The following is a 72,089-nucleotide window of genomic DNA, read 5'->3' on the forward strand; positions in this document are numbered from 1 at the left end:
AATATCACATAGGTGGAGATATGGATTATTACAAGCTCTAGACTTCAGCATAGGCATTTAGAGAGAGGCTTAAGAAGAGGAGGATGTGCATTTCCAAGACAGCGCAGGCCTGTTAAGAGAAAATCACACTAAAATGTTTTTACTTAGATGTTTTTTGTCGTGCTGTAGATAGGGGTTAGTGCCTTTCTTTTGTTGTTGTTTGAGAATGAGTCTTACTCTGTAGTTCAAGCTGACCTAGAACTCACTATGTAGGCCAAACTGGCCACAAAATCATGGCAATTCTCCTGCTTCAGTCTCCCAAGCACTGGATTTATAGGAGTGAGCCATCATGCCTGGCCCAATTCTGGGTCTAAGTTATATTGCTCAAAGAATGTATTCTATAACAAAGTTTTAAAATTAAGCAACGCTTTAAAAATCCAATAAATTAAAAAAAACTATTTTAAAATGTCTGAGTGATTTATGTTTTTTATCTTAAAGAATTTATTTTGTGACTGAAATTGAAAGATCATTTCATGAGGTGCGTTATTTGGTCTTGGTCATGGAAGAGCACAAATGTATAGCTAAGCTCGCGGAAACAAACATTATAGACCTATAAAAGCATAGTTTTTGTTGTTTTGAATATCTTTTAATTTTTAAAAGTTTCATGAGTGGTTTATTCTACATGTAGGTATGTGTAACACATACATGCAGAGGCCCGAAGGTGGCATTGGGCCCCCTGGGGTTACAGGTGGGTTGAGCTGCTGTGTGGGAGCTGGGAACTGAAACTGGGTCCCATGCAAGAGCAGCGAATACTCTCTCTCCAGCCCTGTTCCAGGTTTCTTTGTTTTAGGTTCCTCTAGATAACCAAGCCTGTCTCTGTAGGCCGTTTTGAATTTTATCAGTTATCTTGAAGTTTCTTGACTCCTGCTGTAGGAAACACAAATTAGACTCCAGGATTTTGGGGAGGGGAGACTTTCCTTTCTTGTGTCTCTTAATTCTTCTTTCTTTTTAGCCTGCCTCGAACCGATAGCTCAAGAAAGTGTAGATGCTACAATATAGACCAAAGACCCTGACATAATGGAGTAATTAAGTTAGTTCAGTGAGTTTGTAAAGAGAGGCGATAACAGGGGAGTGTAGGAAAAAAGAGCCCAGGAACCGGCTCACACCCGGACGTGACTGGTCGTTCATTTTGCTCACTGATCAGGCATCAGTAACCGTGTTCCGTGCTGACTATAACAACTTAGCAGGACCCGTTTCCTTCTGTCTTACTAACAGAAGCGACGGCAATCACAATGGTGATAAGGGACATCCCGTAAGAACACTCAGGAAAATGCCATCCTTCCCCTGGTGGCTTCACTGAGGGAAAAAAATCTTTGTCTCAGGTCTTGAAGGATGCGAAAAAGTTACCATAGAAACAAGAGAGGAGCATACTCAGCTTGTATGTGAGGGGCATGAACAGACTCACGCAGATACATAGATACAAGAGAAAGTCTGTTTCCTAAGTGCTGCTGTTGGAGAGAAGCAGAGTGTGCAGGGGCAGAGCGTGGAGGGGCGTGGCGTGGGGGCGTGGCATGGAGGGGCGTGGCGTGGGGGCGTGGCGTGGAGGGGCGGAGCAAATGACAGGAAACAGCTGAAACACAGCCAAGGATGAGAAGCAGGAGGACTCCAGCCTACTGTATGTGTAATGCAGTGGGCTTTCCGACTCTGCCTTGTCCCGGCAGACTCCAGTTTTAAAAATTCATTCATTAATTCATTCATTCATTCTCTGTGTGTATGTGTGGACACCAAGCTGTGTGTTTTGTAGTGCCCCTGTGGAAGTCAGAAGACAACCTTGGGTCTTTGCCTTCCACCTTTTTTTGAGACAGTTTCTGTTTATGACGCACACAGCGGGCTGCATGGCCGTGATCCCTGCTTCCACTTTCCACCTCTTGGTGGAGTCACACTGAGATTACAGGCACGTGTGTAGTCACACCTGGCTCTTCACATGGACACTGGGGACCCTAACTCAGGTTGTCAGGTTTGCACGGCGTCTCTCTGGCTAAAGGCTACCTGTGCGTCTGGGCGGACACGGGAGTGGTGCCATCTGTCTGGCACCACCCATGCAACACCGACTGATGAATAACTTGCTTCCAAGAGCATAGAGGGTGCCACCCTACACATTTGTTAGGGTGAATTGGTACTGTAAGAGCACATGAGTCTATTAAAATTATATTTTAAAAAATGAGGCCCAAGAGTTTACTGGGCCAAGGAAAGAATGTAACTCCCTGACCTGGACCACTAAAGAGGTGGACACCTAAAACTGTGACAAGGTCAGATGGAGTGCGTATCAGGAGACCAACAGGCAGAGTCCAGACTGTCCCAGGGGCTGCAGGTGGGCTGTCCCTGCGTTAATGCTGCCTGGTCCCATTGCTAGCAGCCCATGGGCCTGTTTGCAAGTCTGGGCCTGTCATCCATCCACCTACCCATTCCTTCATCAAGACCTGGTCTTGTCCATTGGCCTCTGCAGCTGGACTCAGCTCTGTAGTTTCCCTCACAAACCTGTGCCCACATCACCCACAGCAGCTGTTTCTCCATCTTAGTTAGCTCATTATCCTGTCAGTAAGGAGATTCACACATCTCTTTTGGCTTTGTTGGTTTGGCCTCCAAGGCCTCTTGGGAACTCCTTATCTCTTTTTATCCCTTTGTAGTCACTCTGTAACCTACATACACACACACACACCCCTCTGCAGGCACACACTCATATGCATACAGAGAGAGAGAGAGAGAGAGAGAGAGAGAGAGAGAGAGAGAGAGAGAGAGAGAGAGAGGGACTATATGATGTCTAACATGTAATCTGAGAATTAATATTAGTAATTAAGATTGAAAAGAACTGGTGTTACCCTTGTCCAGAGTTATCAAGGAAAATGGGAGTATCTTGCAGTTGCTGCTATTAAAACCACCTTACTTTGTGAATTTATTATTATTTAATAAATTCTGACCCTGTGGAAGGTTTCAAACCTGTTTCTGACAGCGTGCTTATGCCATAAGAGTTCATGGTGCTAGGAAGTAAGTCTTAGAGCAGTGCTAAAGATCACTGCCACCGTCTTTGCATTCACATCGTGGCAGTGGTGTGAACAGAGGGCACGAGGAGCCAGAGAGTGTGGGAGGAAGCAGGACGGACAGGATGACCCAGCTCTCCCTAAGCATACTCTGGCTCGGAGTGGAGAACTGTTAAGTAATGTTAAGAATGTTAATGTTAATGACAGGTCTTTACTTTAAGCATTAAGTTTTGTTGTTTTTGAGACAGCCCTGTGGCCCAGACTGGCCTCGAACTCACTGGGCAGCTGAAAGCTGATCCTCTTGCTTACATCTCCTGCATACCGGGGTTACAGACAGACACCCCCACATCTCCTTCATGCAGTGTTAGGATTCGGCTGAGCTATACCCCGGCCCTACAGTATGTTTTTATATTCAGGTAAGCTAAGCAGTTGGTGGCCAAGTTGATTTAACATTGTGATTGGCAGCTATCAGTCCCCTCCCTTGTGTGAGGTTGCTTTGAGAGTGAGCTGTCAATAAAATGCTCCCTCTTTTGGCAACTAGCTTAACCATCATTATGTCAGCCCACAGCTTTTAATACTTCATAAATGCCTCGAGGAAACTGTATTCCAGCTTAGCGGAGTAGTGTCAAAGAAGGAAACAGCTCTCCCCTCAAGGGAAGAAAAGAGATGTTTTATTATGAAGCAAAATGTGAGTGACCATGGCCTAGAAACACAGATTCAGTGTTCTCCCAAACACTGTATTCCAATAAGGTAGCAGATTTATGAAATTTTTATAGAAGCAGAACCATAAATCGACACACTTTTAGAATACATCGGTGGGTACATTAAATGGGAGGGGTCCAGCAAACTGGGAAAAACTCTGCTAGAGGTCCCAGAACTGCCTGAGAACGTTCTTCGCCCTTTGTTTGGTGGAAATCAGAGGTCTGATTGAACATCCCAAAGGATTCGTCTGATGGTCACCTAGATGTTGGGTCACGTACAGAGAATGGGCGCTGATGGCCACCAAGGGCCCTAAAGACGGCCCAAGATGATTTGGTCCTGCATTGAACTTCACTGGAGTTTTATTTAGTCGATCAGGTTTGATCTCACAGCTTCTTTCCAGGAGTTCACAACTACAACCCCGGCTGTTAGCATACAGCCACAAGTCTTTGGTTCTCAAGGTTAACACTGTGCAAGCTACTGGGCTTGGAAGCTCAGCCTGTGTGAACCTGGAGTTCAAGACCATCAACATGAAAGGGAGCCATTTCTTACCTATCTGTAATTTCTATATGCATGGAGCAAAATGACCCCTAGCCACCTGTTTGTAGATGAGGTACTGAGAATGTCTCAGACTGAAATAGTACAGATCTCATCATTGACAGCAGAGTGTCATGAATATGCTATATTAGAATCATAGACAAACATGTTTTTGTCTTTCCGCAATGTTAGAATTTATTGAATAAAAACAAATTTACAGTACACCATCATGGGTGTTGACATTTGCCACAACAAGAACTGAAAAGTTCAGTGTAAGGAGCCCAAGAGCCAGGACATCTACCCGCAGATGCTAGTCAAGTTGTACAGGTTTCTGGCCAAACGAACCAAGTCCACCTTCAATCAGGTTGTTCTGAAGATGTATTTATGAGTCGCACCAACCGGCCACGTCTGTCCCTGTCCCAGATGATCGGAAAGATGAAGCTTCCTGGCTGAGAGAAGAGAAGAGATGGTCACAGGTGATGTGCAGAGTCTGGAACTGCCCACGCTGAAGCGCACTGCTGGTGAGCAGCCTGATGTGGCCTCCTCAAGGCTGGGGCAAGATTCAGCTGGCTCTGGAGTCTCCATGGCATCGTGCTCCTGTCTGGTGCTCAGGAGGGATGAGAGGTGCACTGGCATTATGGCAAGGCCCTAGGAACCCCACACAGCCACACTGAGCCCTACATCCTCTCCAAGGGGGGAAGTTGGAGTGTTCCAGAGGCCGAAGGGCTGGCTGTGGCCACAAAACACCAACCCTGCATCTTACTGTTATTTAAGAAAGTTTTGAGTGTTGAGGGAAGGAAATAAATTCACAAGGTATGGTAGCAGTTCCCCAGATACTCCCACTTTTCTTGATGGCCCTAGCCAGGAAGGTCAAACAGATTCCTTTGATCCAAACTTATTTACTAATGTTAATTTCAAATCACACATAACATCACACAGTGTATGTGTATATGCAGGTCACAAAATGGCTCCAAGGGAAGGGTTAAGGAAACAGGGAGTTTCAGGGAGGCTGAGAGGTAAATTTATAGAATGACACCCTTTCCACTCCCAGTAGTGAGTCATTTCTCAGTCTGTGCTGGATAGCTAGTGCTAGACACATGGTGCCATTTATGTGTCCTCCCAGGTGTATGGGCATCCTCTATCCTCAAGGCACAATTGGAAACCCAGTGTTTTACAATATGGAGTAACTTAAGGTAGGGCGTCTTCTGCTTATAAGAGGGAGCACAGAGGAGTTCACTGACTTAAGAAGCTTGAGGTAAGTCAGACAAAACTCACACATCCAGCTCATCAACCTGTCCCCGAGGCAGCCCCTCTGCAAGCCAGTTATCTTTCTGTGACACAATTCTTACCAAGCCTTCTTAAGTCCTTAGAGTTTAGTCACACAGGAAACCATACCTGTGGTCAAAGGTCAAATGTAGCTAGGAGGAAGCAATCCAGTTTCCCCAGGGCTTACTTAACTATACAGAACATATTTGAGGCTGAGCTCCTGGGATTGGGGCATAAAACTTGTTTAGCACAGAGACTTCTGTTTTCGCTCTTATTGGGAGGCTGGAGAATCAGAAAGTCACGGCCCTGAGAGCAGAGACTGAGGATTAGGAAGCTACGTTATGACTGTGGCCAGGTCCACAGGTAATCCAAGGAACTGCATAACCTGTATGAGACCTCCTGATAGCCACAGAGCTGGAGATGACCCAGTGCCTGAAGTTGCTGCTTCAGGTAACAGAAAGGCCTCCAAGCACGGAAGTAGAACACTGCCTGATTTCCCCTCCAAATATTTTATGAGTGTGGCTGATTGGTCGTGTACTGACCTGGAGGTGTAAAAGGAACCGGAAAAGTACAAACTTCAAATTCCCACCTTTTGGATGCGGCAGCTCCGGTGGCATCTGTTTCTAACCAGGATCAGTTTCTTGTAGAACTTCTGAAAACATCTGAGAGGCTGGTAGTGTGGCTCTCCTAACAAACTTTCTGTATGATTGTGTATGGGGAGGATTAGGGAGAGAAGGAGGGAGGAAGAGAAAGCGGGGGAGAGAGACAGAGACTGAATTTGTGCCTCACCCATGCTAGAAAAGTGTTCAGTAATGAGATGTGTCCCCAGCCACATGCAGTTTGGATGAGAACTGTCTCCCATGGGCTCGTGAGTTTGAACACTTGACCACCAGTTAGAGGTGCCTTTTGCGGAAGTTATAGAACCTTCAGGAAGTATTGCCTTACTGGAGGAAGTATGTCACAGGGTAGAGGGGTCTTTGAATGTTGATAACCTTGCCATGTTTCCAGGTTCCTCAGCTTCCTGTGTATAGACAATATGTGATTTCTCTGCTCCCAGCCCTGCCACTGTACCATGCCTTTCCAACATTAATGCTATCTAATTCTCAGAAACCATAAGATAAATCCTTTTTAAAAGTTAATTTTGGTATACCATTACAGCAACAGAAAACTAACTAATACAAGCCCTAAAGCAATATTTTTAAGTGTTCATTTAGAAGAGGAATACAGGCAAAAGGAGCCTAAATTTCACCAAAAAGCTTGGTTTGGTTTTGATATTTTTGGTTGACTTGTTCCTATCTGTGTTATCAAATCATGTTTTAATTACTAGTAGTATATTTTTTCCTCCAAAATATTTCTTTGGCAACTTTAAAAGTAGATGGACTATTAGGGAAAATTGTGAATTAAACATTTTTGAGATTAATTTTCAAAGTCGGTGGGAAATGCAGACATTTTTAAAAGTAAAAATAAATAAATAGCAACCCCATTGATAAGAACAAAGAAAACTAAACATTTAAACATTACCTAAATTCAGACTGGCTTCTGTGCTGAGTTTAACTAGAAAATCTGGGGAAGTGTAACTCTTCTTGAGGATAATGGTGGGTGTACAACTTCGTGACAAGGGATGTAACGGGGTAAAACCCAGACAGAGAAGGCCATTTGAGCCTCCCTTGTCTGGGGGATGTTTGCTGGCCTCAAGACACTGCTGAGGGTCTGGCCAGTGCACTGTGGCCGGAAGACTGCAACTCAGAGTCTGGCAAGATCAGAAGCCCTACGAAGCCCTTTGCTTTGAGTTGTAGCCTAGAGGAAAGAATAAAGCAGAAGTCAGTCATGTTCCAGGTGGGCTGGAATCCAGTTTCGAGTCATCTGTCTAATGCAGAAAAGTTCAATTCATGAAAGTGGCTAATAAAATGTGGGTTGCTAGTGCATCATTTGTCTGGCTGGACAGTATCATCAAATCATTTACACAAATACGTTTTCAAATGCATTGTCTGGACATCATCAAAGGCAGCTGGTGAGAGAAAAAGAACAAAACACCTCGATGAAGGTAAACAGAAATAACAAGCAACAGAAACAGACACACAGGACTCCTGCCGCGAGAATGGTCAGACACAGATGGTCGGGGGACTAAAGGTAAGACTGAAACGTTGGCAGAGAACCGAAGGCCACTGAGTAACATTTAAGAGGTATACATTATAAAGGAGCCAAACAGAAGTTTTCAACTGAAGCGTACAATGGCTGAAGTTAATAACTCAGTTCACAGGATTAAGGATAGCTCTAGCTGAAGAACACAGAACTGTGGATCTGTAGATGGCTCAGTGGGTAAAGAGGTTTGCTGTCAAGCTCAACAACTCGAGACCCATTCTCATACTCACATGGTGGGAGGAGAGAAGTGACTCCTACAAGTCATCCTGTGACTTCCACATACAAGCCATGGCACATCTGTGCCTTCCCCCACTAAATAATGTTAATTAAAAAAATAATAGAGCTATTAGGCTTCAAACTGCTGAAGAAGGAACACTCTCAACAATCCTGAAACAACCAAAAAGGAAAAAAGAAATAAAAGAATAGTATTGTAATATATGTGCTATCTCCCATTTACTGAAAAAAGAAAGAAATGCTACCCTAGAATTCTAAGTCCAGTGAAAATACAGAATAAACACAAAATTTAAAAAAAAAAAAAAAACACAGTAAGAAAAAAAAAAAAAAAAACGAGTACAAAAGACCAAATCTCAGGAGTTGCTCAGTTGTAGTCTAAATAGGATCGCCAAAGACAAGGGAGAATGGTCTCAATGGAAGGTCAGACGTCAAGGAAGAGCTCAGAAGCAATGAAAGTGTGATGCATCAGGGTATGTATATGGGAACAGTAGCAAGCACAATGTTTTGGGGCTCAGCATGAAAGGTGGGCTGTAAGTGAGAAGGAATTTACATAGTGCCAAAGTCATCTTCAGCTGATGCATTGTTGAGAAAGTGTGCATCAGCTTCCTGTAAAGACAATACGGTAGAAAACCTGGGGGCCCCTTATAGTTGTTATACTACATAGATTCCAAGATAAAAGATTTTAAAATGAAATTGGCAAAAATAATCACTCCTAAATAGCTTCTCAAATAGCTTCTCTCTCCCCTTTCCTCTCTCTCCTATCTCTTCTCTCTCTCTCTCTCTCTCTCTCTCTCTCTCTCTCTCTCTCTCTCTCTCTCTCTCTGTCTGTCTCTCCCCTCTCTCTGCTTTCACAGACAAAAAGGAATACGTAGAGAGGGAAAAGTAAAATATATCTAAATTATTAGGAGTCACATAAGGAAACATGATCCCCAGACTTTGCTTACTGCAAAAGTGAAATAACAATGAACAAGAAATGATTTGTAAGACACTGGTAACCAGGCAACAAAGAGCAGTGGTCTCTGAAAGACAGTGTGATAACAAATATCTACAACGCTGTATCAGGGAGAAAGCTTTCAGGTTTCTGAAAGAACTCAGCTCTTTCCAGAGGTGAGGCGATGAATAGGAGAATGTCTAAATGAGCTAGGGTAAAGGACTTTCAGAACAGAAGGCTAGAGAGGGAAGCTGCAGGAGAAGGGACCCGGGATATCTTCAGAGTCAGCTTTGTTGGATCTTTGAGTTTGAAGTCAGCCTGGTCTACATAGTGAGTTCCAGGCCAGCTGAGACTTCACAGTGAGACTTTGGCTCAATTAAGAACATTTGCTACTCTTGCAAAGGACTTGGGCTCAGGAACCAGCACCCACACAGAGGAACTCACAACTACTCTAGGTCCAGGGATCTCACACTGTCTTCTGACCTCTGAGGGCACCAGGCACCCACAAGATGAACATGCATACATGCAGGCACTTATACATTCACATAAAATAAAACTAAATAAATCTTTAAAATAATGTGAGACTGCTAAGTTCAGGCAGAAGGCAGTGGGCATTCAGGATTTTATATGTTTGGTTTTCTGATACTTTCCTCTGTTTTTTAAAGTGACATGTAACATTTCAACAAAAGTGAATTCAACTTAATTTATCTTTGGCAAATAATTCTTGACATACTTGTCTAGCATGTTGCAAAACCCAGGCTGAAAGTTCTTCATTTTTAATCCTTAGGATTGTAATATTTTTAAAGCCTTCTGAGAAGTCCTAAGATGAGAGCATGTCACAAGCACGGGTTAGCTAATTTGCTTCCACCCAGCAATGAGGATAATAAGGAGAGTGGTCCCTCAGATCTCTTTAGATACTTGGGCTCTTTGCCTTTTAGCTTTCCCTCCGTGCACTGACCAATAGTTTCACCATCTTGGCATACTAGTTTGCAAACCCTCAACTCCTGTCTACCAAATCCAGATGCTCTCTTCCCCTCTCCACTCCTTGGTGACTAACTCCACACAACGTTGGGTGAAAACACACTCCCATGTGCCAGCAGTCAGTGTGTTAGCTGCTCTTCCGTGGAGATAGTCCCGGTGCCCAGGGCTAAGAGGTCAGAGATCTCAGTGCCAAACAACGCTGCACCTTCTCTATCGGTTCTCTTTCTCAACATTAATCTCCGCACAGACTTCTGAATATTCTGTGTCTATTACTTGTTTTACCACCAGTTCTTACCCCCGGCCGCTTTTACTCTCCCTGAGTAGCTTAAGAACAACAAACGTGGACGTTAATACACTCCGCTCTGCCCTACGATTCTCTCAGGCTCTGCAGAGTTCTGATCTTCTGCTGTATGTGTGCATTTTAACACAAAGACCCACAGATCAACACGCTCCTATAATTGATATTTGTTTTTAAATAAAATTTTAAATAAAAATCAAGTATAATATTCTAAAGAAAGTAATTTTAAATGTTTGTCTTCTATTAAAAAATCCAGAAATAAATAACTGTATTTTATATGACACATATGGGTATCCATAGGGCTTAATTTGCAAAATTTGGATTATAGAGTAGAAACATTCATTTTAGTGTGTCAATCATAGTTCTTTTCTTAACTACATTCATTTATTTTGTGGGTTCATGAGTGTTAGGTGTGTGTGTGTGTGTGTGTGTGTGTGTGTGTGTGTGTGTACCTGTGCCAGGTGGCATGTGGAGGTCCTAAGATAATTTGTGAGAGCCATTTCTCTCTTTCCATCATGTGAGTTCCAGGGACTGAACTCAGGAGGCCAGGCTTGATGGCAGGTGCCTTCATATGTTGATCCATCTTGCAGAACCACCATTTTTAGTCATTTATTTGCATCTATATCCTAATGTATTCTCTCATGGCTACAATGTGTTTTACTTAATAGTTTCTCCATTCAACATCTGAGTCGTTATATATGATATAGAACTAACACATTTACCCCTAACTACTTTTTCCCCTTGAGTTACAGTCCCAGAACTAAGATTACCCCACTAAAGACTGGAAGCACATCTGAAGCTCTTGACCGATGTTGTCAAATCACTCTTCAGCACCTTTCAACATTCTGCGTCTTCAGGTCCGTTAGGATACACCACACTCAGAAGTGGGTGTCTCTGCAGAACAGGTAAGTCAGTAATGTGACTTCACTGCAAGTTATTTGCTTCATCAAGTTTGTGAAATGATCCTCTTTGGGTTCTTGGAACTCATTTTTCTAAAGTTTTGCTTCTAATAAAACAACAGGAAACCATAGCAGTTCTTATGCTGAGATGAACGCTCTCCTTAGTCACAGCTGTATAACAGTCGTTGTCCAGATGAAGAGACTGTCTCTAGACAGTCTGACCTCGTCTGTAACGCAGCCTGACTTTGTGCAGAATCATCAGGTTTGATTCTTTGTAATATTTTATTTACTTTTCACCTCAATTATTTTGGTTTCACAGCAACCATTTTAAAACCAAGCACCCAAGACCTTTTCCTATGTTATAAATTTTTTTCTGGTATTTACTTTTAATTTACTTTTAATTTACAAAACTATATCATCATTTTATCAATTTCCTAAAAATAACATTTTGTTTGATATTGAATTAAATTCAAGAAAGTAGTATTATGTTTTCAAGCAAAATGTTGTCAAGAAGTCCCAACTGAATGTAATTTCCTTCAACATGGACTCTTCATCTCTCTTATGAAGACATGTGTGTGTTGGGGGGAATGAATTTTTGAATTATCATTTAATTGACCACACGTAGCACCGATTTCTGTAGATTTACTTTGTTATTTTTTAAATTGCTTTTCTAACCATTTTTCTAGATTTGCCAAACAGATATGTACTTGTAATATTTTTCTTTAATGTCTACTATTTCTTATCTGTACCATATCTTTTTTTTTTTTTTTGAGACAAGGTTTCTCTGTAGCTTTGTGCCTTTCCTGGAACTCACTCTGTAGCCCAGGATGGCCTCAAACTCACAGAGATCTGCCTGGCTCTGCCTCCCGAGTGTTAGGTTTAAAGACGTGCGCCACCACCGCCTGGCCCATATCTTTTTCTTGTTTTACTGAATTTGGTAAGATTTCTTGAGCAACATGTTAAATAAGTAAATAAGTGTTAGATAGTGATGGCATAGTCATTGTAGGGCTCATTCCTTCACCGTATTGGGATTATCTCTGGTGTTGAAGTGAAGGTGTGTGTGTGTGTGTGTGTGTGATGCCACCAGTACAGGGATCGTACAATGAGTGTGCTCTCCCACTTTGATCCAGGCATTCTCTCAGGTTTCAGTTTCCAATGCTGTCATGTGTAGTTTCACCAGGCATTAGAAACAACTATATATTCCCTGAAAGGTACAGCTATTGCACTTTGAAATCAAACATATAAATTTGAAAAAGATTTTGAACAAATGGTGCAGTATCTTATTGCCTAATTAACTTTAAAATTCATTTCCCTAAGCGTCTCAGTCTTCAGAGATAAGATTATAATTGGCTTTTCCTAATTAGATTTATCCCACACTCCATTATTTTCCATTATACACGCTGGTTCCACCTCCTGCCACAATTTATAGCATCCCAAACCAGCACTCAAAAAAGTCACACTTGGAGTTGGTAAGTAGCAACATCCCAAGCTGAGAACACGAACACACCACCAACTCCACTCTCTTGGCTGGGACCTGGGAATTTTCCATGAGACTCTGGAGGATCTGGCAATGACTCTTTTTCCATATCCTGAGTAGTCCTTCCTGAATGAAGATAGCCTCATGTTGAGTCTGTCCAGGGCTTCAAGGAACTAGAATCTTTGGAGGACAGAAATTGATGGGTAGAGTTTATCATATGCATCACTGGATATTTACCCAAACATATGCATGATGTAGGAGTGAACTCTAATGTCAAGGATAGATTTGGGTGATACTGACATGTCGGTGTGGGGTAACTGACTTACACAGTACCTCAGTCTGGTTCAGGACACTGATGTGGAGGCCATGGGTGTGGTGCCAGGTGTTGTACTGGAACTCTCTATACTTCCATTCAGTTTCTGTGGGATTCTAAAACTGCTTCAGAAGGCAAGGTAATTTTAGAGACCGTTGACTCTTCTGGGCTTCTGCTGATGCCTGACACCGTCCCTGAGCACCTTCTGGACATTGTTTAGGACTGAATCCTGCAGTGCTGAGAACTGCTCTCGGCCCCTTCATCTGTCTTCCTGCTCTCTCTTGAACGTTTATGCTTGCACGTTCATCCATGCCACACTCCTGTGATGTGCTATCTGCCACTAAACTCTGAACCCCTCACTTTAGTCCCTTAAGTTCGCTTACCATGCCACTGGAGCTCCTCATGTTCCCTTACCACAACTGATGCTATCACTGAGCCTGATCTCTGAAGCAAACCAAAGCTCTCATCTTCCTGGAAATCCTAAACCAAATATTTCAAGACTTGACCCTTATGGAAGCATGGAAAACCATCCTATGAAACAGTAACACTGACAAGAGTTGTAACGGACATCCACACGGCGGAATCACCTCACTAACAATGGGTAGCCATGCTCTGCAGGTAATAGGATCGTATGCTGCATTCGACAGTGTGCTTTTCAGAGGACCCAAGGAAGCACCCACTACAAACGGCTGTTTCTATCACAAGAACACTTCAATATTACAGTCTTGTTTTCCTCTTGTCTTTGGCTGCCAGGGAACTCAGTAAATGGGAGGACTTTGTTTTAAAAAAACAGGATTGTTTGACATACATTGTGACTAATAACTTACTTTCCTATTATCTTTCCTTTGTCTTTATTTCCTAGCCAGTAAGTGATGTACACATTTTGCAAGCTCTCCTCTGCCACAAGACACTGAAAACTGAGAATACATTTTATATGTCAATTTCACTCCCAGCATGAATGTCTCTGGCTTTGCAATTTAAGATGAATTTATCTATCTATCTATCTATCTATCTACCTACCTACCTATCTATCTATCTATCTATCTATGTTTTTCAAGGCAAGGTTTCTCAGTGTAGTTTTTGGAGCCTGTCCTGGAACTCACTTTGTAGATGAGGCTGGCCTCAAACTCACAGAGATTCACTTCCCTCTGCCTCCCAAGTGTTGGGATTAAAGGCGTGCACCACCACTGCCCAACTGAATTTATTATTATTAATGTATGTGTGTGAGTGTGGGTATTTTGTGTATGATGTATGAGCTCAGGCAATGCCATGGTAATGTGGGGGTCAGAGAACTGTTTTGGGAGCTGCTTCCACGGTGGGTTCCAAGGATTGAACTTTGGCCATCAGGATTGTGGAGCGCATTGGTTACTTTCTGTTACTGTGATAAACACTATGACCAAACACAACTAATGAAAATCTAGAGTTTATTTAGCTTTTGGTTCTAGGAGGGTCCATAATGGCAGGAGAGGCATGGCAGCAGATGGCTAGAGCAAGAAGCTGAGAGATCACATCACCAACTGCAAACAGGAAGTGTAGAGGAAACTGGAGATAGGATGAGTCTGTGGACTTGCAGTCTGCTCCCAGTGAAATACCTCCTCCCCAGCACGGCTGTAGCACCTCCTCAAGCAGTGCTACAAACTGGGGACCAGGTGTTCAAATACCTGAGTCTTGGGGGACATTTCTCAGTCAAATTGCCACAGGCAGCAAGTGTTTTTACTTTGCTGGCTCTGGCTTTGAAGTTTATTCACACTGTGTCTTCCTCCCACCATTTGATACAGACTTAGGTCACACAAAATCAGGGAATACAACAATGCAGATGTTAGTTCAATTCAAACATAACTAAAAATAACCCATCATGCAATTAATTCTCAAGGTACCTGAAAATTACCCCAGTATTCACCATATTGTTATTTCTACTACAACTGCATGTGTTCATTTTCCTTGGACTGATTATTATGTCTGGGGGGCAAAAATGGAAGGATAATTTGATATGGATGAAGGCTTTTCTCTTCATAGGACAGTACATGAATCTGTTGGGATTGGATTTTTTTTATTTTTGTTTTCATATGATGGTGAAAATCAAGGAGAGTAGCTAATCACTCCCTTTGGTTTCTACACATCTGTTGTTAGTGCCAGGGTAAACTTAGCTTTTCCCATGTGGCAATAGAGGGTATGTGCCACATCATTTTTTAGTTAGGATCTTTTAACAATATTTAATTACCAAAAAAGATGCTTTATATTTATTAAGTGTGTTGTCAAAAGAATAAAATAAAGGAACACATGGATGAAGAATAAAAGCAAGCACTGGCAGGTGGAGTGGAAGCTCCCTGTGGGCAAAGAAGCAGCCATGTTCTGGAACACCTGTTAGAGAACACGCATTCCTCTCCATGTCGGAGTTTCCAGGCTGTTAGAGGCTTTTATCATTCCTGGGAACACATGTTATTTAAAGCCGAGTCCCCTTGAAGGGTCTCTGTTGAACTGGCCCCAAGAATTCTAGGCTCCTGGATTTCCTCCTGTTGGCCAACTGTTTGTCTTTACTATCTACATAGAAAAGAGGCTGAGAATTTCATGGCCAAGTTCCACCCTTCTCTGGGCAGGGTGGAATTACATAATTTGAAAAGGCCAGTGTGTGTGTTCAAGATCCCCACAATAAGAATCAAGATACCAAGATGGTGGGCTGGGCTTCATCATAAGCATGGGGAACCTCAGTTTGAACCCCAGAAGCCACCTAAAAAAAAGCTGTGTATGGTAGTGTGCTATAGTAGTTGGTGCTGGAGAGGCAGAGAAAGGTAGATCTCTGGGTTTCACTCAACAGTTATCTGGTCTCATTGGTGCAATCCAGGTCAAAAAGACCTGTCTAAAGAATGTGAATGGCTTCCTAAGGATGACACCAGGGTTACAGGTGCATCCATATACACAAGAACAACACACACACACACACACACACACACACACACACACACACACACACAGAGATTTAAAAAAAGAGTTTTGCAAGATTATGATAGCATTCAATAGCCTTCCTATGAGTGGGACCATTTATGACCACACAAGTGGAACTCCTGACACTGGATTCTGCAGCTGTGTTCTTAGTCCTTGTTTCTGAACAAATAAATTTGAGTTATACTAGAATTGTAATTTTTTGTAGAATTGATGGAGATGGCTTATATTTCTGCTGTCTGACCCCAGTATTCAGCATGTAGCCAGTGTCAATTGCAGTCTGGCTGGCGCTAAGAGCCACCACACTTCCTTCAATTCAATGGCTATAAATTTAAATAGCTTCATGGGAGGTGATGTGGCTGCCATATTGGACAGAGCTACCAACTGAATCAGCCAAGCTAAAAGCAAGAGAAAACAGTTCTATTAAGAAAGGACTTGGGAAAGCAAACAAGGTCTTTCCCTTTAACTGGATCAGTGGGAGCAGCTAGGTTTGCCAGTTAGCCGGATTCTAAGTACAGTGCAGCTTCTAAACTCACACATGGAACAAGAAGTTTCTTTAAGCTACAAAACTGTGAAACTTGGAGGAGATCCCTGTCTTCAGAATCTCCCAAGGCAGAGTTCCCAAGGCAATAGAGAAGTCATCGAAGTCACCCAATCGTCTTTAGAAAAGAGTGACTAGGTATCTACATTGTTTGGTTCTATACATTTTACCTTTGCTGATACTTTTTTCACAGGCCAAGGACATGTTAAAATGTCAAGACAGTATTGTTCAGGAGGGAGGCCTGCAAAGTTAGTCCCTGTTAGTCACTATTGTTTAAAGGGGCATTAGAAACTGCGCATCTAGGCCGGGCGGTGGTGGCGCACGCCTTTAATCCCAGCACTCGGGAGGCAGTGCCAGGCGGATCTCTGTGAGTTCGAGGCCAGCCTGGGCTACCAAGTGAGTTCCAGGACAGGTGCAAAGCTACACAGAGAAACCCTGTCTTGAAAAACAAAATAAAAAAACCAAAAAAAAAAAAGAAAAAAAGAAACTGCGCATCTAAAATAAAATGTATTCTTTGCTACTATCCGAAATTCCTTTGAGAAGATGAACTATTACTTTAGATTCCCTGTAGGATCACATTTCCTCAATGAAGATTACTGCCAGCCTGACTTAAGGATGTCTGCCTCAGCCTTTCCCAAGAAGCCTGTGTTCTGTTTCCCCAGCTTGGTTTTAGCAGCCCAGTTTTCTGCCTGGGAGGGTCGGGGGGGGGGGGGGGGGTTGGGGGCTGACGCTAACACTAACCTCACTGTCCTGATTTAAAGTTTGAGCTGAGACTATGCTTTGTTGCCTATGATATTTATGAAAAACAAAACAGTCATCTAAAAATATTATACAATGAATACTGCTGTATGGGTGAACAAGTTTTGTTTTATATTTTTATTTCATTTTATTTTAGTCAAGAGTCATAACCTGAGGTCCCGGCATGCATGTGCAGGGAAGGCACAAACTACTTCTTCCCAGTAGGTTAATTTACAAATTTAAATTTTAAAAAACAGGCAGGCAGATGAGACTAGGACATTTTCCGTATTTGAGATGACCGTATGTGCCTCTGTTTCTATGGCCTGCGCAGGACTAAATTGAGATGCAAGGGCTGGATGAGGTAGATTCAACGTGAGCATAAGAAGTAGTAAGTGGGGTAAAGGTGATTTAAAAGCGCTGATTAGTCAAAGGTGACGGCTCTCGCCTTACAACCCTGGCATGTAGAAAGCTGAGGTGTAGGACAGGAGCAAGTCTGAGGCCAACCTGGGCTACAATGTGAGAGACACCCTGAGAAACATAGCTCCATCACTGGCAGCCATGTGACCTTCAGTGTGAACAGACTTGTCTCCTCAGGAGCATCAGGCTGTGTATCCTGTGTTCGTGCTGTATCCACCTCTGTGCAGACAGTAAAGATGAGGCTGTTTCTAGAATGGGGAGTCGGGCCAACTTCCCTTTCTGGTTTCACTAGTACCTGGTTTCCTGCAAGTCAGGCACAAAACACACTCACTGTACAACTGTAAATATGAAGCACAAGGAAATCTTGGGCAGCTGCACCTTTGAAATAGGAAGATCTTATACTAAACATAAAATCAAGCAAGCCAAGTGTGACCTCAAGTTTCCAGAACAAGCCTCATCGCCGTGAAGGATTCTATAATATGGCTGGTGGTCAGAACTTCTGAGTGTCGAGGCTTGGAGTGCTGCAGATACAAAACCAAAATGTTCTGTTGTCTTTAGCCCCCTTGACAGTTGGTCACTGCCCATCTCTGTTTGAGTCAACGTCTATCCCTGTGACTAGCAGGTAACCATCATGTCCTAATAGACTACTAGCTTCCACTAACCCAAGGGCTAGGAGTGTCATCAGTCTAGGAGGCCTACTGCGGTGGTATTGTATTCCCCAAAATATTGTGCACCCTAATAAATTTATCTGGGGGCAGAGAACAGAACAGCCACTAGATACAGAGGCTAGAAAATGGTGGCACTCACGCCTTTAATCCTAGCATTCCAGAGACAGAAATCCATCTGTTCAAGGATACAGCCAAGCATGGTGACTCACGCCTTTAATCCCAGAAAGCGAGCCTTTAATCCCAGGGAGTGATGGCAGATAGCAGAAAGGTATATAAGGCGTGAAGACCAGAAACTAGAAGCTTTTAGCTGGTTAAGCTTCAGGCTTTCGAGCAGCAGTTCAGCTGAGAGCCATTGGGATGAGGACACAGAAGCTTCCAGTCTGAGGAAACAAGACCAGCTGAGAAGTTGGCCAGGTGAGGTTAGCTGTGGCTTGTTCTGTCTCTCTGATCTTCCAGTGTTCACCCCAATACCTGGCTCAGGTTTGATTTTATTAATTAGAACTTTTAAGATTCATGCAACAGCCTACTGAAGGCAGACAGTCCCCAACTGCTGTAAGCTGCCAAGCTGATGCTCCCACAACGTATGTGAAGCCAGTCTTGACCTACAGTCATGAAACTGCTACCTAGTGAAAAATGGTATTTGGGGTCATCTGTGCTCCCAACCTAATGGCCCATAGTTGGCTTTGGTATAAACTCTGAAGTGTGAGGGTTGCTCTTTTGCAAGGACACAAATGATCACCCGTGTTTTCTTTCTAATACACACGTGCTGAACAAGTCCTTCTGTATTAAATCTCTCAAGCAGTCTGCCCTTCATCTTTTCGTGGGTTACCAAGTCTTGAAGGCGTTCTCAAGAGGTAACGAGAAGATCATGTTTTAGGGAAATATGTGAAGAATGCAACAATGCATCAGTGTACCTAGGAGATGCAATTCTCCTAAAATCTAATGCTTAATGAATTGGGGGAGAGTGTGTGAGCAAAAGCTATTGAGATACCATGGAAAGTGTAGGCCGTCCAAGTGATCTTGTGTGACAAATTTTTCATTTGTCACATGCTTTATTAGTATTTACACAATCACAGAGCTACTTTAAGAAGTAAGAGGGTCCATGGCTTCTCCTGGGACTCTGTGACAACCAACATCTTTGGCCTTGTAGGTCCTAGAGGTCATCAGAACTTGATACTGGGTGACTCCTGATTCCTCCAGCCAGGTATCTTTTCGTTCATGCACCTCTAAGAAACAGTAAATGCAAACTTGATAGAGTATCAGAGCACTCCTTTTTGGCCTCAGATATTCTCTCACCTAAAGGAAGAATCTGATGAAAGTATACCTTCTAAACAGTTTAAATGAGACTATAAAGCCAGTCCACAGATACTGAGTATGAAAATATAGGCATTTTCTTGAAATATTGACATTCTGCCTACAGTGCCTCTGTTATGTTCATTCAAATCATTCTTATACTCTGAAACAATGAAGCTTCTCATCTGGTGGAATGCCGCCAGGGAGTTTGAAGAGCACATAACCAAAGGCAGCCTTTAAGTTGGCAGGGGAATGAATGGCTGCCTTATCAGCACAGCTGAGGCTGTAGACAACCAACAGCGACGGTCAGCTCACAGGGCCTCATATACAAGCTGGCCTTCCAGCCCCACAGGACAGCAACCTCCAGCTTCTGGCACCTTCAGACCACATGATCTGACAACAAAGACAGCCTCCTGGCGTCGTGGGTGGACACTGAAGACCTCCAATGGTGCTGGCAGGACCATAAGACAGCTGCCAGTTAATGTGAATTATCGAGAATTCTGCCAGGTTTCAAGTTGACCAGCTATCATTAAGATAAAGAAAATACTTAGAATGTATTTATGCTGATTCCAAACCTTCTCGTGTTATTTTAAAGGCCATGAAAATGATCAATCAGCCTTCCTTCTTATGGAATGAACCCTTGATTAGTTTGGTTTAAAGGGTTCTGGATGAAGAGTATTTGTTCTTGTTATGTGGCAGTGTTCTGCTTTTGTATATAACAAATACATCTCCCAAGTGGAAGCAACCAACAAGCCAGAGTTTCATTAAATAAATTTATTTGTTAAAATAATTTAACTCCAAATACAACTGTTGAATTTGCATTGAGTTATAACTACAATTCATGTTTCAATTGAAATGTCGGGGCTTACTTGACATTGTTACAAAACAATAAACTGTTGTTCAATTTTAAATGGTCAGTTGTATTAGAGTTCAACAATTAACTGTGAACTGTATCTCTGGGAACCCCCAAATCAATAATGGTAAGTCTATTTTCAAAATCTCCTGCAGCCATTCTAGAAACCCTGATGGAGGATTAACGGATGCACAAGGACAAGTTAAACAGAAGGTCCCCACAGTCTTTAACATCTGATTGGCTGAGGAGACAATTAAAGCTTAACCAGTGCTAACAGGGGGCTACTGATGGAGAACTGGGAAACCAAACAAACCCACGAGCAGCAGACAAAGCAGCTTCACATTCACCAGCAACACTCACACTGGAAAGCACAGAGCAGACGCCCTTGGGCGACACGGGAACGCAAGCATCAGTAGTTTTAGCACAGAGAGTGACGGCAGCTGCAGTGATCGGGTCAGACCCCAACTCTACAAAGCAAAGGGTGGGAGCATCAGAGCACCTTTCAGTGGTGGAGGAAAGACCCAGAAGGCTCCCCAGCACATGCTGGCTTGTCTCACGAAAGCTCACGGTGGAAAGGCATCAGTTACCATCACTACCACAGCGTAAAAGAACCCACAAGTTACACTTTAAAAGAAATAAATCTAAAAAAAACCCTGCCTTTTGATAAATGTTTAAAAAAAAACCAAAAACCAAAGCAAAGAAAACGTGGTAATAGCTAAAGAAAAAGTGGGTCTTTGGGTCAAACCATAATATTCTTAAGGCATGTTAGAACAAACTTTCATTTATCTAGTTACTAGTCGGGTCAGGGCTTTAAAGGAATGGCAGGCAGAGCCACTAGCTGTCCTCTGCGGCCTGCTATTCCATGTGCCAATAAGCATCGTGTTCCTGTCCTGGGGCTTTGATTCCATCGTGGCAAACATCATGCACAGCAGTCAGATTCACACCAGAGGAAGAGAGAGAGCGCGTGGCAGAGTCTGTGTTGGGGAAGTGATGCCTGGACACTATGAAGGACCGGCGCAAACACCGGGCCTTAGGAACGCCTCCCAGGAAAGCCTGCCTGAGTGTACGACAAACACTTCCACCTCAACCTTGCCAGGCTTCTCACACGTTACCCTTTTCCTGTCTGCATGGCCATCCATGATGTGAAACTGTAAACCGGTACAGCTGCTTCGAATATGCAATATCATAAACTGCTATTCCTTATGGGAGTTTAACAATCAGAATTAGTCTCACAAGTTAGAGGCCTCAGGCCAATGCACTACCATTTCTACTTCAGTAGATAAAACATACTCCTTGAATCTGATTTCTCCACATGTCTGAGTCAAATCAGCTTTCATATGATAAACTTTGTTCCAAGAAAACTGGTTAGAACTTTTTGCCCTATGAATGCAGTGCCTCCTAACTGGAGAAAATGACAGTGAAGATAAAAACATTCAGACTCCCTAACACCACGACCTGGTTTCACCCACGTTACTTGTTTATTTATTTGTTTTTCTCACATATGACAAACACCACTGACCTTTTTTTTCTCTATCTTCTAAGCTTAAAGCCAGTTACTAAAACACTTGCGGGGGGGTGGGGGTTGGGGGTGGGGGGTTCAATGGCTTATAAGAGACTAATAATTTAAAAACGTTTTCTTATACATTATGTTCTGTAGTATAGATTCTCAGTAGAGGCAATGATCTCTGAATTGTGCCAAATTCTTAGGAATAAACACACATGCACACACAAACACACACTCTTCTCTCAGTTACACACATAAGACTAGGCGGTTACTTGCACAAGACTGTGGAACCAGGAAGGTGTGGGTGCCAAGTATGTCCAGGCTCAGTGGCACTGAGTCCGGGAGGCCTAACTGATCTCCAGAGGCGGGCTCAAGGCGTTCACCAGCACTTATCTCTCAAGTGAGGCGAGAACTCTTCTACATTGATCATGAAACTCCTGAATAGATTTTTTCCTGTGCCATTACTCATGCAAATGATAAACACTCCACGGCTATGGAAACCAAAAATGCTGAGCTTCAGCACCCTTTTAGAACAAAAGCTTCAGTCTAGATGTATGTGCCACTTCAGTAATCAGGGCAGAACAGGTACAAGAAACCCTTCCATGATCCTCCAGGGAAGGGAGATGAAAAGGTTTTGTCCCCTTCCATTCCACTCTATAGTAATTTATATTCTACTTTTAAGCCCAAATTACTTCACAGATTATTCAATCTGTTTTTGTTTTGTTTTATGCCTACAATAAAGCTCTGTTACAGCAAATTGGATTTCCAAAGCAGGTGAGCCAAGGGTCACATTGCAACCATAGCCCTTAAAGGCTGCTTTCATGAACACACACACACAATGTCAAATATTTGTACTGTCCTGTGAGGTGTCTGCAAACGGGAACGTGTGGATGTAACATGGCTTCATTTTCCTTCCACGATGGTACTGGTTAATCGACTCATTAGTAAGGCTAGGCAACCTCTCCATCTCAGTTGCTTCCTTTTTGCTCAGTACATAGACCATCCCTGCTCCGTTAAGAGAGGGTGGGTGTGCGTTTTCAACTCTCATGAGCCCTCATGAGAGGCTATTTCCTGTGGCAAAGCAGGTGATTCAACAAATTCTAAAGCCAGATTGGATTTCATACAGCCTTGTTCTGACTTTTACTCTACCGAGGATTGATAGGTAAGTGGATTTCATGTCACAAATTAGGAAAACACCTACAATTAAGCATGAATTTGAACAACAGAAGTGTGTCAGCTGAGCAGACTCTCCCTGCAGGGCTGTTGGCAGGCCAGCTGTTCACCTGGTGGGGTACACTGGCTGGAAGGTCCATCAACTCATGACTTCAGCACTCTTGTAGGAAAATATTTCTCCTTTACCTTTTTTTTTAAAGACAACAAAATATTTTAATTGTTAGTGGTTATAGGACTTCATCTGGTTTTTCTCTCCTGATTATTTTTAATTAACACAACAGTGGCCTCTGCCAACTCAGTGGCAGTACCATCATCACTTCAAATGAGATCACCCTGTAGCTCAGTGGTGTGCCTTCAGGTTGCAGATGCACAGAAGACTCAGGACAGTGGTGGAGACTGCAGTCACTGGACCCACAGGGACTCAGAGGCATCAACTGACCATCCAGCCTGAGGGCTGCGGTGCACTGTGGATTCACACCACCCATCCTACAAACTGCGATGGAGTAAACAGGTTGCTGGTGCCTACGAGTCTAGACGAGTCCTGTCCAGGACAGCCATGTTCGGTGCTATTGTATGTTACAGGCAGAACAGCACGGGTCGTCCTTGTCAGGCTGAGCGGCATAGTTCATCTGCCTCACAATTTCTGCAAAGAGTTCGTCCACCATGGTTTTACTCTTCGCAGAAGTCTCCATAAAGGGGCAGCCCCACTCTTCGGCCAAGGCGCGGCCTTCATTAGCGGACACTTCTCTCTCACTCTCCAGGTCCACCTTGTTTCCCACCAGGATAACTGGCACCTTCTCATACCTGAAAGAACACACATATTGCAGCAGTTAGCAGGCAGGAGAAACAGACTCTTTCTTTTTTTATAGTGCAGTATAAACGGTCTCTTTAGCCACATGAAAAATGACTTGCACCAGTTGGCCTGGTGTCTGCCTAGGGCGTTCTGAGACTGTTCTCAGAGGGGATCATAAGTGGACTTCGCTCTCTGTCCCGTGAGACACCTGCTCAGACCTCGAGCCAGTCATGCAGTCAGGGCTTTACGCTAACACAACCGCCAGGGTTTGCTCTACTCTGTAAGAACATGAACAAACCATGTTCTAAAGAGCTCCTGAACACAACCAAGAAAACGAGAGCCAAACGGTAACAGAGTTCATCAACATGGGAAGCATCACATAGAAGCACACCCTCCTCTTCAGCCAGCCGAAATAAAAAGTGAAATTTTTTTACAGTTAAGGATTAAAAATTTTAGTCATTAGCTTTATGAGATGTTGCCTCTCTTTCTTCTGACCTAGAACTTTGAAACCAACAAATGATAAGAAAAGAATAGAGAAAGAGAGGTCCCAAGTCACACTAGCACCCAATAATTCTTCTTACAGCGGGTGCTCCACAAGGAGCAGGACCCGAAACCTGTCAGAAGACAGAAACACGCAGCGCTGCTCAGTGTTTATGTACCAGGCTAGTTCCAAGTTCTCGTGCTGTTTTTTGAGACAGGCCCTCACTATGTAGCCCTGGCTGGCCTGGAACTCTATACAGACCAGGTTGGCTTTGAACTCATAAGCGATCTGTCTGCCACTGCCTCCTAAGTACTGAGATTACGGGCGTGTACCACCACTCCCAGCCTTTCATCTTAAAAGTTACTTCAAAGCTTTTTTGTTGTTTTGTTTCTGTGATTTTAGTATAAATCAGTGCATGTATATGTTTGGCAAGACTGTATGGAGGTCTTACACGATCTGACTAAAGACAGCTAACCTTCCAAAGAGAGAAGCAGGCAAGACCCCACTGAGGCACAACTCCCACAGCATATTTGGAAATGGAATTATGGGTAGGTTCCCCACATAATATCTATACAATTTCACTGTTCTGTCAAGATGGTTCTTTCTACTTACCCTAAAGCCAAGTATCTCTCCATGGACACCTATGTTTCCTTTGGCAAGAGAGCAAGTCAATGGCCTAAGTGAGGGTCTATTCCAGGCAGCAACACACAAGAGCAACAGGAAAGTAAGTGGGAGCACCCGGTGTGGTGCTCACACCAGCAGTCCCAGCACTAAGGAGACAGGCTGGAGGACTATTTAGTCTGAGGCTAGCACAGGCTACACAGCTAGATTAGAGGGCTGGGGAGACCGTGCAGTCAGTAAGGTGCTTGCTTGCAAGCAGTAAGAACCCAAACTGAATCCCTAGAACCCACATAAAGAGCCAGGCACAGCTGCACATGCTTCTAATCTCAGCTCTGGGGAGCCAGTGAAGGGAGGATTCCTGGGGCTCAATGGCCAGCCAGTCTAGCTTAACTACAGGACAATGAGAGACTATAATCAAAGATGGATGGCACTCCTCAGGATGATGTGTGAGGTTGTCCTCTGGTCTCCATACATACAGGAACATGCAAAAACACACACACAGGTATAAAAAAAGTAAGGCTAAAAGAGTGGGACAACATCAAGGTGTTTCTTCCGGGAACAGAAGGGCAGCTCTGAATTGCATCAAAGTAGCCTGGATGAACTCTGGCACACTGCCCCCGTGGCCTCTGCACATGACACAGGGACTAACACCTTCTAGTTCAGGACTCTTGCACATACACACTGGCCTCTGGGGGCAGAGATGACAATGAAGCCACAGTACAAAGACCCATTTACCAATTTACCAGCCACGGTCCACGTCAGCTTTACCTGGGGACTGAGCAGCCCGACTGTGAGCTGATACTGCTGACCATGTCAGATGTCAGTTCCTAATCTGTTCTATCCACGAGGATGCCTCTGCACTTCCCTTTCCTTCTTGCTTGTTAATGGAGCGACTTAGGAAAGGTAACAAGGAAAGCTTACTGAGCTGGAGTTAACACCTAACCAGCCAGTGCTAAAGCAGAAGGTCAGGACTCCAAGGTCACCCTCAGTCACACGGTGAAGCGGTGGCCAGCCTGAGGTAGACTGCAAACAAACAGTTTCTGTTTTATTAGATAGGAGAAAACATCTTAAGGAAGATTTTAAGGCTTAAATACAATGCTATATCCTACTTTATACTTAAGAGAGACATACTTTTAGTTGAAATGTACAAGATCTAATAGAATATGTGGATTTTTCAAAACCAACAAACATATCAAGATATCAGCAGCAGGCTGATACATGTGCCTCCCAGTCTGGAGGTCAAAGTTACAACAGACAGGGTGGGCCAGCCTGCCAACGCCGCCTCTCCTTGACCAGGCTGACAGCCAAGTGCCTGGCACTGCTCTGCAGTCGATTCTCAAATGGGCAGGCAGACACGGGGCCTCATGTAGTGGGGTCCAGTGGCTACTATCCATGTAGTAATGAGGGTGAAAATTCAGGCAATGTCAGAGAACCTTGTACCTCTACTAACTGAACCGCCAATAGTCTTTCCAGCCACCAGGGTGTTAAAGATGCTAGAGAAATGCAGATTAATAACCTGAACAAGAAACTTGACACACAAAACAGAAACAAAAAATGTGTATTTCCAAATACCAGATGGTAATGGATCTTATCTCTCTGTTAACACTAAAATTTGGGACAGTGGAAAATATTATAAACTATGGAGCTTTCACTCCTGTCCATGAAAGGCTGCAGGGCTGAGCACAGCATTTCCTAGTATCTGAGTCTCATCTCTTTGTTGGTAAAATGGAGTTCAAGTATCTGCTCCCCCTTAGTGCAACAGAGCTGCCGAACAGGCCAGATGAGCCAATTCAGGGATCCAGATTAGATAGGACGGGACGGTGCCTGCCCCCTCCTGCAGTGCCCATCCTGCAGTGCCCACCCTCTCCATCCTGCAGTGCCCATCCTGCTGTCCCCACCCCCTCCTGCAGTGCCCACCCCCTCCTGCTGGCCTCACCCCTTCCTGCAGTGCCCGCCCCCTCCTGCTGTCCCCACCCCCTCCTGCTGTCCTCACCCCTTCCTGCTGTCCCCACCCCCTCCATCCTGCAGTGCCCGCCCCCTCCTGCTGTCCCCACCCCCTCCTGCTGTCCCCACCCCCTCCTGCTGTCCCCACCCCCTCCTGCAGTGCCCACCCCCTCCTGCTGTCCCCACCCCCTCCTGCTGTCCCCACCCCCTCCTGCAGTGCCCGCCCCCTCCTGCTGTCCCCACCCCCTCCTGCTGTCCCCACCCCCTCCTGCTGTCCCCACCCCCTCCTGCTGTCCCCACCCCCTCCTGCAGTGCCCACCCCCTCCTGCTGGCCTCACCCCCTCCTGCTGTCCCCACCCCCTCCATCCTGCAGTGCCCGCCCCCTCCTGCTGTCCCCACCCCCTCCTGCTGTCCCCACCCCCTCCTGCTGTCCCCACCCCCTCCTGCAGTGCCCACCCCCTCCTGCTGTCCCCACCCCCTCCTGCTGTCCCCACCCCCTCCTGCTGTCCCCACCCCCTCCATCCTGCAGTGCCCGCCCCCTCCTGCTGTCCCCACCCCCTCCTGCTGTCCCCACCCCCTCCTGCAGTGCCCACCCCCTCCTGCTGGCCTCACCCCCTCCTGCTGTCCCCACCCCCTCCATCCTGCAGTGCCCGCCCCCTCCTGCTGTCCCCACCCCCTCCTGCTGTCCCCACCCCCTCCTGCTGTCCCCACCCCCTCCTGCAGTGCCCACCCCCTCCTGCTGTCCCCACCCCCTCCTGCTGTCCCCACCCCCTCCTGCTGTCCCCACCCCCTCCATCCTGCAGTGCCCGCCCCCTCCTGCTGTCCCCACCCCCTCCTGCTGTCCCCACCCCCTCCTGCTGTCCCCACCCCCTCCTGCAGTGCCCACCCCCTCCTGCTGTCCCCACCCCCTCCTGCTGTCCCCACCCCCTCCTGCTGTCCCCACCCCCTCCTGCTGTCCCCACCCCCTCCTGCAGTGCCCACCCCCTCCTGCTGGCCTTACCCCCTCCTGCTGTCCCCACCCCCTCCATCCTGCAGTGCCCGCCCCCTCCTGCTGTCCCCACCCCCTCCATCCTGCAGTGCCCGCCCCCTCCTGCTGTCCCCACCCCCTCCATCCTGCTGTCCCCACCCCCTCCTGCTGTCCCCACCCCCTCCTGCTGTCCCCACCCCCTCCTGCTGGCCTCACCCCCTCCTGCTGTCCCCACCCCCTCCATCCTGCAGTGCCCGCCCCCTCCTGCTGTCCCCACCCCCTCCATCCTGCAGTGCCCACACCTTCCTGCAGTGCCCACCCCCTCCTGCTGTCCCCACTTATGTTAGACCAAGCTTGGCAGAAGATAGTGTTGAGTTCAGAAATCAAGAGATGGAGAGATCTGCTGAGGAAAACCGAACTGTGCCAAGGGGTTAGGGTTGTGCGGTAGATATAGACAAGAGAGAGGGAGCAAACGCAACACCATGAAGCAACCAGACACGCCTGACCTCTCTGTCTCTTGCTAAGGGTCAGAACAAGAAGCAAGACAAGCAGAAATGAAATCTCAAAACACAGGGCCTTAGAGAAGATACTAACAGTAGCGGGAAAGGGCTGGGACGACAGGGAGGGTCCTCCATGGAAAGGTAAGACCTGGAAGAGCTGGGTCTCCTTGGGACACAGATGAAAAGACAAGGGAAAGAGGCAAAGCCTTGGGCTGACAGACCACAGCAAACTGGTCTGTCTACTGCTCTGGCAATATGGTGTGTTTAAGAAAAAACAACACAACTCCCAAACCAGACCAAGACTTTAGCCTCAGAAGCAACTCTAGCTAATTCTATGACTTCGATCAATATAATACAGTCTCTGAAGTCCCTGTTTGCTGGATTAGGTCTAAAGCGTACTTAAACCTGAAAGTTAAAAATCACATCACACATGGTAGACCAACCCACAATCAACACCTACACATTACCAGGTTAATGGCTGAATGCTTGGCACTGTTCTGAGAACACAGGCAGGCTGATCTTTAGAAGAGATATTAAAGTGCACTTGAAGGTTGGAGTCAATAAGGATGAGAAAGTCTTAGGAGATCTTGTGGGACCAGAGTACTGAGCAGCTACTGTTAGTGTATCCTGACTCTAGCGGGAAGGATGCATCCAGGAGCCATACAGCAATACTGTCTAAACACAGCGCATGGGATGCTTTAACTCTGTGATACCTAGGGCTGCCCTGAGGAATTCTACTGTGCAGTGTAGAAGAGTTGTGGTGTATAATCAGTAGTACTTTGGGTCATACACTGTCGTCCATTCAACCTATTTATTTGCTAAGAGCCTATTACATCCTAGATACTACTGTGCCCACTTATGATGCACAAGAGACAAAGACATCCGCCCTCATGCTGATTATAGCCTAGCAGAGGAAACAGGTACTAACAAAAAAGATAGTAAGTTCAGATTAGTTAGAGACACAAGAGCCAGACCAGAGAGCATGCTGGGGCACAGGCGCCATCCTAAGAAAGATAGTTCAGGCCTCACTGGGAAAGTGGCATGTGATATCAAGTGAAGGGGTAAGAAATCTGTCACTCAAATATCAGGGAAAACTCCCATGTGAGACATGGACTAGATGTTCAGAGTCTGTTGGTTCAATAAATAGCAAATGGTTTGTGGGATTCATCCGTAGGACCCCTTCCATCCCTACACAGTCCTGCAATACAGGTCACACACTTCATTTGAGAAACAGAACTGACCTCATAAGACAGACAGCATTTACAGCAGGGTCAGCTTTATTATTTAGGAGAGCTAGACACTTTGTCAGCAGTGACAGCAGTTACTTTCATGTTTGATTTTCATCACAGCCCTGTGGGTTTTCCTCATTTCTCCCCTTTCCAAAGCATACCATTTGGGAAGAAGTTGAAAATGTAAAATTCCAAAACTGCTCTATTTATGAATCACTCTTAACCTGATCATAGGTGGGACACCACAGTCAGGGTCAGAAGGTAGCTGATATGGCTCAAATTATTTTTGTCTGTAGACGTGGAAAACATTTGTCTTACTATTTATTAACATGAATTTACATGCTGTTTGTTATATTCATGAGTGTGATTATATAATGTATGAATAAATAAACTAGTTCTTTTAAGCAGCTGTGCTTAATGGATTTCACAAAGCATTGCTTGGCTGTAGAACACTGATGGCTCCTCAATGAGGCAGCTATGTAAATACCAACGGTTCAGAAGCACTGGAGTGTGCTCATCAATCAGCTGTTTGTGCTTTATAACTGTCCTAATACGTGTGTTTATGTACACTTTATTCTGGGACTGTCTAAGCACACTGGTCATTAAAACAACTTGAGAATCTGAGTACTGACTTCTGGGCGCTGTTCCAGAGCTCCTGAAACATGTATCTATCCATCCATAAACTCTGAAGACTGACTGACTTCAAGAGGGTGTCAGGAAGCACCAGGCTTATCTCTGATGCTGATCCCAAGCAGCGTCATATGCTTACCATCGATGACTTCAAATGCAGCAAGTCTAAAATCAACATCCTCTCCTCTTTATGCACCCATCAAGATAAACTGTAGCGAGATCTATGGCAGTCAGTTTCTTTTGCGGGTACTATACTGTGTAGCACATTAAAAGAAGGGCATGTCTCAATGGAATTTTGTTATGCTCTTCTTGGCCATAAGCTAGTTGAAATAAAATTCTCTTTGAGTTGAGAAGAGAATCAGAAAGGCTTTTCTTAGGCCCCTTGTTCAACTTTCTGCCCAGTGAAAAATCTCCTCTACTAAGAGTCCTGGGGCAAAATGGCCAACACTTGGTGCCTCCACCTGTGGGGCCAACCTCACCAGATGTCTCTGCAGTGTGTCAGAACACCTTCAGCGACACAGAACTCACACTCGGAAAGCTTGCTTTGCCCTTCTGTCAGGTCGGTACATATTAGTGATAAGAACTCGGAGTTTAAACGTTTGCCGTGTTCAGAGCTGTGATGTCTGACTTGGTCCATCCGCAGTCTAACTTGTGCCCGCAGGGGAAGGAATCTTTCTTTTTACGAAACGAAATGGGAACAGGTTTTCTTCCTCAGGCTTCTTTGCTCAAACCAAACAATATATCCAATATTAAACAAACAAAAAAAAGCAAAGTCCTAGTAATACTTAAATGTGTGTGTGTGGGGGGACATTCTTAATCTTACCTGTGAGAATGAGCACTTTAACTATTGTGGTGTATAAACTTCCAGACTTTTCCTATTCATATATATTAACATAAGCATACATTTTTCATACAAAGAGATCATATCACTTAGTAGTCTCATTTTTGCTAAGTATTATGGAGTTATCTATTTCAATAAATGGCATATTATCATAATGGCCAAGCAGTATTCCATTTTATAGAATCATGCATATATATAAGATATATGTATCTCCTAAAACTGTACCATAATTTACTCTTACCCTATTAGTGCCATTTTTTTTTTTTTGGCAAACATAACCAGCAATCTAATGGATGTACTAAGAAATGTGATTTCTGTACCAAAAGGTATATAAAATGTGTATTTAAAAAAAAACTTATATGTCTGTTTTTTTAAACCTTTGAACTAGAAAAGTCTCGTTTCTAGGTAGTTCATCAAGCTGCTGCGGCTGCAAACACAGTTTCACTGGACGGCTGGAAATCTGTGCTTGAGTGGTGAGGACACCTCCCACCTCCAGGACTGACTCTGCATCCGGCACAGTGGTCTGGGGCTGCTCTCGGGTAGGTCAGTAGCTGGTGTGAGGGGCATGGGCTAAGTAAGGCTGCCTGCTTCCTCTAAACTGATCTGTACTCAGCTGACTAAATATTTCATTTTGTTCATTTAAACAGGGCTTCCTTTGCTTTGACTTTGGTGTTTAAAACTCTTGGTGTTTTAAAAACACTAAACTTAAACAGTGAGAAACTTATAATGTAATTGTAAACATTATGATAATATGAAGAAGATATTCAGAGCTGTCAGGGACTCCATGTCACATAAGTAAAAGTCAACTTTGTTCACAGAAATTGTAAGAGTCGGCATGGTACCCTACAGTTTAGTTAGGATGGCCCAAGTGATGATCGGATGGAACACAGGCATTTTAAACACATTCAAAAACCACACCAGGACTACATACAAGGCCAAGGTAACAAAAGCCCATAAACAGTGCAACAAGATACAATAAGCAAATACTCAGCTCTGTTCTTCTAACTAAAGAACCAGGAAGGAGGCCAACGAGAGAAGTTCCCAATTCTTCCCCTCTCCTCTCATCTACTCATTATGCTTGGAAGAAGAGCCCAGTTGTGAGAACTCTATGGAGGACAAAGAACTAAAACTGCGAGAGAAACACCGCACTCTGGCCAGGAGAGCGGGTTCTGTGGTCTGCAGGGTGTGGTAGGAGCTCTGAGTTACCCAGGCTAAGTTAACAGGAGCCCAAAGATGATAGTGACAGGACCACAGACTAGGACCAGGCAACAGAAAGCAGGGAGCTCGGCGTACGGAGGGGCCTGCTGTGCTCAGGGCTGCACTGTGGGATTCCTTCAGCATATGCATCCAGCCACGTATCTTACGGTATGTGTACTCTACTGTATCAAAGTTGTACCTCAATAAAAAAAATGAACTGAAACAAGAAAATAGGCAAGATAACGAAACAAAATCCTCATTTGAACAGGACAGCAGGATGACCTTCAAGACATACTGAGGATATATGCATGTGGGAATGGTGCTTCAATATAGAACACAGTTAGGGTGGTTAGTGCATTTATTACTTTGAGAATCCTGCCAATCAATTTTAAATTCAACTTTTATGCTGCTGAATTTCTACCCTTAAACTGGCTAAAGATTGAAAGAAGGCCAGGGTGTTCGGCCATCCCATCACCAGAGCAGGTCAGCTCAGGCACTCTTTCGACCATTGCCAGTTGTCTACAGTGGAGGTATCTTTGTGGATTTCTGGGGACCTCTCTAGCACTCTGCTTCTTCCTATTCCCCAGGGGTATATTCATCATGGTATCTCCCTCCCTGTTCTCCCACTCTGCTCCTGATCCAGCTGGGACCTCCCGCTCCCCTAAGCTCTCTTTCCCCCGACCCTTGCCCTCCATTACCCTCCCACCCCCAGTTTGCTCATGTAGATCTCATCCATTTCTCTGTCACTGGACGATCCCTGTGTCTTTCTTAGGGTCCTCTTTACTAGGTAGCCTCCCTGGAATTGTGAGAACACCCTGGCTGTCATGATAGAACATGACAGAACATCCAGTGTTTGATGGAAGCGCATGCAGAGATCCACGGCCCAGCCCCAGGTAGAGCTCAGGGAGTCCAACTGGCAAGAGAGAGGAGGGACTGTATGAGTGAAAGATATTGAGACCATGATTGGAAAAAGCACAAGGACAAATAGCCAAACTAGCGGAAATGCATGAACTGTGAACCAATGGCTGAGGAGCCCCCATGGAACTGGACCAGGACCTCTGGATAAGTGAGACAGTTGATTAGCTTGAACTGTTTGGGAGGCCCCCAGGCAGTGGGACCAAGACCTGTCCTTGGTGCATGGGCTGGCTTTTTGGAGCCTGGGGCCTATGCTGGGACACTTTGTTCAGCCTTGGTGTAGGGAGGAGACTGGACCTGCCTTGGCTGAGTCTACCAGGCTGGGCTGACTCCCCAGGGGAGACCTTACCTTGGAGGAGGAGGGAGGACGGGGGAATCCGTGGCTGATATGTGAAATTAAGTTAATTATAAAATAAAAAAGAAAGAAAGAAGGCATTGAGTATGCTAACATAAAGAACAGTGTGTTACTGGAAATAAAACTGACAATAGTTCTGAAGGCTTTCTTCACTATCCGATCTACAAACTGCACCCTCAGATCTTTTCAAGAGTGTCAAGATGTTCATGTTAACATGGGAGGAGAGGAGGGAGGGAAAACTGCGATCGGGATGTAAAATAAATGAACACATTTAATTTTTAAAAAAGGGAAATGTAACTATGACTACATTACATTCAGTCTGGCCATTGTCATTAGAAATGGAGATTATTCATGCCAGAAACATGTATCTATGAGGAGATGTTTGCAAGTACAAGCCTGAAGCCTTGTCATTTAGAAACTGAGTGGGAAAACATAATCAAACCAGTTGATTCTGCTAAAAGCACTACATACATGCTCACGATGAGGGAGAAGGAACAGCTGTGGGCAGACGCATGGGCAGCCTCTTTTCACTCTAGTCTGTAGGGGCCTTTGGGCTCCAAACTAAACTGAACCATTGAAAAAGAAGTCAAAAGTCAGACTTCTGAACACACAGCTTTATCAAAAGGGGGAAGGTATTCAAACACAAAACATGTATTTCCTCTTTAGTTGAAAATGCTGAAATCTGAAATCTATGGCTAGAAACAGGCTGACTATTGGACTTGACAAGATTTGAGTCAACTGCTAGAATGGGAGCTGTGTCTCCACTATACCGGAGTGCATACCTTGTCAGCAACCCCCAGTTCAGAAATCCTACTACTCAATTACAACTAATTTTGTTAAAGCTACCCCTGAACAAGGCACACTTAAGTATGCTTGAAAACTGTGAAGAGCTAAGGCTTTCGGAACTGTGGACAGAGGAGTGTTTATCTGGGAGACCACTTATTATCTTAAAAAGACTTAAACATAATTCTTTCTTTCCTCCAAACCACTAAGCAGAGAGCCCCCAACCTCAAGAAAAATTTAAAGCCAAGAGCCATAGGATGTGGCAGCTCATGCCTATAATCTTCACACTGGAGAGGCCAAGGTAAGAGGCCCTCCATGAGTTCAAGGTCAGGTTGGGCTAGAGTGAGTTCTTGCCTCAAAACAAACAACAAACAACAAACCCACAAAAACCAAGCAGGCAAAAATGCTGAATTTCAACAAATCACATTTCTAGAAAACAAAGATTATGACATTAATGGAATCAGCACTTATTCTCCCCAGCAAGGAAATTCCCCAGGAAGAAAATCCCTTCCTTTAGGAGGGGAAGAGGGCATCAGTCACATACACCACACTAGGCAAGCTGCGTCCACTGTCATGAGACTGACTAGTAAGGTCTACAAATACAGATCTTTAGATTTGAAGCAAGAAAAGTATCAGGTGACCGATGGGAAAAGAAAAAACAGTTAAAGTGAAGGAGATGGGTCAATTATTGTCGGCAGAGTGAGGCCCTTACAGCAGCCGACAGAGAATGACAGGTACATGACCGAGTTTTAAGTCAACACTCACGTAACAATCACGTGCAGACAGAAACTACTTGGGAAGTGAAAGAGTGGGAGGTAAGGCGAGGAGTTCTCTAACCATCATCAGGTCCGGGACACGAAGGTCTGTAACAATAGGCCTAGGGCAGCAGTGATCACAGGGGACAGGCATAGCAGGAATTACTGGATGTGAGAAAGTCCATCCCGTCATTTCATATGCAGAAAACCCTTCATTTCTAAAATAGCTCACATCTGAGCTCCAGTCTCTAACAGCTCTATTTCTCACCCCTCTACCCCAACTCCATGGTAATTAACTTAAAACATTGCTTTTACAGGCTGCAGCCCATACCAATTATCCTGTAACAATGTGTGGTGGCTCCATGGTACCTGGAGAAAGGCTTCCTCCTAGGCTAATAGTCAGGGTCGATCAGTTTGGTCACAAGCTAAAATCAAGACACAGGGTACAAAAAAGGGACTGGGTTTAGGTTTAGGTTTGGATTTAGAGAACCACAAAGATGTTTGTTTTCTTGGATATGTTGCCTGCCTTTCCTGGCCCTGGCTCTTTCCTTGTGAAACAGAAATATCAATGTATAATGTTAATACCAATGACAGCAATAGCATTACTAACAACTAGCATCTACAGAGGGCTTGGTGTATGCCAGACTCTGCACTCAGCAATTCACATGAATTATCCACTAAAGTATTATGGATACTGCAAAAATACTACAGGGATGCTAACTACTCATCTTTAAGTTCCCTCAAACTATCTGTTAGCAAGTCAGTTCTAGGATCTCAATTGCAGTGATACAGAACAGCTATTAAAAAAAAAGAAGCAGCAAAGTGGTGTTAAGTATTCTTCCCTCTTGTTTCTGACTTACAATCTCCAGCCCAAGTGTGACCAAATCTAACTATTTAGACTAAAAGTCATTAATTGCCATGGAAGAGAACAAATAAGAGACATTATTCCCTCTAATATACGTAAGCTGACAATCTAGCATCTTCTACAAACAAGCATCTTCTTTTCTCATCACATACTGCTGTCACTCGATGTGAACCATGGCTCTGATGTCATGGTAAGACAACGTGGGACACAAAAGAAGAGAAGCAGCTCTCCCAGGCCTGCACAGTATTAAGGTATTAATACGGTGTTAGTACATATAAAGTCTTAACCTGCCATAAACCAGCAGTGTTGCCTCTAGAGTTACAGTCGGCACCCAGCAAAGCCATGGCCAGCAGCAATGTCTGATCCACAGCTGTGTCCCACTGCTGGAACGCTTCTTGATGTTTACGGGTACACAGAGCAGGACGATAAAGTGATGGATTTCAAATCACAAGTTTCCTCATGACGTTCATGCTGCTTCAAGTGACAGACATGTCCCTGAGACAATGCAAACACACAGCCTTTCTGGACACGCACTCCCGAGAATGCTGTATTGCTTTATTATGCCTTCCCGTGATTGCTTAAATTGACTTATTAAGGGTCCCTGAAGATTTGGGGGAGAGGAGGATGGCCAAAACACAGCATGCAATGAACCAGAGGGACCTTTATTCATAAATTCAACCAACATTTGCTGAGATTTTTTTTTTCTATATTCCAAGGTACTGGATGTCAGATGTCTAAATTCCAATGTACTGGTGCAGCAAACACCAAATATATGGAAGAAGCTTTTTTTATTGACATGAATTAGATGGTATATACCAGCTGTTTTTATAAACAACAAACACAAGGACTACACCAAACGGCCAGCAGATGCAAAGCTTTATACATACTTAGATTTTCCTACTGACACTCTGCTTTAATATGTTATACCCTTCTAAAAACCCACTAGTGAGCAGAATTTTGTAAAGATTTATTTTATTTTTAATTATGTGTCTGTGAGGAGGTTATGTGAATGTGAGTGTAGGTACATGGGGAGGCCAGAAAAATGGTTTCAGATCTCTTGGATCCAGAGTTACAAACAGTTGTGAGCTGCCTAATATGGGTGCTGAGAATTGAACTCATGTTCCCTGTAAAAGCAGTGACTGCCTTAACTGCTGGGCCATCTTTAAAGAGTTAAGTTTCATTTATTCATTCATTCATTCATTCATTCATTCATATATCATGTTTTTATCTTCAGGAAACATTTTCAAAGATATTGCTGTCTTTTAAACATTTAAGAAGAAAAACAAATATGCAAAAAAAAAAAAAAAATCCAAAAAACAAAAAACCAATAACAAAGCTTACCCTAAACCTCATGGTTCAATGAACCCCTTTATTAGACTCCGCACTGTTGGTCATGATTTGGGCAGCACTCCAGTGAGTGAGGTTCTTGTCTCACATCACATTAACTGGGGTCAGCTAGGGTGGGTGGGACAGTCACACTGGTAAGAATGGTGGGAAGAGCGCCCCCACACACACACACAAAATGTAGCTGCAGGGCCTCCTCATGAGTTCCCAGAAGAAACAATGGGCTTCTACATGTCTTAAACATCAGCTCAGGGAGCAAGGAACCAAGGTGAAGTGGCTAGACCTTTTAGAATGGCCCCTAACTGGCTGAATATTTGTTTTGCATACTCTAATGTTCAGCCCAGACTCAAAAGGAAGAGTAATAAATGCTTTTTCTCAGTGGAAATTGTATCAATGAATCCGTAACCATCTTTAGTCCACTTAGTCAAAAATAAAAATGTCCCTTTGAAACTGAACAAATCTCTAGCTTATGAGGACTTACCAAATGAACGAAAGCAGTAAGGATGCAGGCCAGGTCAAAGGCACTCCTTACAGTCACATGCAGAAATGGACTGAACTCAGAAGATTCTGGTAACAAGAGTCTGAGATCCAATCAGGAGCAACCACACAGCCCGTCGCCCAGACTGGCGTACCGCTGAGATGGAATGGAGTATGTAGCACAGTAGACACACGCCTCAATGACCCAGAGAAGCAGGGACACGTGGTCACCTCTGGAGCAGGGGACAGATCCCAGCAGCAGTGCTTGGGTGACCTAACTCGACACTTTCTGCCTGTCACAATGCAGCTCCGCTCTGTCCGACAGGGATGGTGAGCACCAGCGTGCTGGCTGGCTCTTGAGGTGAGGCTGCTGGTAGATGGAGGCAGCAGGCCTTGCCAGGCCCAGGAGTCCAGCCGGAAGCTCCTCTAGCAATGCTCTAGCTGCAACTCCCTGTGCTCAAAGGATGCTCTATCTGCATCCTTCCTGAGTAAGGGACAGCGCTCCAGCTCTGGTCAGCGGCCACTGAACGTTAGAGCAGACTCAGTGCCAGACTACCAAAATCAAGCCGTCCACCTTAGTATTGTAAGAAAAGGCTGAATTTGAGTCACTGAGAACTCTCTCAGCCTCGGCTCTTAAAAACAAAACAAAACTTACACACATGAAGTCCGGTTCATTTCCTAGCTAGCTCTCATTCATGTGTGTCATTTGTTAATGTTCTAGTGAGTTTTTGTGTAGGTGTGTATGTGATTCTCGCTAGCCTTCAGGTATTTCACTACAGGGCTTAACAAAGGGCATCTGGTCCTTGACTTTACTAACTGAGATTACTGATGGCCGAAGTTTGTTTAGACTGTTGGCTCTGAAAGCCAGAAAAGGAAGCTGTGAGTAAACATGGGTCACTAGGGGGAGAAGGAAATTATTTTGGATAGAGGCGATAAAAACACACTGAACATCTATTGTGCTCTGAATGTTGAGCCTCCCCACAATTTAGAGGTTTAAACTTCATCCCCAGAGTGACAGACCTAAGACATGAGCGACTTTAAGGGGAGATTAGCTACCGTATGAAAGAGACTGTTAGCGCCCTTAGAAAAGGGTCCAGTCGAGGGGATTCATTTTTTTCTCTTCCCATTTCATGGAGATGCGGCAAGAGGAGGCATCTACGAACACCGAATGCTCTTGTACCTTGATTTTGGATTTTCTACCCTCCATAACTGTGAGCAATGCACTTTTATTGTCTACAAATTACCCAGTCTGCAGCAGCCCCAGAGGACTAGGGCACTGATCAATGTAAATATACAATTGTTATTATTCCTATAGACAGTTTTCTGATTACTAATGAGTTAGGATGAGTGAAAAATTCCCCAAGAAAGGTGGCTTAATAAAAGCAAGGTTTCTGGTGGAAGACATTTTGAAACTTAAAAAATCAAGTTGTTTTAAGACTGTACTTCTGTATAAGTTAGAACTGTCAAATATATATTCACTGACAGTACATTTTGGCACATCAGCTAAAGATAGTATCCTGCATGTATTCTGCATAATGCCCAGGGCAGTGCTATGCAAATGAGGTGGCTTAAGCCATATTATTTGATGTTGACAGTTATGATTTTTATACAAAGTCAGATAAAACTTTTTCAGGAATTGGTTTATTAAGAAAAATCTGTCAACACTTTACTATATATAACCAGCCACAGAGTGTTAACATTCTCTTTATCCACCCAGAGCTTCTGGCATTCATGAAAAGGTCTACTATCATCTTCAACTTCTCAAGGTGAACAATGCTATTTAAAAATACTAATACTCTATGCTGATTATGTTTTGTATATTATTTTTGTAATTAAAACACATATACTCAAAACCACTACAGTTTCCTCTCATCAAAGAAGTCCTTGTCACCAGAGTTAAGTTCGCCAGGGGCAGGCAAAGACCCAGAACTCAAAGCAGCAAAGGTCTACGGTATAAGTCTCATTACACGCCCTGTGAGGCTGAGCAGAGGAGCGGGCAATGGAACCGTGGCTCGGATTAGCTCCAGGACACACCTAGACAGTTCCCAAGAAACCACACAGTCTCACAAAGGTCTGGGTTTAATCCTCCTGTGATTTTTCTTGAACTGTTTTTATTGGTAATTTGGGGTTGTTGTGTAAAGGAGCACTGTATGTTCACTATTTCAGTTATTAATCATAGTCATGTTGAAGATGAGGAAATTAAACCGTGGAGAAGGTTGACTGCATAACCAGTGAGGGCTGGAGTTCAGCTTCAGCCACAGCAGCACTCATTGTCTCCAAGACGAAAAGGCAGCATCATTATGCACAAGAAAATTTCATATTTGAGAAGTATAAAGACTATTTCAAGCATTCAGTGAAAACTGGAAGATGAGTATATTTAGAATCTGCAATAAAATGATATAACAAATTACAGAGGAAAATACTAATATTTCATTTTGAGATCCATAAGGACATCTGGTAAAGTAGAAAATATTAATATGTATTGAATAATTAATATGATACAGGATTGCCACTCTGAATTATTAACTTTTGAGGTGACAAAGTAAGAGAAGCAACTCCCTTAAATGAAATGTGTTAAGCAAAGGTTTAAATGTGCCTCCTGTGTAGTTTTACTAAGTGATCTGAAGCTATCCACACTCGTGGTCTTCTTCGCCTAACTCACAGTCTTCACCTATTTTACTGAATCCACACTATCCTGAACTAATGCAGCCCACTCTCCCAACTGTCTCAGCAACTAGATGGAGAGCCAACTATAGACTGGATAACCCCATCTGAAACATGGGGGACCAGAAGTACTTCAGACTGTAGATTTTGGAAGGTTTGCAGTATCTTGTGAATAGAACCCATGTCTAAACATGAAATTCATTAAGTTTAACGTACACCTTAGACATATGGCTTGCAATATTCATACAATATTTGTAGTACACCTATGATTTGAGTGCAAGTGGTCACATGAAGTCAGGTGTGGGGCTCTTCCCCTGAAGCATCAGGCTGGTAAGTTTTAGGGTTAGAAGCACTTTTGGTTTCAGATGAAATTGTAGAGTACAGATGTTCATCCTGTACAGCATCCCTTGCTCTACCTTAGGTTGAGACAGGCAGGGGCCATCTTCCCTTCCTGGATGAACAAGATTACATAACTAAACACTACTTTTGCTTGTGATTGTGATGCCAACTCACACTGGGAAGTATTTTGTCTTCACACTCTTAAATAACATATCATGGTAGAAAGCCAGGAAAACCAGGAGAGAAGAATCGTTTCAAAGCATTAGACAGTTCCATTTAGTGTTCCTGGAGTAAAATTATCTAAGACAGCAGTCTCCAAAGTGTGTGAGATGAGAGCACTTTGGTAGGTCATGGGGACACTTAGTGAACAGAACAGAAGAGTAAACAGAAATGGGGCACAAACAACACGGCAGGTTTAACGACATCTGTGTACTGATCGGCGTGGAAGTGGACGTGGACCCCGTGTAAGGAAACGTGAAGGTGACTGGTGAATGACTAAGAAAAGGAAGCATACGGTGTACTCATTACTACAAGAGTTTTAAACGCATAAAAGTTATAAGTCATTTTAGGTATGCCTTTAAATCTTAATTATACCATAAAGGCAAAAAAAATAAACAAAAAACAAAACAAAACAACCCCCCTAAACACAAACGAAAAATAAAACCAAACCCCTCAAACCACAACCTACCTATCCTATTCAGTAAATATATTTCAACATCATGAACAGGAACGTCTAAGTATGTTTATTGAACCAGCTGCAATCTATCTTAAAAAGCATTTTCAGAAACACTCTTCAGCAACATGTGACTAAAAGTACAGTCCCAACATTCAGTATCTAGCTGCAGCAAATTTTCCATGCTGACATGTGACAGGGCCTCCCAATCATGACCTTAACAAAACATGCTAATAATTGACTCCAATATCCATAACCTCACTTTAATTCACATGCTTCAAAAACATCAACATCTAATGTCACTAATAACCTTCAATTTACAACAGTAATTTATTAAAAACTAGACTCTTTTATAGGGGCAATGATGCCCACTAGACACTGGAGGCTAAATAACTAAAAGCCCAGGGCCAGGAATGAGCTGCTGCTTTTAGTTGTTGGCTAGTGAGGTCTCTCTTATAGACCCTGAAACATTACAAGATATTGCCGCTGCTCTTGGTTACCCTCTAGAACTGGACTGTAAGGTCCTAATGCTGAAGATACCACATACTTGAATTATAGAACGTGGTGAAATCAAGCTGGTATGGACCTTGAAGCTTCATTCCCATTGGCTAGCTTTCCTAACACTGGAAGATGCTATATATGCTACCAGAGGAGAAAAAGGATCACCAACCATAGTCAGCTATGAACCCTATGAGCTACAACAATGACTGGCCTGACAAGCCATACCCACTGATGCAATAACAGCACACACACTGGCAGAAGTTTCTGACTGCATTCAAGTCCCACTCCACAGGCTAAGACCCGTACCTGGCACCATTATTGGCCCAAGAATCTAGAAATAGGTCATAGACCCTACAGGAGAACCTACTATTATGCTGCTAAATGGACATGGGGATTAAACCTACTCCTAATGATTTAGTGTTATACCCACAGATCATGCACCTCTCAACTCTCATCTGAGAAGCTTCTATTTGCAGCAGATGAGTGCAGTGACCCGCAACGGGCCGAGGTGCAGACAATAAGACACTACAGAATCCTCAGCCTGAAGGGAACATATATCCCACTGCCAGCAGCATCGCCCTCAAGCCTCGGGAATCACTGCAGAAAGAGGAGGCAGAAAGTGTAAGGGCCAGAGGTGGTCGGTGATGACACAGAAACAGTGTCTTCTGGACAGACTGAAGCAGCTGCACCTTTGAACTCACAGAAGTGGAGACAGAACACACAAACCTGTGCAAGCCCAAGCCAGACCAAATCCCAAACAAGACAAGTGAGCTGGGCACAAAGTCCCATGCCTGGCCATTGAACTGTTGGAAACTGTTAGCTGCTGTGCGAGGGGGAGACAGCTCACTTTGAGTCAGTGGCTCCCAACCTGTGGGCCACAACACTTTGGGGGTTGGATGACCCTTTCACAGGGGTCACGTATCAGATATCCTACATATCAGATATTTTCATGATGATTCACAACAGTAGCAAAATCACAGTTATGAAGTAGCAACAAAAATAATTTTATAGTTGGGGGTCACCACAACATGAGGAAGTGTACTAGAGGGTCGCAGCGTTGGGAAGGTAAGAACCACTGCTCTAGTCAGCCATGCTCCAGCTGAGGAGGATACATCCAAGAAGATTTGGGCAGCACAGCTTAGTTTCAAAAGATTTTCTTTAAAGGACACAAAGTTGGGTGTGTAGAAAAGGAGGTGCATCTGTGGAGGGTGGGTGGAGGAATGTACATAGGATTAGTTAAAATTAATTTAAAAAACTCAGGTTGTTTGGTTTCTACTACAGCTCTCACACAACTAGAATAAAGGTGGTATTGTTGGTATATTAGGCCTATGATTTCCAAAGAGATTTCCATCTTTATACAAAAAGTATAAAGTTAAACCATTTAGTATCCAGTATATACCAGTATAAAATCATAGTGATTATTTTCAGGTATTTTTTATTTCTTTAAATTTTACAGGCATATTTATGTTTTATTTACATACTTTTATATTTCTGGATACTATAAAAATTCCATTAAAATGTGGGGCATTATGGCACACACCTTTAATCCTCTGCCCTAGGGAGGCAGAGGTAGGTAAATCTCTATGAGTTCTCCAGAACAGCCTAGTCTATATAGTAAGTTCCAGGACAGCAGGACTACACAGAAAGACCCTGCCTTTAACAAAAAAAAACCAAAAGATCCCTGAGAAATTTCCTACAGAAATACTTCTATTTTGACTCTGGGTACCTGGGTGAGTCAAGAGATTAACTTCAGGCACTGTCATTCTGGACCACTGAGATAAGGAATTCAGTGATTCAGACAGGCTGGCTCCTGAGGAAGGCCAGTGCCCACCGCACCTGGCTCTTCCAGGAGTGCTGGGAACCAAACGTGCTCTTCACACTTGTACAGCAAGTTCTTGGACTGCACTCCCTCTCCAGCCTCTACTCTCTCTAACTATCCTGTCTTTCTGACTCCTGCGTGAAAAGTCTAGTGTACTCACAGTCAACGCCAATATTTTTCCAAATAGATTCAAAAGTGTTTATAACTCTTCTTACACCATTATCTGGAGAACACAATGCACGAGAAAACAGTAGATGAGAACAGAGAACAACAGTTAAAGAGGAAAGTCAAACCCCACTGCAAGCCCCAGAGTAGATGCTCAGTCTTCCCCAAGGGCTAGAGTCTGCAGATGAAGACTAGAGAAAAGCTGTGCACGATAAAACTAATCCTCCAAGAATTCTCTTCAATCAAGTATGTGTACATGGTTTTATGCAACAACCCTTGTTTAGAAATATACGTAAATGTGAACTATACTTCACTTTAATGTGCCGAAGGTAACCTAGAAGCTTCCACAGCCATTAAACCATCCAAGTGTTATCAGTACTAATAAACATTAGCAGATAAGACTCCAATGTTGTCATCTCTTGCTGTTGGCTGTGCTATTTTCAGACATTTTTATCAGTTCCTTTAATCTTCCTTAATGTTAATTAAGTTTAAAATTCCAATCCTAGAATAGCCAAGAGAAAAGTACTGTATAGTAATAATGATATTATGCTAGCATTTTACAATGCAGCAAAAACAAGGAAAAATAAACGAAAGGAAAAACAAACCAACCAAAGTTGGAACACAAAAAGCAACTCATTACAAACAAAGGTTTTATTATGCAATGAGTTGAGTCCTACAGACTGATAACTGCATGGGTGTCTCTAGTTAACAAAACTAGCAGACACTTAAAAAATCTGTTAAGGAAATACATCTTAAGCATTCTTGGAGCACACAGAAACAAATGGCTTAAAGTAAATGAATGGACATGGCTCAGGTGATGGTTCCACCGATGTGTGCAACTGTCTTAGAATTATTTTTAAAGTAAATTTAGGTTTTCAACTACTTAATTCCTCTAACGAAAGATAAGGAATTGAACCCTTAAAATTCTTCATTCTGTTCTTAGTAGTTAACATTCTTTCATATTGTAGAAGTTTTTAAAGCTATATTCCATTTTGTAACCACAATTATTACAGTTTTTGTCTCTTAGTTTTGTGTTTAAATGGATCAACATTTCCTATTAATCTCTTTCCCCATATTTAAACTCTTTGTTCTATGTTTGGCTGTCAGGATTTAGTCATCAACTTTTCATGACATAGTCATTAATTTAAAAAGTGACTCACAATTATTAGGCTCTGTACCTCACAAGCCTTGTTTTGGATTCAGCTGGCTTTTGAGAAGGGCTGAACACCTTGTCCCCAATCTCAGAACCCCTGGTGGCTCACAGCCTAGCACAATGTATGCAGTCTTCATTGTTTTTCTTGTGACTCTCCAGCTCTGTCCTTAATTACATTCATTTATTTCTAACTATATCTATTCATTTCTGCTGTACATGGTAGGTCTCATCTAACCTCAACCTGAGCCATGCAGATGACGCTGAGTTTCCACATCAAGCAGAACCTGACCTTCAAGCCTTTTCTAATATTCTAGTTATTAGACATAGCTCTAAAAGATCCTCTAAGCTGAAATGGCTTCCCAGTTATCCCACTCTAGTCTCACTCACCTGTGTGCCAATGTGAAGGGCACTTCTGACCTTCCTCTCTCCCACAACTTGATGAATCCACTCCTGACAACCTTACTCCTGCCTTTCTCCAGACACCGTGCTAGTTCACAGTCTTTATACATCACACTCACACACACACACACCAAATGATACTACTTAGAACAGCTCTCCTGTCCTAAAACGGAATGTCCATTATGCCCCCATCATCTCATCTCTAATACTACTTCTGTAATAGTTCTGACTATGTTCTTCACTATGGGCTCAAATCCAATGCTTTAGCCTTTTAGCATTGTTTTACAATCTGTTACCTCACCTCCCGCAACACGTCTAGGTACGTTTCTAGTTTAGTCATTATGGTCTCTTTAACACTCAGAAACTACTCTATCCATCTCCCATGCCACTTCTCCCATCCAGAAGACATCCTCCCTGATTCTTTACAGTTCACCTGACATTTGATTTCTTTCTCGATGGCCTAAGTGGAAGCACTCTTACAGAAAGCTATCTCCTCCATCTGCAAAATCAACTTGAAACACTAAAATGCCTGGGGAAACTGAGTCCAAATGCTTTCCTTTCTGAACATTCCTTTCGTCATATTTTTATTGTTTCCTGTAGGCTGGTTGTTGTGCTAGACACCCGGGCTTAGAGCTCAGTGAGAATGTTTGCAAGTCATCCCAGTGACAAATAATGCTCATGAGTACTACAAAACATGAATGGGATAAAGAGACTGCTGACGGGAGCTTGGTGTGAGGGTGGTCTACAGGAGAAAACCACACAGGCATTCATTCAGTTTGGTAAGAGGAAAAGGGCTTCTCTAAGTTAGGGAAAGTCTTTTAAGCAGGGACGAAAGAATGAGTAGAAGTTAATTCTGCAGAAAGACAAACAGGTTCTAAGGAAGAAGAAGAACCCAGAGAAAGAGCTTTCCAGGCAGCTAAAAAGGTGAAGATGGTGGTAGAGAGGGTGTCTGTACAGCCAAGGAGGGACCAGAACATGCTTGGACTTGAAGGTCACGCTCAAAGTCTGGGGGTTTGATCCTAAGATGTGGGGACATTATGTGCCAAGATACTTCAAGTCAGGACCACAAGTAACCCTAGAATGGGTATGAACAGAAAATGATGAAATCAGTTAGAATTCTGGTTTTATTAAAATATATGTGCTTACCACTCTTTTTTTTTTTTTTGTCTGATCCAAACTTGAAGAAGAAGAAAAAGAAAGCTTATGAATTATACATAAGGCCAATTTTCAGATGGTTCACTTGGCTTTGAAAAGAAGTTGTGTGTGTGTGTGTGTGTGTGTGTGTGTGTGTGCACGCATGTGTGCATATGTACAATTAAGAGACCATAGGTAGCTGTGGAGATGGTGTTTGCCCTAAGCATTAGGACCTGCGCTCAGAACCTAGAATCAACATAAAGCAGCACACATCTCTAAACCAGGATTTGAGAAGGCAGAAATGGGAAGATCCCTGAGCTGTCCAGTCTGTCCAGCTGAATCATCAAGGCAGAGGGAAGGAAAGAGGGCTTAAAGGTGAAGAGCTCTTGTGGCTCTTGCAGAACTGAGTTTGGTTCCCAGCACCAACATGCAGCTCACAACCATCTGTAACTACAGTTCCCCAGGAGGCCTAACAGCATGCATGTGGTGCACATACGTATTTGTCAGCAAACATTCATACACACAAAAATAAATACGTTTTTTAAAAAGGTAGATGGCTGTGGTGGTTTGAAAAAGAATGGCCCTGTAGGCTCCTACATCTGAATGCTCAGTCACCAGGGAGTGACACTAGCTGAAAGGATTAGGAGGGGTGGCCTTGTTGGAGGCAGTGTGTCACCGGGCTTTGAGGTTTCAAAAGCCCATGCCAGGTCCAGGCTGCCCGTCTCTGCCTGTGGATGAAGAGGGAGCTCTCAGCTACACCAGTGCTATGTCTGTACCATGCTCCCCACTCGGAGAGTAACGGACTAAGCCTCTGAAACTTTAAGCAAGTTCCCAGTTAAATGTTTTCTTTTCTGAGAGTTGCCTGGGTCATGGTGTCTCTTCACAGGACAGAACAGTGACTAAGACAATGGCTCCGTGGGTAAAGGTGCCTGCTGCACAAGTCCGGCAACTTGAGTTGGATCCCCTGAACCCACCAACAGGTGGAAGGAAAGCTGTCTTCTGACCTCCACACGTGTATCACAGCACATGTGTCATGGCCCCCACACACACATGTGTAATAACAAAAGCATTTTTTAAATGAGGTGTAGAGCAAGTGAATAAGACCCATGTCAAACTCCGGCCTCTACACAAATGTACACACAAACATGTGTGTATGCATACAGTCCTAACAATGAAAGAGATAAGAGCCAATTTTAATATTTTCAAAAATGAAACAGTCCAGAAAGTATCAATAAAACGAAAAGCTCCATTTCTCTGTTGCCATGCTCCACCTGAAACGAGTCAGATGTCCATTCTCCCGCCTTCTTTCCATAAGGTCTCCCATAAGGGAAAATAGTTTACACAACAAACAAAGCACTTTCCCACGACTAATTTACATTGCTCCTTAGTCTCACCGTTTATTTCAAACTGTGATTATAAACATGAGTTACTTCCTCCAAAACTGCAATTATGTATCAAAGGTAAAGCCAAAGGAGGTCCGAGTGACAAGTTATAAGAAGGACAGCACTTTTAGTAACGTCTGTCCTGAGGATCGTGCTGGGTACCTTAGTACATAGGGTATCATGGAATCCTAATGACTCTGAGAGGAGTATGCTATTTTCCATTTCACAGAAAAGGAAACGCAGGCCTACAGCATAAGAAAGGAATTCCATGAACCATATACGTCTGAGAGCTGTGCAGTCCAACACGGTGGCCTATGGCTAACAAGCACTTGAAGAGCAGTTAGTCACAACAGATTTCTAAGACACAGCATAGAAAAGTAAAATATCTGAATATTTCTAATGCTGAATGGCATACTGAAATGTCAATATTTTATATTAAGTTGGTTAAAGAAATGTACAATTAAATTACTATTTTTATGTTCATTTTAAAAATCAGCTACCACAAATTTTCTACTAATCCATGTGGTTCACACTTTTTCTATCCAACAGTGTAGCCCTAGCATGCACGATGGAGGTTGAATATGCCAACGACAAGCTGAACAACAGACCTGTGTAGAAGAGGCTCTGTGGATTCAAAGAGATATTAAAAATCCTCCTATCAGTGACTGGTCATGGGCAAGGTATCAAGTCTCTGCATTCCACTTATGTCAACTGCAGCATGGCACTTTCAACAACCCCCAGACTGCCACTGGTAGCATGTAAAGCAGACAGATGACACACAGTGAGCACAGGGAGGAAGGGATCATTGCAGAGTTCCTACAGCAACTGCTTAGTTAAAAACTGGTCCTCCAAAGAGTAGAAAATCCACTTATTATTTCAAGATCATGTTTTACTGTCTTGTAAGGGAGTTAGGTGCCTCCGACTTCCCATTTAGGTTGACCTCATATACTGAAGTATAATATGAATAAACTACAGCTCACCCTCTCTCTGTTTAGACTGATAAGATGCCATGGCAAATAATAAAGTCAGGGTGAGGCACAAAACACAGGACCTAGAAGTAGGTGCCCAAGCCCAACATAGGCACTTTGATCTCAGTATTCCACTGGCAGAGGCAGGAGAATCTCTGTGACTTCGAGGTCACTGGTCTACATGGTGAATTACATCCAGGCCAGGACAGCCAAGTCAACATAGAGAGACCACGTCTCCAAAAAAAAAAAAAAAGGCAGTGGGGGCCCAAGGGTTTCTCATGACACCATTATCTATGTTTCCCAGTGGGAAATGCTGCTCAACTCTAGTTCAGTTCATCAACGGTCTTCTTACATCAGGAGTTGAAACTAGGGAGTCCGGGTGAATAGAACCCTAGTCTATTGTCCTGGGTTGAGGTGCCAACCAAATTAATTGCTGCAATAAACCAATTAATCCATTATCATAACTGAGCTGCACAGAAAACACAACATGACGTAGATCATCCCATCCAGTATTTCAACATGCTCTTGTGTTAAGGAGTCATTCCTGCACAGATGTGTATGAATTGAGGTGTGAAGGCCGGACAGATGGGGCACTTAGATCATTATTTGTATCTACAAACAACGTCAAGAAAACACATTAATACACCCACATGTGTGTGCCCACATGCATATACCACACATGAAAATTAATTTCTAAAAAATAAGACTAGAGAAGTTGAAGCTGTAAGAGTCACCAACTTTGGGAAGAAATCATAAAAATATCCACTGTTCTCTAATTTGGAATTGAACACAAGAATGTAGAAATTTTTAGTATGGTTATTAACATGCATACTCAAGTAGCTGGGAGGGGCAATGAGGAGGGAGCATGTCCTTTGACTTCACATACAGGGTTAAAACCCCACCACTTGGAATGAGTTTTTGAGTATTCCCTGAATACAAATAAATTACTCTGGGCTCGGAAATGAGCACACCCTAACCAACTGATAAATGCCATTGTATCTACTTCAACTTTCAATAGTGACTTCAGATTTAGCTACAACTAGAAGAATCCTGAAAGATTATCAGTAGTATTAGTTTATAAGGATCAGAAAAGAAAGTTATTAGTTAAGAGGAACTAGAAAATATTGCCCAAACTCCCCAATAACAAGTTAGATTTCCAATATTTAAGTTAAGAGGGAAATACATGGCATCAACTTAAGAGAAAACACTGAAAGCATTCAGACGACCAGCCACATCCAAAATGCATTCTTTGAACAGTTTACACGTGGAAAAGCTTGCTTGCTTCAACTCCTCCAGCCCCCATTAACTTTAAATTAGCTGATACATAAGCTACAGCTTACACTAAACTTCTGTCTGGTTTCCAAGAATAGTCTCCTTCCTTTTTTGAGCGGGAGGGGGGGTGGGAAGAGGGTAGATTTTATGAGTGAGTGAGTGAGTAGAGGTGGGGGGGAGGGAGGAGAGAGAGAGAGAGAGAGAGAGAGAGAGAGAGAGAGAGAGAGAGAGAGGAAGCTGCGTTATTTCAATGTAAATGTCATAAGCGTGCTTCTATATGTCAACCCTGATGAATGTTGTGAGATCTTCAAATTACTTGACAATGTTTCTTTAAAGTTTTGCACTAATTCATTTCTGCCAACCTCTTGGCAACATTTAATCTTTTCCGCGATGAGAAAGGCCCTCTTAACTCATATCGACATTGTCACAGTATACGACATTGTCACAGTATACGTGTGTGCAAGTTTTGGCTGTCAAACCTCATGAGGGTGGATTTGGGCGCGCGCTCACTCTGCACAGGCGCGCCTACACTTAGCTTCCCTTTTCCTAGCGCCCACCTACTCATCCCTTCTTTCCTTGCAAGTTTGAAACTTTGTTTTCTCCGGGGTACAGAACAAGCGCTACCAATGTCCTAGAGACAAAGGGCTGAGCTGGGTTTTAACGGGATGCCCAATTTTAGTTGTGAAACAAAGCCCGCAAATCTGAGCCCCAGGAGGTGGTGCATCCCGGGCGGGCCGGGGCCGGGGATCGCCGCAGCCGCCGAGCCCCCGCGTGCCCCGATCTGCTCACCGCTTCACGCGGATGATCTGGTCCCGCATGGGCTTGATGTCCTGGAAGCTCTGCTGGTTGACCAGGCTGTAGACCAGGATGAAGCCCTGGCCGTTCTTGATGTACAGGTCCCGCATGGACGCGAACTGCTCGGTGCCCGCCGTGTCCAGGATCTCCAGCACCGACGGCGACGAGTCCACCTCGATCTCCTTGCGGTAGAAGTCCTCGATGGTGGGGTCGTATTTCTCGATGAAGGTGCCGGTCACGAACTGCACGGTCAGGGCGGATTTGCCTACCCCGCCCGAGCCCAGCACCACCACTTTGTACTCGCGCATCGTCCCTGCGCGGCCGCCGCCGCCGCCGCTGCCCGCGACATAGACCTGCGCCCGCGCGCCGCGCCCCGACCCCGCGGCCCCGCCGCCCTGGCGGACACGCCGGCTCACGGCCGCGCCAGCGCCCTGGGTGCCCGCGGCGGGGCGGCAGCTGAGCGAGCCGCACGGCCCTGTGAGCGGGGCCAAGCCGGGCGGCGACACAGCCCCGAGGGCGCCGGCAGCGACGGAGCGCGAGCCCGAGCCGGAGCCGCCCGAGCCGCGGGCCCGCAGTGCCGCCCGCCCCGCCCCGCCCCTCGCGCCTCCACGCCCAGCTCCCGCCGCCGCCGCCGCCGCCGCCGCCGCTTCCCCGGCGCTGGAGCGCGCGCCCGAGCCCGAGCCGCAGAGCTGCCGGGGGCGGGGCCAGCCGGATGGGGCGGGCGTAGACGAAGCCCCGCCTCTCCCGCCGTCGCCTAGCGACCGGCCGCGCGCTTCTGCGAGGTTCCGCGCGGCGCCGCCGCCTGCGCCGCGTTTAAATAAGCAGGTTCCGCAGACGCCTGGCAACACCCAGCCCCCCAGGCCTTCGCGCTGCGCCTGCGCGCTCTTTTCCCCGCCCCCTAGGCGGGCGACGTCAGACTCCCACGCTCGGACTTTGCCGGCGAGGTGAAGGTGGAGGGGCCGTGGGGACAGCAAGACGTGTACACGGTGTCTGGGGACCCCACCATCGGCCGGCCTGTGGCCGACAGCACCCCCCTGTCAGCACTAGGAGAGCTTGGTTTTATCTTGTGAAGCGGGACGACGTGAGCCCTGAGGGCGACGACAGCCTCGCGGCCGCCGCCTGAACTTACACAAGCCAATGGAAGCTCGGCGCGACTCGGGCGAGTTGGCGGCGCCCAGGCCACACGCAAACCCGGTCTACGCCCGATGACGTCGCAAGGCCCCACCCACCACCCTCTAGTGATTGACATAGGCCGAGCCCCTCCCACACCTTGACAGGCAGCCACGGGCGCCTGGAAAACCTGGAGCGCGGATGCGCCAGTCGCGGTCAGGAGACCTCAGAACACCTCAGCAACAGCCTGAGGGACAGTCTACGCGGACGCTTGGGTTCACTGCAGCCAATCAGGTCACGTTTGTGGACGCTAGACTGCCACTCTTGGCCAATAGAAAGGCGTCTCATCTTGTGAACCAATCGGGATCAAACCCAGTCCTAGACTAAGTCAACGCCCCTCCCGGAGCAAGGCGGGCCTGGGCGTGTGCGCTTGCGCGCGCTCTAGTAACCAATCGTAGACCAGTAGGCTTAGGCTGAGCCAATCAGAGCTCTGCGGTGCCTGGCCTCCCAGTGGTATGGAGGCGCTGCCGGGCTGCGGGCACTGGGAGGGGCGGAGGTGGAAGGCCCGGCCCGGCCGTGCTGCGGGGAAGGAGCCGGGTGGTTGGCAGGGCGGAGGGATGGGTTCTGTGTTAACGTCGCCCCCGTGGCGTTCTGCATGGAGGTGGGCATGGAGGTGGTGGCGAAGGAGGCGGGCTGGATCGTGGCCTGAATCGAGGAAACAGGGGCTTTTGTCTTCAGGGTGAGAAATTTTCCGGCCCCCCAGGAGGCGTCCATCGTGCATCCTTTGCTGTGGTCCTCCATAGGCGCCTCCTAAAATGTGTATTTTCTCACTCGGTTTTAAAACAGCGTGTCTCTGGCCACTGAATCTTCGTCATACTCTCCCAGCCATAATTTATGAGAAGTTTGACCCTTCAACCTGCAATAACTGGTCATTGCCATTTATCTTCATTAAACTATGTCCTTGAAATGACGACCCCGGCCCATTACTACCTCACATTTCTTAAGAATGCTATGTTTTTCCAATTCTGTCAGAGCTCAGTGGACCCTTCCACCGTTCAGATTCCCCACAAGGTCATTGTAGAGTAGCTCTGGGTCTGAGTTCCTCTAACAGCAAAGCATTCTTTGCCATCTTTTCTGTCACTTGTCAGAGTACAAATATGTATTCTAATACAGGAGTCCCTGGCTGCCTGTTTCTGAACATTTAAAAAACATCCCGTACGCTTGAATTATCTAGCTCCAATGTAACTACAGATTTTCACTGAAAACAATTTAGAACAACTGCCCTGTCAAACTGAAAATGGGAACTACTGCCTCTCCTTCGTTCATATCCACGGAGGTGTGGTTACAGGACACCTCCTAGACCAAAAACCTGCACATGCCTAAATCCCTCACATGAAAGGCCATGTTTGGATTTAGCCTACACATCCTCCTATATACCAGTTATCTCTAGATTCCTTGCAATACCTAGTATATTGTAAATGTTAGGCAAATAATTATTGTATAGTATTTGGGAGGGGGACATGAATCACATAACAAACATATGCTCAGTACAGAACACCATTCTCCAATGTTTTCAGACTATTGTGGGTTGAGTGCAGGAATACAGCGGGTTGCTGATATAGCTCAGTCATTATTTTGGCCTACATAGGTCGGTCATTACTTCTTGATTCTGTACTATGAAGATTTAAGAAGTTGAATCTTAGCCAGAGATGGGCAGTGAAGAAAAATTATGAGGAAGCATCAGGAATATTTTCTGGGAGTTGAAACTCAAGAGGGTCTCCTCTTCCATTTTAAGCTAGTCATGTAAGGAAGTGAACTAAAATTGAGAGAGCATGCCCAGGTGCTTCATGTCTGAATGACTTTGGCAGCAATGTTTCAAGAGGTTTTTACAGGTAGTGCTAGAGCTGGGTTTTAGAAGTCTAATTTTCTAAAGACTAGTAGACTTGGCTGTGATTACTTCAGCTCAGTAGTAGCGATGGTTTTCTGAGGAAAGGCAGAATGCTCCTGGTACAATTCAAACTATGTGTTTGGATGATGACATTTCCAGGTACATTGGGGACTAAATAGAGCCAAGAAGTGCCACATTTTCTTTGTGGATATAACAGCCTGTGTTGGTTGCTTTTCTCACTGCTGTGACCAAATACTTGACAAAACCAGCTTACAGGAGGAAAAGCAGCTTATTTTCACTCCTGGCTCGTGGGATTTAGTCTGTTGTGGTTGGAATGGCTTCCTGTGGCCAGAGCAGGAGGCCGCTTACCTATGTCTCTGAGGGTCTGAAAGCAGGGAACAGAGTTCTGGCTCTCAGTCCTCTTTCCCTTTTTAATCAGTCTAGTACCTTAGCTAGTAGGATGGCAGCAAGTACAGTCAAGGTTGTTCTTCCCTGCCCTCGGTTAATCCTCTGTGGCGTAGCCCTCACGGACATGCCCAGAAGTGTCCTCAGGTGCTATAGGTGCTCTTTGATCCAGTCTAGTTGGTAACTGAAGGTAACTATCATAGTCGATCTTTCTAGTACTATGCAATATGGTGGAGCTGGAAATCTACATAGGGCCAGTGGTTTGGGGTGTGGGCTTGTATTAGGATTTGGGGTCTAGGGGATAACCTTAAGCAAGTCTTTTTCTGATTCCTAGTTCCCCCTAGAGTTGGGAGACTGTGAATTAAAGGAAATGTGATAAAAATTATCACAAAGTCCTGAGTGGATCCCAGTCACATCACCTAGCATGGCTGGGAATAAGAGCTTCTCAGGCTGTTCTCCCTGATGTTTCATTTTGATCGTGTGTAAAGAATGTAGCCTGTGGTGTAGCTGCAGTTCGTTTGTTTACGTACTGATGGGCCTCAGTTTTTCACTTCATGAAAGTCTTTTTTTTTTTCCACCAACACAAAACAAAAGCTGTGGGCAGGAATGTATTTTCTTACCTGTTGTGGGTTGGATGATGACACAGTCCTGATTTGTGGTGGCATGTGGAATACTGGTTGAAAGCAGAGTTGCTACAATTGTAAGAAGAATGTCAGGGTGGAGTGTGGTGCTGCAGAGCTGTAATCCCAGTTACTAGGACTTCTAAATGCAAAAATTCAAAATCCAAGGCTTGCCTAGGCTACATGGTGAGTTCAAGGCCAGGATTGGAAACTTAGTAAGGGCTTATTTATACACTAAGATTAAAAAAGGCTGAGAATAGGACTCTGTGGGAGGACACATGCTTTGCATGCAGAGCAGAGGGCCTTAGTTCAACCCCCCAGTACAAGGTGAGGTATTGGTGTCCATATCCTCACCTTAGTCACATGCACATCTATGTCGATGGAAGCCCTATTCCAACAGTGATTCCAACAATTAAGTCTTCACTCTCGTGCTTGTGGGAAAGACAAAAGAAAACGCAGTAAGAGGAAATTCAGTTTTGCCTCAGAAGTGTAAACCTGCTTGGCAGTGGAGACCTAGCGCTGAGCACTGGCACCACAGGACCCCTCAGAAGTGTGTTGTTGGGAGAAAAAGGAAAAAATGAAAACTTAATTTCTCTTCTCCCCACTGGATCTGAAGGGAGATATCTCACCTATATCCAGATACCCTCAATTGTCACACTTGTGTTACCATGGAAACAGCTCCGTTCTATCTGTAAAAAACGTTGAAAAGGGTGGAATAAAATAGGAAATGTACTGTGTTTTCTGGCTTCGTGAGTTCAGCAAGAAGCAAATATGCACAGAATTTAATATAAACACGTTTGTAATGGGCATTTGTGACTTAACTAGTGCTTCTTAATCGTTAAACCCTGACTCCTTTTGTTCCCTGCTAAAGCCTGATGTATCATGAATCAGAACATGAAGAACATGAAGAACATGAAAGGCCGTTGGACTTCTAGGAAATGTTGCTGGTGATTATGAAGGGGATGGGTGACTGACTTTCTAGGCCTCTGAGACTACTCACACAGTATGCAATGAGTCTGTGAAAGAAATCGATTGGGTGAAGAAATACATGTTTCAAAAATGGCAACTTTGAGGAGATCGTTTCGGAAAGAGAAGGCTCAATGGTTAAGGGAGAAAAGGGGAAGCCTGGCGAATCTGAGCTCGAGGTTCTGAGGGAAAGAGAACTTCAGTGTGATTCACTTCCCACAGCAGAGGGGCGGGCAGTGCTGTTGGCACTCCTGCAGTTCCCCTCCATCATTGCCGAGGAAGCTGGGGTGAGCCAGGATTGGCCATTAACAGCAGAGTTTTGGCCCCTGCCCATGGTTATCCAGAACTAGATACATGGCTCTCTTCTTCTCATCAGGATGGAAAGACCACCAGGCTGGGGGTGTCTGGGATTCAGGTACAAGTAAGCAAACACCTCATTTGTGACACCACAGAGTGGTATTTAGAAAGCAGCAAGTGTTTGAGGGCGTTTTCATCCCACAAACATTCCCAGTGCAGTGCAACAGTATTGTATTAATTGGGCATTTGCTCTAGTTTTCTGTGTTCTCAGGATACAACAGTAAACAGTTGACCTAAAGAGCTTTATTCTAGCAGGAGAGATAAGCATACTGTCAATTACATTTGAAATAGTTGTAATTAATCCAAATAAGAGACCATCAGATGAGAAAAACTATAAACAATAAAATGTCATCTAATAGATAAAGAATGAAAATTACAGAAATAGTTTCCAGAGCCTGATAATATTATATATATTTTATATACGAATTCATTGAAGTCAAGAAAAATGGAGAAAAGGGAGTGGGCTAGTCAAAGACTAAGGAGAGTTAATCCAGAGCCCGGATCTGTGGTGGGCAGCCGGTCCAGCTTTGACCTGGAAGCACCACCCGCATTGAGGCTTCGGTTGATCCAGAGCCCGGATCTGAAGGAGGTGGCCCAGGACTGCCCGGTAAGTTCTAAGGAAGATGGAAACAAAGAAGAAAGCAGGTCACAGATCAAGGTAAGGAAACAAATTTAATTGTTTTTTCCTTTATAAATAAGTGAAGCACACTAAAGCAACTTCTCCTTAAAATGTAGATTTACTCCAGATTGTGTGATTGAGGACAGCATCCAGTATGTTTGCCTGCTCTGTCACGTTTCATGACTAATCCCAGGATTTCTAATGCAAAAGTGTCAAAATTCAAGGCTTGCCTAGGCTACATGATGAGTTCAAGGCCAGGCTGGGAAACTTAATAAGGGTCTGTTTTTAAACTAAGATGAAAAAGTGTTAATATGGCTCAGTGGTAGGACATCAACTTAGCATGCAGAGTAAAAAGACTTAGGTTCTGTGGTGGTTTGACTGAAAATGGCCTCCATAGGCTTATAGGGAGTGGCACTATTAAGCCTTGTGGCCTTGTCAGAGTAGGCATGGCCTTATTGAAGGAAGTGTGTCACTGGGGGTGGGCTTTGAGGTTTCAGATGTTCAAGCCAGGCCCAGTGTCTCTCCCTGCAGCCTGTGGATCCAGATGTAGAGCTCTCGGCTGCCTCTCCTAGCACCATGTCTGCCTGCTTGCCACCATGCTTCCTGCTGTGACAATAATGGACTAAACCTCTGAACTGTAAGCCAGCCCCAGTCAAATGCTTTCTTTTATAAGAGTTGCTGTGGTCATGGTGTCTCTTCCCAGCAATGGAAACCCTACCTAAGACAGATTCAATCCCTAGTACAAGAATAAAATAAAATAAAAGGTTTAGGTGAAACACTGGTGTCCATATCTTCACCTTAGTCACATGCACATCTATGTCGATGGAAGCCCTATTCCAACAGTGATTCCAACAGTTAAGTCTTCACTCCCATGTTTGTGGGAAAGACAAAAGAAAACGCAGTAAGAGGAAATTCAGTTTTGCCTCAGAAGTGTAAACCTGCTTGGCAGTGGAGACCTAGCGCTGAGCACTGGCACCACAGGGTCCCTTTGGCCTCAGAAGTGTGTTGCTGGGAGAAAAGAGGGGAAAAAAGCCTAGTTTGTCTTCTCCCCACTCAACCTATATCCAGATGCCCTCAGTTGTCACACACGTTGCTTTGAGAAGCTGTAGGAATATGCAGGAATGGACTTGAAGCCCAGCTTCACCTCCAACATTGTGGAACGGGGTTGTACATCATGGGTTTTACCCAGTTCTTTAATTCAGTGTAAGAATCCTCATCTACCAGTTCTCTCTAGAAAAAAGTCAGAGGCCAGAGTCTCAAAGCAAGATTGCAAACTGTATAGAATAGTAAAAGAAAGATGTATACAGAAGAGGACGGGGGATTTGGCTCATTCAGTAAAGTGCTCACATGAGGACAGAACAGGACACAGAATGGGACCATTTGGTAAAGTGTGCACTTGAGGGCCAGAGTTTGATACTTGGAATCCATGTAAAAGTACAGGTATGCTGGAATACTTGTGTGAACCCAGGGTTGAGGAGTCAGAAATATGTGGATCCTGGAGCTCACTGGCCACATAGCCTATACTACTTAGTAAATTCCAGTCCAGGAAATAATTCTACCTGTGGAAAAATAGTGAAGGAATGGTAAAATTGTCAGGATTGCCTGTGGTCTCCACACTGTGTGTGTGTGTGTGTGTGTGTGTGTGTGTGTGTGTGTGTACATGCATGTGAACTTGCAGACACATGCACCTACACACAAACATGTACATACATACACAAAAATATTTAGAAGGCAAAGAAGAGTACAAGGCTGCATCTGAAATGAAAACATTATTCAAAAAGGATGATCTAACTGTGGGCGTCAGAAGAGAATTCTCGTCAGAAGTAGTGAACTCAAGGGCCTTGAATAGAAAGGACTCAAACTTTCACACAATAGAAGATGAAAGAGTAGACTAAATGAAGACAGGCAGGAAAAAGTTTTGCTTGTAGTTATTGTTCCTGGGAGCTGTCCTGATGTGTATTATGTGAAAATGAAAAGAATTGGATTGAAAAGAAGCATTTCAATAGACTAGTAAATATAAAAATAATCTTTTTGCATAAATAATTTCATTTAAAATGTTTCCCTCAGAATGCCTTTTTGTACTTTGTTATAGAAAAATCTCTTCAACAACAAAAAGAAACTGAGGAATAACAAGTTATATATAAATGAAATGTTTTAGGAAAAAAAATCCTCAGGTAATAGTAGATAAACTACAATAAAAAACTTGTAATAAACATCACAGATTTGTTACCCATTGTAGCTCAAGTTTTCCTGCCTGGCCCACAGTCAAGGCAAATCTCTCTCACCTGCCAGTCCCACAGCCACTCAGACCCGACCAAGTAAACACAGAGACTTATATTGGTTACAAACTGTATGGCCGTGGCAGGCTTCTTGCTAACTGTTCTTACAGTTTAAATTAATTCATTTCCATAAATCTATCCCTTGCCACATGGCTCGTGGCTTACCAGGATCTTCACATGCAGCTTGTCATGGTGGCGGCTGGCAGTGTCTCTCTCACTCAGCCTTCCACTTCCCAGCTTTATTCTCCTCCTTGCCCCGCCTATACTTCCTGCCTAGCCAACGGCCAATCAGTGTTTTATTGATTAATTAGCAACACATTTGCCATACATCCCACAGCAACCCATTATGTATTTTCTGGTTAAATACGGTTGTAATGATTTTTCTAATGTTATTTTCTATACCTATATTAGAATACTTAAAATCTAAACTATAGTAGGCATATAAACACATCTTTTTTATTGGAGGTACAATTTACTGCTCACTTTTTAATGACCCTGGGGTGGTTTGAAAGAAAATCACCCCCCCAAGGGGAGTGGCACTAATGGAGGTGTGGCCTTGTTGGAGTAGATGTGGTTCTGTTGGAGGAACTGACTCCCATAAGTTGACCTTTGACCTTCACACAAGCTTCATGGTAGTCCACCCCATAGTCAAAAATAAATAAATATAAAAAATTAGTGTGTCTTTTATTTTAAAAATCCACTGATTGTCACTGCTACTTGGGTTGAGTTGTTCCAAACCTTGACATTCACACCTATCTTGCAAGTGGCCTAGAAGTTGCTGTCCTATGCAGGATGGAGTGACCCGAGATGACACAGCAGACAGCTGCCTTGTGCTGGGCCTTCTGAAACTCACGAGGTGGAGGAGTATGTAAGGATTAAGTCTGTAGGAAGAAATACAAGAAGGAACTTTAGATTACCTGGCCACACTATGATCAGGGCACAGGACTTAGAAACACAATGACCAGAGTTCAAGTTCCATGCTCCAAGCTGAGGGTTCTGTAGTGAAGCGTACTGGAGGGAGAAGGGGTTCCACCAGGGCAGAATGGGTGAGGTGGCTGTTTGCCTTAGGTAGCTATTTATGAAACTGTAGGGACTGCTGTCTCTTTTTGTGACCGCATGGTGTCCGGGGTGGGGTTGCCACTTACTGTCTGCAGTTCCCAAGTAGCTGACTTCCTGGAACACTGAGCTCCATGCAGGGTCTTGGCTGTGTGCATGTGTGTGTCTTTGAATAGGTGTATAAAATGGGTCTACAAAAACATTTACTGATAGTCATAAAAACTTATTTAAAATTATTCTTTGGTATGCATATAATTTTAGCATTTATCAAGGATGAAAGTAAATTTGCATGCTAATGAGATGGATCGCTTATTTATTTTTACAGAGAGTTAAAGCTTGGCTGAATGACTTTGCAGGATGCAGACCATCTTTGCTGCTTTTCAGAGTTACTGATATTTTGATTTTATAATTGTCACTGTTGAGAATGCCAATTCAAATAAATGCATAGTACCAAGTAGCAGAAGTATATTTAGGGACATTTCTCAAATTGTTGGAAAATCTGTCTAATCCTAAGCCATAATTCATTGAATTATTTTTTATATTAGTCTCAAGTGAGCAATTCAAGCAGCAACTTTAAAAATAAAAAAATTGAACAGAATTCAATATAGAATAATTTGATACATACTGAGGAATAATGATAGGAAAATACTGAAAGTTTCTGTTTTCTCTAATTAAACAGTTGTGTTGCCATGAGACCTAAGATGACATTATTCTTTAAAGAATCACACCCACTTCTGTTTCAATAAAATTAGTAAGGTTGTTCTGATTAGGTAAAAGTAAACCGACAGTAATAAACTATTATCAAGGCAAATTTGAGTTTTAGAAATTCGTCATCAAGGTTAAAAAGTAATAGGCTAATTTATAAAACTCTTAATCATGTCCTTGATAGTTTTGGTCCCTTTAACATTTTATGAGCTTCCCCTTTTCTTTGTCATTGCTTGAAAGGTAAGGATGTCTGAATTCCAGGACTTGGGCAAGTGGCTAAGGAAGTGTGTGTGTGTATCCTCTCCTAGGAGTCTTTTCTCGGAGCAGCCTGAGGGCTGGTAAAGGCTGAGGACAGCTTAGAGGATCAGAGCTTGACTGTAAGGGGGCTCAGGCAGGAGGAGCCAGAGGGCAGCAGCCAAGGGGAGACACCAAGGATGCTGCCTCCTTGTGAGTCCACAGTGGTTGTCTGGTTGGGGCCTTGGCATGATGCTCATGAATTACACAATGATCTGCTTCTGTACAGAAGTTTTTAGAGGCACAGTTGAGCATGCAAAAATGGCATTTCTACCTACTCAGAACATGATGCTTCTGTGTGCCCATATGCCCAACTTATTTTCAAATGTATTTGGGAAAAAAATAGAAAAAGAGATTCTTGGTACTGAAGCCATGGAGTACAATGCACACAATCATTTTTATCTCTTTGTAGGCCCCTGTGAATTTTTTTAAATTGACTTCAGAGGATCCATGTTTGTAACACATGTATTCCTCGGCATAGAGAATGTCATGGTACATCTTTGCAAACTCATGGGACAGCCTGGAATATTTACTTTTAGCAGCTTAGAACTGGAATCCAGAGGACTGGACACTTGAACCCTGTCTAGGGAAAGCCCTTTGTACTCTAATGCAAATAAATCTTTAGAGGACAACAACATAGAAAAATGTCAGCGATGCTGATTCTCAGAGCATCTGAGCAAAGCAGCGGTGGCTCACCTAGTTATAGAGGTGAGCTTTCCCCATGGGGAGATCCAGTGCATGAGACCCCTCATCCAGGACAGCCATATACTAAATGTTAGTGTCCCAGAGCTTCCATGACTTGTGACAAAGACTGAGTTGTTCTGCTATAATGTGTTCTCACAACCTCCTATTGCGTTCACATTGGAAATAAATGTCTTTCTACTATTATTTTGTCAGCACTAATTTTATAGTAAGGCCCAACCATTACTCAGAATCGAATTGCATCTAGCTGATGACAATGGCTTCTGAGTCTTTGAATGTTCAAGGTCCTGCCCGATGTCCTGAGGGGAGATAGTTTGTTGTTTCTGTGATAATGGACTACATTCTCACTTTCAGATTCAATAATCAAGCATAGTACAGCAGCTGCAGGCAACAGCTGGGTCATGCAAAGTGGGGTCTGGGCTGCCCCATTATCTTCCAGCTCAGCCTGGTGCTAGTCTTCTAGGAGGGTTTGAGTATTTCCTGCAGCTAGTCCACAAATACAGAAGGAAGTGTCTTGCTTGACAGGCATTTACTGCTATTCCTATACAGCAATCATTTCCCAGCTGTCTTCTAGAGAAACCAAAAGCAAAATGAAGCCGTCTGGTTCCACCTTCAGACAACACTTAGCTTGCCCAGAAAACAAGTGGAGTTTCATCTGTGAATATGGGCAATTCCATACTGGCATCCCTACAATGAAGGGGCCTGGGGACTTCCAAATGGGAACCTATGTCATATTGGCAAATTTGTCCCAAAAATAGCTTTATATTTAATTAATTTGAAAATAGAAACCCCAGGCCATATAATTAATCGCCTAAATTTGGACAGTTTTGAGGGCAAACCATGGTGCTATTAAAGTAAGTCTATGACAACAGGCCTTGGAACAGACTCGGGGAAGCTGCCCCCCTATGCATAGGTTTTAGTCATGTTTTCTAAGTAATGAGAAGCCTGCAGACTCAGGACATGGTTTTATGCCCCTTAACTGAGGTGCTCAACCTGTCTTCAGGCATGGCCCTGGACTTAAGATTGGAGTGAACAGCCTCAACTCCAGTTCCTACTTTGTATTCTAAGTCTCAATGTCTCCTGTTTCTATACCCAGAGATTTTTCTTCTTTTAGCTTCAATTCATGACTTTAATTTTTATTTATTTATTTGTGTGTGTGTATGTGTGTGTGTGTGTGTGTGTGTGTGTGTATACATGCACATGCCACAGTGATAGGAACAACTTAGGAGAGTCAGTTCTCTCGTTCTCTCTTTCCACTATGTGGTTTCTGAGAATCGAAAGGCTTGGCAGCAAGCTCCCTCTGAGCCATCTTGCCAGCCCAGACTTTGATATAATGATATTTGATATAGATAACATTTGTGTGTGTGTGTGTGTGTGTGTGTGTGTGTGTGTGTGTGTGTGTGTGTTTGGAATGGGACCAATGGCTTTCTTTCACTGGTTTAGACTCCAGAATTGAGTAAAATAAAGTTTTAGCTTCTGACACCCGGGTCCCACAGTGCAATGTCTGATGCTGTCACAAAGGAAACCAGAGCCAGGATTCACGTCTGGGCGCCTGGAGGTTTGTCTGTGAGGACAGAGCAACAGCCTTGCTCTGAGATGTTTATATCCTGAGTCAGTCTAAGGCTTCAAATCTAAACTCGGGGAGGAGCTGGGGCTATTGTTTACCATGTGTGTTAGCTTTCTGTTACCATGCAAAACACCCAAGGCAGCCACCTGAAAAGGAAGAAAATTCGTCTTTAGTTCACAGCCACTGTTAGCTGCTCCATTTCTTTCATGCCGAGGGAGCAGAAGATGGTGGAGGACTCATACTGGGATAGTGCTGCTCTCTGTATGGTGGCCAGGAAGCAGAGAGAAAGAGAGGGGGGATGGCTATACATCTATGACCTAACTTCCTTCCCCAAAGCTCCACCTCCTGAATGCCGTGGGATGTTCTGTATGCTCTGAATGTGTTGCTCTGATTGGTTAATAAAGTGCTGATTGGCCAGTAGCCAGGCAGGAAGTATAGGCGGGACAAAGGGAGAGGAGAATTCTGGGAAGTGTAAGGCAGAGTGAGGAGACATGGCCAGCCTCTGCGATGAGGAGCAGGATGTAAAGTACCGGTAAGCCATGAGCCACGTGGCAAGGTATAGATTAATAGAAATGGGTTAATTTAAGATAGAAGAACTAGATAACAAGAAGCCTGCCATGGCCATACAGTTTATAAGAAATATAAGTCTCTGTGTGTTTACTTGGCTGCAGGACTGTCAGGTGAGAGAGATTTGTCCTGACCATGGGCCAGGCAGGACCAGGAAAACTTCAGCTACACCTGAAGGTTCTGTCCCCTTCCTGTAGGCCACAGACTGGAGAACAAGCCTCTAGTACATGGCCTCTGGAGTCCTTTAAGAGTCAGATCACAGCTGGGTGGTGGTGGTGCAGCACATGCCTTTAATTCCAGCACTAGGGAGGTGGAGCAGAGGAAGGTGGAGTTTGATGCCAGTCTGATCTACAGAGAGAGAAAGAGGAGAGAGAGAGAGTGAGAAGATTCAGAGGAGAGTCAAATCACAACACTGGAGATATTCACAGAGGTGTGCTGTTACTTTTTAGTAGAAGTGTGCATATCCTATTGAATCAACATTGCCTTCCTGGAGAAGGGAACATGTCAGGGTGCAGATGGTGTACTTGCCCCTGTCGTGTCAGAGTTCCCACCAGCAAATCACTGTTACCAAACCCTGAGGCTCACGGTCTCATATTCTTAATATAGGACTTAGTACCCTGACCATGTCTTCTGAAAAGCACCTGCCCATAGTCGCTCGCAGGGTTCCTGGTTTTTATTTGCTTAGAGGTTCGGTTGGCTGGTTCCCTGAGGCTCAATGACAGTTCCCAGCACTCTGCACAGGCTACACTCTGACAGGGACTGATGAGGCCTCAGGGAGCAGGGATACACACAGACTCAATATTACTTTTTCTTTCTTTTCTTTTTGGCATTTAAAAGTCGCAGATTACATTGTGGATAAACCCGCTCTGGAAGGTTACTGCAGTCTCTGTGCCCCAGTCTGCCAGCACACAGCTGACTCTGGCGTCCTAAAGGGAAAGTCGCAGATTACATTGTGGATAAACCCGCTCTGGAAGGTTACTGCAGTCTCTGTGCCCCAGTCTGCCAGCACACAGCTGACTCTGGTGTCCTAAAGGAAAAGTCGCTGCCAATGGCTTCAGGCGTCAGGACTTGCACCCAAGGATCATGGCCTCCTTGTTCTGCAGCCTTTGGTGGAACCAAGAAACCCAGGTAAGACATCCGCATGCCCACGCCCTTCTCACATGTCCCCTCCCCATCTCATGTGACCTTTCCATTCTCACCATAAGTGCAGCACTACCCCGTGAAAAGACAAGCTAGGAAACAATGGTCTGCGCATTGGCAGAAAACCAAATATGGGAATGTGATACTGTATGTCTACGTAAAGAGAATATCATTCAGCCAGTAAGAAGAAGGAAATTCTCATATATGCTGTGATATGAATGTTGATGGAATTCTTTCCCTGAGGAGAAGTAAGCAACATCTGTATCTTCCCTGTAAGGTACCAATGACAAACCACTGTACTATCTCCATAAAGTTATCAGGCTTAATTACGGAGCATGAGTGAGGGGCTGCTTACAGAACTGTGGGCTCCCAAAGCAGATGCACCGAAAGTCTTTATCCCTCATGATGGCTTCCCCATAGCTGCATAGGTGCTGCCCTTTACCTCCATTAGCCTTTTGCAGCCTATATTCTAGCACGTCCCAAGACCCCAAGGCCATGTACAAGTAGACCAGAATTGCATACAAATGGCTGGGAAGAGTGCCTGGAATTCAGGTGACGGTCAGATGACCCTTAATCTCTGAGGAGACATCAACAGACCCAATCATGATGGTCTCTTACAAGCAGCCACAGCAAAGGGATGAAGATGGCAGTTGTTTGGCTTGACGGAGAGCCATTCTACAGCAATTGACAAACCTTGAACACGTCATCGTACAAAGTAAAATTAGCCAATCACAGATGCAGAGGTGCTGCCCGAGTCTATGGATACCTACAGTAGGAGAGAAAGAAAAGGATGGGCATAAGATTCTACCCGGAGCATTGAGGGATTCTGGGAATGGTGGTGATGGGAACTGTGAATGTGCTCACACAAGTGAGCGTGCACATTTGGGTACAGAGAATTTATAGTACAGATATTTACCCTGATCACTGAGGAAGAAAATTCAGGAGGACGGCCATTCTGGGAAAATGACGGAGATGTACTTTTCCTTATGTCTTTGATTAAGCACAGCCTAAAACTCTGGTGACAATCCATGAAACAGACTTTAGACTCTGAAAGCTAGAGACTAAGCAAGGCTAAGACTGACGCAGTAGGGAGTTACCCGAGGTTGCGTTTTCCTTAGATCCTAGGCTGGGGCCTGGAGACTTGGGCAGCCTAGATGCACAAACCCTCTGGGAAAGAAGGAATGGAGGGAGGGAGGAGGAGAAAAGGAGGGAGGGACGGGGGAGGGAGGGAGGGAGGACAAAAGAGAAGGGAAGGAAAGAGTAATGGAAGGATGACAGGAGAGAAAAATATAACAGACAGATCAATGGGACAAGCAGGCAGGCAGGCCCAAGTAAAGGGGGAGACACTGAAGGTCAGGGTTCAGACATGAGGGGGAGGGGCGTCTGGAACCACGGCAGGGTGACTCAGAGGTATCCAGCAACTCCATCAAAAGGCCCAGATGCAAAACCTCTGCTTGGTTTACATGTTACTCATTCATTCGTCCCTAACCTCCGCAGACACTTGTCAATCGGTGACTTGGTTCTGGATTTAATGGTGTCGTCCTAGGTCATGTGGCTCACAGCCCCGCCAGGAAACTTCCTGGTGTGCACAGGTTGCTGTTTGCAATCTCTTCCAACACTTCAACAAAAACATGGATTTCCAAAGTTTTAATCATCATCCCTGATAAAGACGACTTAACCTTTGATTCTGTGAAAACAAATTTAAGACAAAGAAGACCTCAAGTGTTAAGTCTCCTCCTCTGCTCCTTCATGTGCAGCAGGGCAGGGAGAGTGCCAGGGCTGGTGGGGGCCATGTCACTGTCTAGCTTTGCAGCTTTAGACCAAAAACATCGCAAGTTTTATAATGACAATTGTTATCTAGTGATTAAAAAGATCAAATTAACTACGTAGTTAATGACAAAGTCAGAAATCTTGTAAAATATCGTGGTATTGTATTCCCCCAAATATTGTGCATGCTAATAAACTTATCTGGGGTCAGAGACAGAGCAGCCACAATATTAAACATAAAGGATAGGCAGTGGTAGCACACACCTTTAATCCTAGCATTCCAGAGGCAGAAATCCATCTGTTCAAGGATACAGACAGGCATGGTGACTCATCACGCCTTTAATCCCAGAAAGCAAGCCTTTAATCCCAGGGAGTGGTGGTAGAAAGCAGGAAGGTATATAAGGCATGAAGACCAGAAACTAGAAGCATTTGGCTGGTTAAGCATTTGGCTGGTTAAGCTTTCAGGCTTTTAGCAGCACAGTTCAGCTGAGAGCCATTCTAGATGAGGACTCAGAGGCCTCCAGTCTGAGGAAACAAGACCAGCTGAGGATCTGGCGAGGCGAGGTAGCTTTGGCTTGTTCTGGCTCTCTGATCTTCCAGTGTTCACCCCAATAACTGGCCTCAGGTTTGATTTTATTAATAAGACCATCTAAGATTTCTGCTACAAAGTATCCGTAGAACATTCCAGAAAAACTTAGTCTGCTTTCTTATAGACACCTAAGCAGAACTTAACTGACCAAAGCACTGTGCTCCCTGTTGAGTGTTCAGTACCAGTACTCAAGTACTCTGTGAGCATTTGAGGCTGTAGAATGGCTTATCTTTGCATCTCTGTGGCAGAGGTTAGTGCCACCTGGTCGTGGGTTCCAGCCCTCTCATCCCTCTGGCGGGGCTGATGAGTGACGTTCTCCACTGAGCACAGTGAGAAGCAATCACATCTTCTCCCACTTGCATGTCTTTCGGACGGGATCCGGTGGTATCGTGGCTTTGTCTAGTCTAAGCTGTGGAAGTAGATTTTAACCCGGTCTGCCTTGCAAACCAAAACCAGGCTGCGGGGTGAGTGGTTATGTTACTTTGAGCCACACTAATTTAAGTAATGTAAGAAGTTTAACTATCAACACTTACTCCATATTTTACCTTCAGAGATCCACTGTGTGGGAAATGAAAGAATCTGAGTCTGCCACTCATACCCTTCATGACAGTTTTATCCCTCCCTTAGTTAAGGTATTAGAGAGGCTTTAAATCTTCTAAACTGAAGATTCACTTTATAGTAGTGTAAGAAAAATATATACATTACTTTTTTAGAGGTCTGGATATTTAGTTTTTTGTTATTTATTTATTTTTAAGACTCTAGGGTCTGGGAAGATGGCTCAGTTGGTGAAGGGTCTGCCATACAAGCATTAGAACCTGAGTTCAACCCCCCAGAACCTATGGAAATAAATCCGGTATAGTGGCTTACACTGGTAATTCCAATGCTGCTGGTGGGGAGACAGGAAGATCCCTGGGGCTTGCTGGCTAGATAGTCTACCTGAATTACTGTGCTTCACCTTTAATGAGAGAGCCTGTTTCAAAATACAAGGTAGAAGGTAACTGAAGCAGACAACAGACAGACAGACAGACACACACACACACACACACACACACACACACACACACACACACACAATCCCCCCCAAGTCTTTACTTAAAAATCAGATAGGAGAGTTTTCTTAAATAACACCACACTCTCAGGTGATCGAATCATGTCAACAGGATATCCTAAGTCAGAGTTCGTGAAGTCTGTTGTTTATTCCACAGACTTTATTCTTAGATGTTTGCTCTTGCTTATTTGCATGAATTATTCATCTCATGTCTAGAATGTAATATATGTCACAGAGCTACAGATTACATGATCCATCTTAAGTTCTGTGCATCGCCATCTAAAGGGGTGATCAGTCTCAGCCATTAGTTTTATTTATTAATCCCAGCTCAAGAAGGAGAGTCTCGACCCACCTTACATTATGCTGAAACTGTAGATATGCTTTGTCCAGAATGTTGGAGGCAGTGCAGCCAAAGGGAAACCAATTTCAGTGAATTCATAAATTCTGTCAGTCCTGCATGTCAGGATGATGGAGGTGGGTGAGATTAATGTGTGGCCTCTGCTAGGCAAGAACCAGAGCACGCTAGCCAGTAGGTAAAAACAGAATTCGACAGTCAGCTCCAAACTCTCTGAATCAGCCAAGTCAACTTTGAAAAAAATTTTTAATGAGTTGTCAAATGTACAGAATGTACCAGATCCTCTTACTTTATTTTTCTTTTGTAATACTTGTGCATGTGTGTGCACGTGTGTATGAAGGCCAGAAGACAACCCTGGCGGTTATTCCTCAGGAACTGTTCAGTTTGTTTTTACAACAATGTCTCTCACTAGCCTAGGGTGTACTAAGTAGGCTAGGCTGAGAGAGTCCCATCTGCCCCCGCCCTCACCCCCACCCCCGCCCCCATCCCGCCCCCACCCTGCCTGGGCTAGGATTAGAAGCACATGTCCAGCATCTTTTATGTGCGTTCTGAGGACTGAACTCAGGTACTGGTGCTTCCAAGGCAAGCACTTCCTCAGCTGAGCCGCCCCTAGCTACATAATACTAGTTTTTAATCACGAGATCCTCGGGCAAATGGATTCCAATGTTCAGTTGGTTTAGTCCTTAAATCCAGTGACAGGCTGATCTGAAAAACTGATGGTGAGAATTCTTTCTGAGTTGTTTTTTGTGTGCCTGGCTTTCCTTTGAAAATGCACAAAGTAAAGAGTAAAGTAAGAGTTGGGTACTATAGCCGTGTTTCTGGGCTCAGGGAAGAGGCGAGATTATCACATAAAACAAGTGGATTTAAAAAACTTCAGGTCACAGCTATTCACATCTTCTTTTGCTCTACTCCATATTAAGATGTATATATCACTCATATTCTTCTTTTAAAGATTTATGTATTTTTACTTTATATGTCTGTGTGTTTTGCCTGGATGTGTGTACGTATACCACGTGTGTGCCCAGTGCTGGCAGAGCCAGAAGAGAGCATTGGATCCTTTGACACTTGAGTAGCAGGGAGCTGTGAGCCATCATGTGGGAGCTGGGAACAGGATGTTGGTCCTTTGGGAGAGTAGCCTGTGCTCTGAACCATTGAGCCATCTCTCCAGCCCTCAAATTCTTAAAACAGTCTTTACTTTTAAGCTTTCCGAACAGCTAAATCGTTGTATGAACTCACATGTTTTGTGGGCACTCAGGTCCCAGGCCAGTAAATAATGCTGCAGATTGAGAGAGGGCCGTGTACTGAGGTCACAGTGGTCAGCAGTCCCTGCCATCTTCCCATCACTGTCATTAAACGCCACACCCTTCCAGTGATGTCCTGCTAGAGACTGCTGCTTTCCAGCTTCCCTTACAACTAGGCAAGGCCAGCAAGGAGAGGCTGCAGGAGGGAACGGTGGCCTGTGTGGGCTGTGTGCCACCATTTCTGACCCTTACCCCAGTCCCTGTAAAGAGTCACAGTCGTCTTTCCCTCTGGCAATCTCAGCCACTCACCCAGGAGAGAGGCTGCCCTTTGCTGTGCTCACCCATAAACACAGTCTCTTCTGCTGAATGGCCATCTCTCTCTCTCTCTCTCTCTCTCTCTCTCTCTCTCTCTCTCTCTCTCTCTCTCTCGGCCACCTGTCCCTTTTACCCTGTCTCAGAATTCTAACATACGGTACTGAAACCCAGGAACGAAATCTGAGGTTCACAAATGACCCAAGTCCTCTTCCACATGGACAGACCTCCATTACCCTTATCCATGGGGCTGGCAGGGTCACCCATCTGTCTCAGACAGCCATTTTTTCCACTCTGTCTCCATCCTTCTCTCTGCTCACTTTTCTCTGTCTCTCTCTGACACCGTGTGAGCTTCTGACAGGAGACCATACTCAGACAACATCATGCAGGCAACACAGCCAAATGTCTGAGCAAGGTAACCCACGGCCCTAACTCAGAGGCTCGTGTGAGCCCCCTCCATCTTGTCTCGAGACTCACTTGGTCAAAGGTTCCAGGGGCTTTTCACCTACGGAGGGATACTCTGTCATCCAATTCACGGCTTTGGAAAGTTATTCAGGATATCCAAGTGGTGGTTTTTTTTTTTTTTTTTGGAAACCTTGCTAGACAATCCTATGAAAACAATGCTGTATGATTCTTTTTCTCTTTTAAATTGTCAGTTAGGTGGTGACTCTAACTGACTTACTTTACAAAGCTTCTAGGTGCTTTTCTTATGCAGGAGTCTGATGTAACAGAGAGCTACTTAGTTACCATATCTTCCTACAGAACATGGTCCAGCCAGTTGTAGAATTGCATTTAACCTTACGTTAACTTTATATTTAAACTTCTATTGACTTATGGTAATCTAGATGTAAAAAAAATGTCCTCCTTAACTTTAATGTTCCCCACTAGGTGACACCGCCCGGCTTGTGCGCTGGATGTTTGCCGTCTGATACGTTTTCTCGTGGCCTGGAATGGACTTTCTGATGAGGCACTCTAACTGTGGCCCTTCTGCATTTCTACTTCTTCAGCTTGAAGAACTTACAAAGAGATTGGTGTCCCCTCCCCGCCAATAAAAACCCGAAAGCAGTTCCGGTGACCTCTAACAGTGGGACTAACCGGCCATGGGCCATCCAACTCCTTCCTCTTTTTTCCACTCTGACTCAAAACTAAAACAGCTGACCTGGAGCCTTCTTTGCGTCAGTTAGCCTTTCTGTCTCACCAGCTTTCAATATACCTTAGAAACATGTCAGATCAGCTTAACAGCCTTCAAGATCAACTCGATTCTTTGTCTACCACCTGCATCCCAAGACTAGACCTGACTACTACTGGGATTTGAACTCTCCTCACAAAGGGTGCTGCTTCCACCCCAACAAATCCTAACTGATCTGAGATGGGGCCTCAGAGCCAGGGAAGACAGAACTTCAGCCCCAAGCCTTCTCCTCTGTGTGAGCTTCTGTTCCCTCCTATCAGGCTCTTCTCCTCTGCCACTTCATTCTTCCTCAGTGTCCCCACACTTGTGTTTTTACCCTGTCTTTTAAATGGTTACTCACTGAACCCCTATGTCTTACTTAGGGTTTTAGTGCTGTGAAGAGACACCACGACCACAGCAACTCTTAGAAAACATTTAACTGAGGTTGGCTT

General features: G+C 44.4%; 1 protein-coding gene and 1 pseudogene across 1 annotated transcript; one reads left to right on the forward strand and one right to left on the reverse strand.

Moving 5' to 3' along the window:
- The first annotated feature begins 4,482 nt into the window (after positions 1–4,482).
- LOC131919805 (large ribosomal subunit protein eL18-like) lies at positions 4,483–5,026 on the forward strand (annotated as a pseudogene).
- A 16,802-nt stretch (positions 5,027–21,828) lies between these two features.
- On the reverse strand, positions 21,829–51,242 carry Rap2a (RAP2A, member of RAS oncogene family). The gene is made up of 2 exons (XM_059273194.1): positions 50,877–51,242; positions 21,829–23,725 (listed from the first exon to the last, which is right to left on the reverse strand). The coding sequence occupies exons 1-2, from the start codon at positions 51,188–51,190 to the stop codon at positions 23,488–23,490; spliced, it is 552 nt and encodes a 183-aa protein (XP_059129177.1). The 5' UTR covers positions 51,191–51,242; the 3' UTR covers positions 21,829–23,487.
- Between the last annotated feature and the right edge of the window lie 20,847 nt (positions 51,243–72,089).

The sequence above is a fragment of the Peromyscus eremicus genome, chromosome 9 (assembly GCF_949786415.1).
Source record: "Peromyscus eremicus chromosome 9, PerEre_H2_v1, whole genome shotgun sequence".
Classification (NCBI taxonomy): domain Eukaryota; kingdom Metazoa; phylum Chordata; class Mammalia; order Rodentia; family Cricetidae; genus Peromyscus; species Peromyscus eremicus.

What these genes read in the sequence shown, in the direction of transcription:
- Rap2a (XM_059273194.1), bottom strand. Translation starts at nt 51,190, where the DNA reads ATGCGCGAGTACAAAGTGGTGGTGCTGGGCTCGGGCGGGGTAGGCAAA. An exon ending in CAGATCATCCGCGTGAAGCG is followed by an intron (nt 23,726 to 50,876) that starts GTGAGCAGATCG and finishes GTGTTCTTTCAG; the next exon opens with GTATGAGAAGGTGCCAGTTA.